Source organism: Cryptomeria japonica, chromosome 5, assembly GCF_030272615.1.
Source record: "Cryptomeria japonica chromosome 5, Sugi_1.0, whole genome shotgun sequence".
NCBI lineage: Eukaryota > Viridiplantae > Streptophyta > Pinopsida > Cupressales > Cupressaceae > Cryptomeria > Cryptomeria japonica.
In genome coordinates, this window is record NC_081409.1 from 639,462,721 (window position 1) to 639,534,809 (window position 72,089).

Consider the following 72,089-nt stretch of genomic DNA (forward strand, 5'->3'; position numbering starts at 1 on the left):
CGGTGATTCAGCTACCGACGAAGTGAGGAGTGAAGGAGAATTGAAAAGCCCTAAATTCGCATGTTTTAAAAGGTATTTCTTGAGTTCTTAAAATTTCGACAATGGCTTCTGCATCTCATACCAGTTCTAGTGCAGCTATTGAGTCTGAAAGTTTTATTCAACGGAAGTCAAAGTATAATGCCCTATCACAAGTTCCAGCTGAAGTGATAGTAGAAGAGGGAATTTCTGACTGCATAGATTGCAAGATTGAAGACCTAGGGTCTCTAGCCATCCACTCCCAACTAGGTTTGTTTTGTGGACAAGATAAGATGATCAAACCGTAGTATAGTACTCTGGAGAAGAAGAAACTCCACAATGTTGTTTACTTCCTAGAGGATTTCACAGAGGATCATATAAGGATTATTCTGAGTAGGTTCCATGGTGACAAGATGTACTTGGAGAGAACACATGATATTACACCGCGGGCAATTCATGGAGTCACCGGTTTTTGCAATACAGGGGAAGCACTAGCCCTAAGGATGGTTAGCAAGTTTGAAATGTCCAGGCTCATAGGTTCAATGAGCAACTCATGGGGAATGACTTTAAATTCAATCAAGGATGATCTGGTTAAGTATGCCTGCATGGTGATAGGCTACCGAACATTCTCTGCCAGCAAAATCAACTTTGTATCTGCTACAGTGGTAAATGCCGCTTACCGGATGATAAAGGAGGATACATCATTTGATCTATGCACCGACATGCAGAGGAAACTCCTATCAAATTTGAAGTTGATCAAACAAGACAATGCACTAAGGTTCAAGTTTGGACAACTACTGGTAGGGTTGTTCTTCTATTTCCAAGGCTACTTCCCAGGAGTAGGAGACGTTCAGTGGTCTGGTGACCAACCAGTAACCAAGCAAATCAAGGAAAGCATTGAAGGACTTGGAACCAATTATCCTGAAGTTTTGAACAAGTATTTTGATGAGTTTAGATGAAAAATGAGCCAAAGGATGAGGATCTTAGGTGATATCATCAAGAAATATGAAGATGACATTTGTTTCACCATCCAAGTAGACAAATGCATAATGGAGGCTGTTGAGCCTAGAATGGAAGAAGTGGAGCCAATGGGCTATGAGGTGATGAATGACATGCTAGAAGGGGTATGCCTCTACCCTTATTGCCTCACCGCTTGATCCTAAGGTGAAGAGAATCAACACCTACATAGAGAGGATAGCACTGACTGAGGAACCACCAGCAGTGAAAGAGAAAGAACCGGTAGTGAAGAAGGCAAAGGTAGTGCCTACAGCATCAGCACTGGTTACTACTGCAACTCCAAGAGTGACCAAGCGGTCACTAGCTAAGAAGAAACCAGAAGCTACACTGGCTAAAGTGTTCCAGAGAAAGAGGAAGACCAGGAACACCTCTCTAGACTCAGAGGAAACTATGTGTGAGGAAAAGCCAAAGAAAACATGTCAAGCAAAGAAGAAGACCAAGAATGAACTGGCATCATTTGCACCAGTAAATATAGATATCTCCTCCTATAAACCTTTGACACATTGTCAAAGAACAATAAAGGATATTAGGAGAAAAGTGTTAAATGATTTACTTGAGTATTTTGATGACTTCAATGAGGATGAAAAGGAAGTGGTTGAAAAGGAAATAATTCAGTATCTGTGTAGTAATGATCGGTCATCCTCAGAGATTAAGTCTCAGACACCAAATTCTTTATATATGTCATTAGATAATAGATGGCGCTTTGCCATAGAAAAAGAACAAGAAATTAGAGAGAAGGTTTTTGCACAATACTTTCTAGACCTATCAAATTCTGAATTATATGATGTTATTGATCTAAATAAAGGACTCTTCTTCACTAGAAAAAGAAGACTTTGGCTGTTAGAAGGTAGAGTTGCTGATGTCGAAAAAGACACCCATCTGTTTATGCAAACCATTGTCCATACTCACAAAGAACATCTGGCCAACCGACAAGCAGAAGAAGAACCGGCTATACTCAAACCGTATGAGGTATTTGATGATGAAGGCAATCCAGTCATTGAACCAATCAACACCATTAATGTTGATGCTTTGGACGTCGAGGATGATACTTTGGAAACACCATCTTAGGCAACAGGATAGAAGCAAAAGGCTAAACCGGCTGATAAGCAAGCTAAGGACAGACAGGAAGTGGCAAAGGAAGAGGCAAAGCAGAGGAAAAAGGATGAAGAGAAGAAGAAGAAGAAGGAAGAAGAGAAAAAGAAGAAAGATGAAGAGGAGAAGAAGAAGAAATATGAAGAGAAGAAGTAGAAGCAGGATGAAGAGGATAAAAAGAAGCAAGAAAATGAAAAGAAAAGGAAAGAAGAGGAGGATAAGGAACAGGAGAAAAAGAAGGAAGCTGAGAAGAAGAAGAAGGAAAAAGAAGATAAAGAATAGGAGAAAAAGAAGGAAGCAGAAAAGAAAAAGGTTGAGGAGGACAAGGAAGCAGAGAAGAGGAGAGAAGTGGAGAAGAAGAAAGTGGAAGAGGACAAGGCAGGAGAAGCGGTGAAGAGCACTTAGATGGAGACTCTAAAGGCAACCTGGACTCAAGCCAAACCAGCTGACCTCTCCAGTCCTATAGATCTCCAGTCTACAAGTGAATCAGAGCTAATGTAGAGCATCAAGGTTTATCAAGATCACCCTAAAATCATTTGAAGGAAGAAGGAGCAGGATATAATTCAAGCGGTTGTGGACACACTTACCAGTTTGATACCTGGTACAAATCTTCCAAACACCGATTCATCATTAGCTAGACTAAAGCTCCTATGCACAATAGTGGATGATCAGGTGTAGAGCCTGGAAGAAGCAGCTGAGGTAAATGTCAAGAAAGAGCATCAAAAAGCTCTTAACATTGCTCTAGTAAAGAAGTTGAATGAGCTCTGATCTGAACTATAGAAAGACCAAAAGGATATAAGGGATGCTTTAGATGAGGGAAATCTACTACTTAGCAAAATCTATCAACCCCATCTGTTCTATGATGATGTGCTAGCTCAAAAGCAAAAGATTCAAATAGACTTACAGTCTTACTTGAGCACATTCAAGCCACCTTATGATTCCTTCACAACTTATTGGCAAACCGTTCGCTGGTTTCATATCTAGTCAGCCAAAATGGAGCAAGAGATCAACACATGGTCTAGAGATTTGTAGGAGCTACAACTAGTTTTACTTCCACATCTGCAAATTCTTCAAAAGTGTTATCTAAACTTGGATGCCTTGACAGTTACATAGGAGATGAGCACAGTTGATGCCATGGAAGAATAGGTCTCCCAGATGCAAACCGAGAAAGAACTGGCCACCTCCCTACTTGAGTCTTGGTCTCTATTCATGAAGCAATTCTTGTAGGACTATAAATCTATTTTTGACAAGTACTATTCCTTATTGTCATAAAATTTTATTATTTTTATATATCAAATGGAAACAGGGTTGTTTAGCAGTACTTTGTCATTGTTGGCAAAGGGGGAGAAGTGTTCTATTTTGGAGAAGTATAGGGGAGAAGTATCTGGTACTCAAAATTTTGCTATATGCTCTGATATCTCAATGTTTATGCTATGTATGCAAAATTGCTATACATTGTATTGATTAAGGGATAGTGTATATGCTTAGGGGGAGCAATTTTGCTAATGGCATGATTTTGTTGTAAAACACTTAGATGTCAAAATTTTATTTTCCTAAGTGTTGCCATCAATGCCAGAGGGGGAGATTGTTGGCATTTTTGATGTTTATGTTGTGATTGTCATTGACGGACACACACTTGCATTAAGATTCTCTTTATATGTATGAGTTAAAGCTCAATCGGTATTTGTTCCAACCAGTATGTTGTATTATAGCCTTTAGACTATTGATGTTTTGCAGAATGTGTTTACCGGTCTAAAGCGGCATGATTAACCCCAAGCGGTTCATGGATACCAAGCGGTACGAGGGATTAAAGCGGCATAACACATTTTTACCAGTCTTCATTTTTGATAAACCGGCAACCAGTATTTTGTATGAACCGATAATTCTCTATGATGAGTTACCAACCGACATTTTGTGATGAGTTACCAATCCACTGATTGTTTGACGGTGCCAACACACTAGCGGTGCTTCTTGTGTGGTGTTACTGAGTATGTATAGATTCATTGAACCTAGGAAATTGAAATGTAATCCTATTGGACCAACCTGAAATCAGATTCCTTTAAAAGGACATCATGTCTAGGGTTTTAGGTTGTTGTCGAAAGGGTTTATGTTGTTGCTAGGGTTTAAGGTGGTTGAGGAGTTGGAAAGAATATGAATGTGTAGAAGACTGAAGTAATGCAGGAGTGCATTAAGAACAAGCTATCAAGGATCTAACCGAGCAGTCTATGCTATTAGATAGATCAAACACTTGTTGATTACTCACATCTTTGACAAGTCTATAGCCCTTAACCGGGTAGGCCCAAAAGCCTTTTGTAAAATCCTCTAACAAGGTGGTTCACCTCTGTGAATCTAAAATCCTCTAGCAAGGTAGTCCTTGATCGGACTTATCTCCTAACAGAGATTGAGATTCCTAACAGGATCTGTTCTGGTGAAGAACATTGTAAGACCTTAACCGGTCTAGTTTCTATTCTGCAGATAGTGACTTGTGAGTCCCATCTCACCGTGGTTTTTCCCATTTGGGTTTCCACGTCAAATATATTTTGTTATGGTTCTATTTCTTTTGTGGGTGAATGCTTTATTTGCATTTTGGTTTGCATGTGTGATAACTGATCTGTCTGTTAAACTATTTTACCAGTTTATCTTTAGACTGTTTAAGTGTTTAAGTGCAACATTTTTCAGTATACTAATTCACCCCCCCCCCCTCTTAGTATTCATCATGAACACCATAACATACTGAATTTTATACATGGAAAACCTCAAAGAGGAAAAACCACGGTGGGATTTGTGACCCACAATATCAATTCATTGGCCATATGAAATATATTACATAGTATGGGGGCCTGCACATGCAAGAAGGCAAACTGCCTAGAGCACATTGCTCAACACAAAACAGTCTCACTGACTACAAGCTTCTGTTGAGATAAAACAGTAATGGTGAACTCACAAAATGCATCTACAATGCCAAAAAGAGTTTTGGTTATAGCTCTATTCTGAACTGGTTCATAAACCCTAAACCCTTTTATCGACATCCCCTTTTCTCTAAGAATGCTTTACAAACCATCTATTGATCATTGCATGATATAAATTTTGCAAACAAATGATCTGCATACATATCGTTCACATCACTTTTCTTCTCTGCATTCATTATTCCATTCTTCTATATCACAATAACCTAATAAACTGACTAATATACCCTTTACAAACAATTTTCCTTATGTTGGCTTACAACACGTTACAAAAGATATTCAATATCGTCTCTATACAATAATTACAGAACCATTTTACAAATAAAACCTTTTCCCGGATCCCAGACTGATGTCGGCTTCATTGAAGTGCTGGATGTAGGTGTCAGTGTCGATGATGACCCTGATTGCTCCAATATCAATATTTGTCGGTATATGTTGGTGTATGCCTCCAATGGATTATTGTTTCTATCAATGGCAACATATGAATCTAATAAGTGTCAATTACCAACAATCTCCCCCTTTGGCATTGATGGCAACACTCATGTGAAAAATGGATTCCCTACTGGTTCAACAGAAACTAAAACATGCTCCCCCTGAGCTGATTGACCACTTTGATTCATATACTCTCTGTCCGATAACCCCCCCTTAGGATTATACATATACTTTCCTTTTCATTTTATTTTTCACATACATATACTCCCCCTTTGGCATCAATGCCAAAGACTGATGAAATAATTGTTAGGAATCTATGTAAAAGAATGAATAATTACATATTACTTACTAGAACTTGACCAATTTTAAGATTTCCGGATAATCTTTCTCTAGTAATTGTAAATAAGTATCCTAGCTGGTTTTGAATGTTTCAGATATGGATACAAGTTCACTCAGTAAATGTGCAAGTGATTATTTCTCAATGACTTATGTCGGTGTGGGATTTGCAAGCATATCCATGCATTCCCTCTTATGTACACCAAGTGAATCCAATCTTGGACTCACCAAACCTCTGAGACTTCTTTCTCTCTGAATGATCTTATCTCTTTCCTTTTCAAAAGAAAAAATTTGGTTCTCCATAGTCAAAATTTGTCCATCAAAAGAGTTATCAATATTAGCAATCTTTTCATGTAACTCCTTTATCTTGTTATCTACATTTACTGTAAGAATCTTTATATTACAACAGACCCTGCAGATGTTAGTACACTATTTCAAAGAATTTTCAATAATTATAAGTTTCTCTTTAATTTTCTTTTTCTTTGTCTCAATAATCTAGTCAAAACCAACTTTTTTAGCCAAAGTAAATCTTTCAAGTGCTTACCAGTCGAAAATCTGCTGAAATGATTGAAAGTTTTTTAGAGATGTGCTCTGTCAACACCGTAATCTTGCCAGAAGGGATTGCTTCATTTTCAATCATACAATCTAGAATTAGTCTGTGCAAAACTGTTATTGACTGATCTATTATTCCTTTGTCTGTAGATCCCTCCATTAGCTTTTGAGCAGACATCATCATTAGCTCTGTGGGACTCATTTCTATGATAGATTTCTTCTCAACTTGAGAAGTGTCAATTGCCAAAACTTTTGCTAAGGAGTCAACTACCGATATGCTACTGGGTGTCTTATCAGTCTCTTTTTCCTTTTCTTTATCCTCTCCTAGTGTATCCCTTTTCTCATCCTCTTTTTCCCTAGTGGCTTCACCACTTGGTGCAGTATTTGTTACTATCGGTGGATTATTATCCACAATATTATTAGTATCATGTACATTGTCTATTTTACCTTGCTAGGACTATACAAATGTTGTCTCTACCAGTTTAGCATGTACACTCTTATTATCTATCGGTTCATTCAAAATTTGATCTGAACTTTCCAAAATTCCTTTTCCTCTTGATCTATTCGGAATAGTGGGAGCTGTTGCATTAGCAAATTCTTCTTGAGAAGTAAGGAAATCAAGATTCTTTTGGAACAATTTAGCCCATCCTTCTCTGGTCTCATTTATTATTTCATTGAATCTACCCATCATTATGATGGTATGATGAAAGAATAAGTATTCGGTCAATTACTGAGAGGGTGGAGTGAATTAGTAGATAGAAAAACTGATACAAACTTCACCAATCTCAAAATCAATCTGTCAAAGTAAACTATCAATGCAATACCACTGTCAAGATAAAAACTCATAAGATAAACTAGTTGACTATTACAACAAATTAACAGTAATAAACTTCAAACTCATAAACATCCAAATACTTTACCATATGTCAACAGACTTCATTTCTCAATGCTTCTGGTTATCATGACTTATCAAAGTAGTTAAGTAAATCAACCATAAGAACATAACCACAAAAACATTCACCACTTGACACAAATATTTTTGACATGGAAACCCAAATGGAAAAAACCACGATGAGATGAGACTCACAAGATAACTATCTAAACTCTTCTGAAGTTCACCCTCTTAGGAGCCTATCCTATTAAAGCTTTACAAAAGTCCTATTAAGAACAGATCGTGTTAGGGACCACCCGGTTAAGGAATTGAGTACAATGCCTTGTTAGAAGAAATACCCTATAAGGGGTAACCTCGGTAGAGGATTTGAAAATCCAAGCTAATGGATCACCTTGTTAGAGGATTTTAATAGCACCAAGATTGTTAGAGCTTACCTAGTTAGGGGATTTCAATTTTGTTGTAATTGTTAGAAAACAACAAGAGTTTGTTGATCTGTTTGAATACACTTGTTTGATCAGATCCTTTTCATGCTCCTATCTGCCATTACTCAAACTGCAAATACATCATCCAGTTTGGCAACCACACACTCAATTGATCTTTGCCAACACTGAAACTAAACAACTCATTGACCTTATAAACAAATCAATTAGGTCGGTAACACAACAAAAAACCTAATTCTCATAGAGATTACAAACAAGTTGGTTCAAGTATGACCGTTATATTACATAGCAATCTTTGCACATCAATCAAGAAAACCTCGATCGCTCATTGATCACCGCTTCATTGATCTTAGTAACTCATCACACTCTTTTCATTATATGCAATATACTTGCTCATTCCCTAGACAAAAACCGTTACATCAACGCACCAAAATCACTTGAAATTTTCATCTCCCCCTTTGGCATTAATGGTAATACAAATATCAATACCATTGATGGTTGTTGTGATTATGACTAGGAATCCTGGTTTACATTAGCAAGTATTCACCATGCTCTCCATGTCTTCAGCTTGTCATTGGTTCTTCTCCCCATAATCACATAATTCTTCTCCCCCTTTGACAACAATGCCAAATTGAAAGTAAAACATGTAATGTCAAATTTCACTATGTAGCATCAACAACCTGCAACTTGATGCTCCCCCTATGGAATAACTCTACTTCTACACCAATCCTTTTGTAAAATTCTACAAGTAGCTCCAGTACTAATGTAATCTACATCATGCTTAACTGACCTCATGAAGAGGTACAACCCCTAGCTGACTTCTAAGATAATCAAAAGTAGTCTTAGGAAGAGATTTAGTAAAGATATCTGCAAGTTTCTCCTTGGTAGAAACATTCTCCAAGATCACATCTTTACTCTGCACTTTTTCCCTTAAGAAATAATACTTCAATTCAATATGCTCAGTTCGTGCTTGCAAAATAGGGTTGGAAATATTTTTGGCACTTTCATTATCACATAAAATATTTATAGGTTCTAAAATCTTCATCTTAAAACCTTCCAAAATGTGCCTTATCCAGATAGCCTGAGTACAATTCATTTAAGCTACAACATACTCATCTTCAGTAGTAGATTGTGAAGTACAACTCTGCTTCTTACTACTCCATGAAACAAGTCTTCCTCCAAGAAAAAATGCTCCATCGGTTATGCTTTTCTGGTCATCAACATTCCTGCCCAATCTACATCTATGTACACCTTAAAGTCAAAATTTCCTCCATATGGATACCATAATCCATAGTCAGCAATACCTTTCAAGTATCTAAAAATCCTGTTGGTTTCTATTAGATGTGTTTCCTTAGGATTCTTCTAGAATCTAGCAACTATGCCAACTGCATGAGCTATATCTGGTCTGTTGTGAACAACATGGTACAATTTTCCAATCATTGACCTATATTCCTTCTCATCAATAGCTATGGATTCTTCTTCCTTAGACAACTTACAACCTGTAACCATTGGTGTCCCAACTGGTTTATAGTCACTTAGGCCAAATGTCTTCAAGACCTCTTTCACATACTTAGACTGTGTGATGAAAATACCATTCTTCATTTGTTGTATTTGCAAGCCTATGAAATTTTTTATTTCTCCCACTAAAGACATTTCAAACTCATTTTTCATTTCATCTGCAAAACTATTGCTCATGTCATCATTACCTCCAAATATGATATCATCTACAAAAACTTTGTTGACCAGTATTTTATCTCCTTCAGATTTGAGATATATGTTACTATCATCACTAGTTCTCAGAAATCCTATCTTCATCAGATGTGTATGAAGCCTTTCATACCATGCTCTTGGTGCTTGCTTTAATCCATATAAATCCTTATGTAATATGCATACCATGTCTTTCTCATCAGTCAAAGCATAACCATCTAGTTTCTCAATGTATACTTCTTCTTCCAGTATCCCATTCAAAAATGCTAACTTAACATCCATCTGGTATACCTTTAATTTCTTATGTGCTACAAATGCAAGTAAAGTTTTGACACCTTCTAGTCTTGCCACTGGTACAAAATTCTCACCATAATCTTCTCCTTCCTTTTGTGCATAACCTTTGCAAACCAATCTAGCTTTGTTGCGAACTACAACACCATCTTCATTCAACTTGTTCTTGAATACCCACTTAGTACCTATTACATTTTTATTTACCGGTTGGGGTACTACGGTCCAAGTGTTGTTCTTCTCAATTTGATCTAATTCCTCCTCCATAGCTTTAACCCAATAATCATCACCAAATGCTTCCTTAGTAGTGGTTCAATAGTGGAGATCATGCAAGAATTCTCTCTAACTCTTCTTCTAGTTAATACTCCAACATCCTTATCCCCAATAATATGTTCAGGATTATGATTCAGTCTCACATATCTTGGAATAATATGATAATTATCTTCAGGTTTACCTTCTTCATTATCATCATCTTCTTCTGAATTTATCTATTCCGGTTGAACTGGTACATCAATATTTGCTCTACCGATTTCATATTTCATAGTTTCTGGTTCCAAAAATAAAATGCAAGGATCTTCATCCTTTTTCTCTAAACTGGTTTCCTCTGAGACTTCAGGATATTCATCCACTCAACCATCAACACTCTCAATAATTATTTATGTCTAGTTGTTAAAACACTTGTAGGCCTTACTCTTGGTAGAATAGCCAAGAAATATACCTTCATCACTTTTAGCTTCAAATTTGCTAATATAATCAACTCTCTTAATAAAATATTTTCTTCCAAATATCTTGAAATAACTAACATTAGGTTATCTTCTATACCAGTATTCATAAGGAGTCTTGTCCTTACCTCTTTTTACCAGAATTCGGTTCATAGTGTACACAGATATGCTGATAGCTTCTCTCCAAAAAAAATTGCTACACCTCCTTGTATCAACATCATCCTAGCAGCTTCAACAACTGACTGGTTGTTTCTCTCTGTGATATCATTCTATCGTGGCGTCCTCGGTGTAGAAAGCTATCGTTTGATACCATTTTCTTCACAATACCTAGTGAATTCCTCAAAAGTAAATTCATCGCCTTGATCTATCCTCAGACACTTTATCTTCTTACCACTCTCCTTCTCAGCTAATATCCTGAATTCCTTGAACTTACCAAAAGCTTCAATCTTATCCTTCAAGAATGTGACCCACATCATCCTTGAGGAATCATCAGTGAAGATCATAAAATATCTGTCACCTTGAATACTTTTTGTCCTTATTGGTCCACAAAGATCTGTATGAACCAAATCTAACAAATGTTTCACTGAAAAAGATTTGCTCTTGAAATTTGAGGATGTCATCTCTCCTAACTATCATTCTTTACATAGAGCATTAATCAATTTGTCCAACTGAGGCAAACCTCTCACTATCTTGGAGTTACTCACTTTAACAATGTTATCAAAGTTTATTACTCACTTTAACAATGTTATCAAAGTTTATATGAAAAAATCTCCTATGCCATAGCCAACTATCATCCATCTTTGCAATTAAACAATTGTTGACTTTAGGATTAAGGTGAAATGGGTTACCTTTGGTTTGCTTCCCCATTACAATCAGTTCACCTTTGCTGCCATAGATTTTAAGCATACCGTTCTTAAACTCCAATGGGTATCCTCTGTCATTTAATTGTGCCACACTCAAAAGATTGTTCTTTAAACCTTCAACCTAGTAGACATCATCTGCACTGCTCTTTCCATTAAGAGAAATAGTTCCCTTACCTTTAACCATGTAGGGTGAGTCATTACCAAACCTTACAACTCTGCCATCAAAATCCTTCAAAGAAAGAAATTTGCTCCAATCACTGGTCATGTGATGTGAACAACCACTATCAATGATCCAATAATCAAAGTTATCCATCCTAGATACTAATGCCTTCTAGTCTGATATCTCTTCTTTAATGGCTACAAACACAATATCTTCATTAGCATCACCATCAGATTCCTCATTAGTGATACCACCATCAACAACAACAAGACAATCTCTTTTGCCTTTACCCTTATACTTCTTGAATTTCTCTTGTCTGTGCTCATTATCACCATTAGGATAGTTAGCTATTGTGTGTCCAATCTTGTTGCATGCAAAACATTTCAAAGGTAATTTACCTCTATATTTACCTGTGCCTTTGGGAAACGGCTTGGCCAACAATGCTTCAAGCTCAACTAAATTGTCTTCATCATCAGCTTCTCTACTAGATCTAGATTCATAACTATGACTAGCATATCTACTTTTTCTCATAGATGGGTTAGAAATAGAATCTCTAAATGCAGACTTAGATTTCTGTACACTACCATCATAACCATTTGATTCAAAAGCAATAAGCTTGCCAATGATGGAGTGAAGAGTTAACTTAGTTTTGTCAATGGATTTTATCTCCTAAATGGCTGCAACTCGAATAGTGTAGACTGGTAGCAAGGTTCTCAGTACCTTATTGATCACTGTGGAATCTTCCACTTTACCTCTCACACTCTTAATTTCATGGACTATCTCTTTTATCGTTTGACCATACTGCTGGATATTCTTACCTTCGGCCATCTACATGTCATCAAACTTTCCTCTTAGACTCTCTTCTTTAGCAATCTTAACATGTCCATCACTGCTATAAATCTCTTCAAGTTTTTTTCATACTTCATATGCAGTCTCTAGACCATGAACATCTAAATACTCTACATCAGGCAAAGAACTGATAATGGCCTCTAATGCTTGATGATTTTATTGTTTCTATTTCTTCTTATCATCAGTCAAAATCCCAGTAGGTGCAACATATTGAGTATTGACATGTTCCCAATACTGGCTTCCGAGACTCTTGATATAAATTTTCATTTTGTCACTCCATATCCTATAGTTCTCTCTATTAAACTTTGGACCTTCCTTCTTCATCATGTTTTGCAAGATATTTACCTCAAGTTGTTAGGCTTAGACCTTAGAGGATCTGATATGCTCTGATACCAATTGATGGTATGATGAAAGAATAAGCATCCGGTCAATTACTAAGAGGGGGGGGGGGTGAATCAGTAGATAGAAAAACTGATACAAACTTCATCAATCACAAAATCAATCTCTCAAAGTAAACTATCAATGCAATACCACTATCAAGATAAAAACTCATAAGATAAACCGATTGACTATTTCAACAAATTAACAGTAATCAACTTCAAACTCATAAAAATCCAAATGCTTTACCATATGTCAACAGACTTCATTTCTCAATGCTTCTGGTTATCATGACTTATCAAAGTAGTTAAGTAAATCAACCATAAGAACATAACCACAAAAAAATTCACCACTTGACACAAATATTTTTGACATGGAAACCCAAATGGAAAAAATGATGGTGAGATGAGACTCACAAGATAACTATCTGAACTCTTCTGAAGTTCACCCTATTGAGAGCCTAGCCTATTAAAGCTTTACAAAAGTCCCATTAAGAACAAATCCTATTAGGGACCACCCGGTTAAGGAATTGACTACAATGCCTTGTTAGAAGCAATACCCTGTAAGGAGTAACCTTGGTAGAGGATTTGAAAATCCAAGCTAATGGATCACCTTGTTAGAAGATTTTAATAGCACCAAGCTTGTTAGAGATTACCCAGTTAGGGGATTTCAATTTTGTTGTAATTGTTAGAAAACAATAGGAGTTTGTTGATCTGTCTAAATAGCACTACACTTGCTTGATTAGATCCTTTTCATGCTCCTATCTGCCTTTACTCAAACTATAGATACATCATCCAGTTCGGCAACCACACACTCAACTAATATTTGCCAACACCAAAACTAAACAACTCATCAACCTTATACACAAACCAATTAGGTTGGTAACACAACAAAAAACCTAATTTGCATAGAGATTACAAACAAGTCGGTTCAAGTATGACCATTAGATTACATAGTAATCTCAGCACATCAATCAAGAAAACCTCGATCGCTCCTTGAACACTACTTCATCGATCTTAGTAACTCATCATGCACTTTGCATTATATGCAATATACTTTCTCATTCCCTAGAGAAAAACCTTTACATCAATGCACCAAAATCACTTGAAATTGTCTTCATACAATACTCATACGTGTCATAATCATTGTCGCTCATCATCGGATTGTAAACCAATATAACCAATTTACCAAAGTTAATCGGTTAGGGTTTATCAAAAACAACAAGTAGGGTTTACTGGTTACTGGTTCAAATCTCCAATATATAGTAATACTAGTTCACTCCACAAATTCTTCCTACCGGTTATAGTTTCCTTCACTAGCTCATCCTACCAGTTACAAAACAATATTACAACAATATCAACAATATCATTACCGGTTAATTAACATCAATGACAACATAACATATCATTAATGTAATCTTCATGAAAATGCCAACACATTAAGCCTATTCTCCCGGGTTTGGTGCTAAAGATTGTTCTATTGGCAACTTCTATACATCTTTTCATTTCTTCATTATTTATAGAGCCACAAATACCTAAAAGTTCAACTTCTTTAATCTCTATGTCCCTCTTAACTGCATCTAATCTCCTTGCATCCAACTTATTATACAAAGATAAAGGAATTTCCTTCAAAATTTCTACCAAAGCCTTCTTATATATGTCTAAATGAAACAAAATTGCTTCTTCTATTTCATTTTGTTCATTGTCATCTAAATGATCATATAAATTTGACACATTCTTCAAAATTCCATCTTTAGTTACCTCATCTATTAACTCTACACAAGTCATATTAATAGATTTAGTTGCTTCATCACTCTCTTTCTTCTTCTTGTTGGGGGTTTCAGGAGCGGATGGAGTTGGCTTCCTCTTTTGGATAGGTTTCCTTGCCAAAGGTGTGGATGTTGTTGTCACCTTTCTTACTAGCTTCCTCCTTGGCTCCACCTTCTTCTCTTCTACCGGAGGCTTGTCAACTTTATTCTTCTGTACCCTTCTGAAGAGGTTGATTATCCTCTATATTAGAGTTAGGAGATATGAAGGTTGATGGCCTGTTTATCTCTAGATCACTTTTCACTTCAGTTGCTGCAAGTGCCATTTTCAGTTGATCTACCAGTTTAGATCCAGAACCTAGTTCTGTATATATCTTGTGAATTACATTGTGAATGAAGGCAAACATTTTGTCTATTTTCTTTTCTCTTCTTTTCTTATTGAAACCAATTTTAACTTCAAGAGAATTCTCCTCTGCCATACCAAAGTGTTCAATCTTATCATCCAATCGAACATTAAGCAACATTTTAGCATATAGTTCCAATATGTTGTCATCAACTTCATAGCTCAATTCAGTGACCCATATTGTTCTAGGTTTCACTGCTTCCATGAGAGTCTCATCTATTTTCACCATGAAGCTAATTTCAGTGGAGTATTTATCCACAATGTGTTTGGAGATTCTCTCCCTCAGTCTCATGTTCTTTTGAAAAGATTTGAAGAAACCCCATAACTTCTCATCCCTGTTGTTGCCAAGACCGGAGATTGCATCTTTAATCTACATGCCTACCGAAATGTCATGAGCCCATCATTTATTTCCCAAAACCAGTAGCTTATTCATGAAGTATAGCATCAAACAAACAATAAGGTTGCCAAACCAGAGTGTCCCTTTGTTAACACCTTTCATTTTTCCAAGATTTATCATTAATTCACTTCTTAAACATTCACATAAATCATATTTTCCATCATTCTTTATCATTTAATATGCAACATGGATATAGGAATGGGAAACAAAGATCAATCAACTTGATTGTGTTACCTTGTAACTGATGATCATGTTGGGAAATTTACATCTGAGTCCTTAGTGGTGCTTATCCTCATTGACCTTCCATCATGGGTTGCACCGGTGAGCTTTTCAAACTCAGTGTTGGAGATCTTCTTCCCGGGTTCCTGCCCGACTTTGGGTACTCTGGTGACCACCTAAATTGCTTCTTTGCTGATCATATGAGGTCAGTCCAGCTAGATGAATTCATTAAGGATCCTTCTCAGAACATATCTAATCATTTCATCCTCAAATTCTGATATATACAGGATTCCAGTTAACCCTAGGTCTTCAATGATTTGATATTCTGACTTGATTATTCTGGAGCTGCCTAGTGTCATAGATTGATACATTCCCTTAATTTCCTTAGTGCCTAAATCCTCCAAAGTGAAATGAATATAAGCCCTAACATCTTCCACATATACGATGTCATCGGGAACCCTCGAAAATGCACCAGAAGAGTCTTCCTTCCTTTCTATTTGAGGAACTTCCTTGAAAACTAGTCTGAGCCTATCCTTAACCTCAACAATAGTGGGATTCACAATGAAAGTAGGAACAGATGATGATATGGATGCCATTTCAAATAAATACTTGGATAATGATCACCAATTTCAAAGATCTTGATTACTTCTGAGATAACTGCTGGAAATCTCTTTAGAATGCTTTTTGTCACTCTTGATCGCCTATGATTCGTCTTTTCTTTGCTCTGGTTTTCTCAAGTGCTGGGTGAGTGAAAATGAATCAATTTTCCCCTTTTATTAGTGAGTAAACCCTAATTCTTCACTGTCATAAATACTTAGCGGTGCACCCTACCAGATGTCGGTTTCACAGTTTTATGCTAGAAAAACCTCCATCATTGATCAATACCACTCTCTAGATCTCTTTCCAGATCTCTTCCAAGGAATATGCAAGATTTGCAATGAATTTTCCTACTCCTAAGGCATCTACCTCAGTTACCAGTTGAATTTCTTGTCGATGCAAGAATGCTCTATTCTACCAGTGGAGTTACTGGTGTAGTTACTGGTGTAGTTGCATCTCCACTTGGTTCTTCAAACTTTCTAACCCATCTCTTGGTGCGATCTTGATGTAATTCATCTACCTTCTACTTTCCTTTCTCATTTACTATGTCATTGCTAACCAGTTTAGTCTTGCTTCTGCAGTACTTAGCAATATGATTGATTTTGTTGTATGCATAACATGTAACATTGTTCTTTTGAATTTCTTTGTCATATCCGGTGTCATTCCTTGATCTACATTGGTTAGCCAAATGTCCAAACTTTCCACATGCATGACACTTAACATTCATTCTACAATCTTCTAACTTATGACCACATTTCTTGCGATTTGTGCATTGACCAGGAACTAAATTGTAGTTTTTATTTGCTCTATTTATATATTGTTTATCCATATGCCCAAATTTATTACAAACAAAGCATCTAGCATTGAATTTGTAAGCATTAGATTGCCTTACCAGTTTCCTCTGGTCTGATGATTTTTTAATATCAATTGTCTGATCTTTATTTGCAGTACCAGAGCTTTCACCTTGTTCAAACCCAAGTCCTCTAGAATCATTACTCTTCCTTTGTCTTTTCAATAAATCATCCAACTGTGTAGCACTAATCTTGAATTTTTCTTTATACTCACTTGCAATAGTCAGATCATTTCTTAGAACCACTATTTGTCTTTCAAGCTCTTGTTCATTATTTCGGGATTGTACCAAATTAGCTCTCAACATATCATTCTCATGAGCCAATATACCACATTCTTCAAATTTGTTCTTCAGAGATACAACAAGATTTTCTTCCTTCTTCTTTCTATCCTCAATATCTTTTGACATCCTCATAGTCAGGTCTTGCATTTCATTCTTCATGAGCATGTTTTGTTGACTCAATTTCTAACATTTTTTCCTTAAGTGCTTTTTTCTCTTCATCATCCTGGTTTTGCAAAAGTTCATTCCTCCTAGCTTGGGTTGATGATAACCTTTCTTGCAGAACAAAAATGAATTCATTACCAGAATTCAATTTATCTTGTAGCTTTAAGCTCTTCAACCTTTCAACATCATAATCCTCAAGTGCCATCTCAAGTTGCTTCTCCATAGCCATATTTAATGATTCTGGTTTCAAGATCTTCCTCAAGTTGTTAAACTTCCTCCGAGGCACAAGGCTTTGATACTAATTGTTGGAAATGAAGGGATCCAAGAACACTGAGAGGGGGGGGGGGGGGGGGGGGGTGAATCGGTGTTCTATCGGTACAATAAGATTTTAACTTATTATAACATACACATATAAACCGATAAAGGAAGAAACATATAACATGAAGTAAATAAACCAACAACATGAATGAACACCATAACACACTAAATTTAATACGTTGAAAACCTCAAAGAGGAAAAACCATGGTGAGATTTGTGACCCACAATATCAATTCACTAGCCATATGAAATATATTACATAGCATGGGGGCCTGCACATGCAGGAAGGCACACTACGTAGAGCACATTGCTCAACACAAAAGATTCTCACTAACTACAAGCTTCTGCTAAGATAAAATAGTAATGGTGAACTCACAAAATGTATCTGCAATGCCAAAAAGAGTTCCAATTGTAGCTTTGTTCTGTATTGATTCATAAACCCTAAACCCTTTTACTAATATCTCATTTTCCCTAAGAATTATTTACAAACCATCTACTGATCATTGCATGATATAAATTTCACATCATTTTTCTTCTCCACATTCATTATTCTATTCTTCTATATCACAATGACCTAATAAACCGACTTATATACCCTTTACAAACAATATGCCTTATGTCGGCTTACAACACATTACAAAAGATATTCAATGTCAACTCTATACAATAATTATAAAATAATTTTACAAATAAAACCTTTTCCCGGATCCCAGATTGATGTTGGCTTCATTGAAGTGTTGGATGTTGGTGTCGGTGTCGGTGATGACCCTGATTACTCGAATGTCAATATCTGTCAATATCTGCCAATATATGCCTCCAATGGAATGTTGTTGCCATAAATGACAACATATCAATCCAATTAGTCTCAATTGATAATATTAGGAGCAAGTGGGATATGTAGGAGGATTTGACAAGGAGAGAGAATGAGGGGGAATTAAAAATTGAATAATAATGCTAAGAAAGATTAAAGGAGTTTCTAGAAGAATTGATTAAACTAATGATGGATTAGAACAAGGTGATTTGTAGGAATCACCTAAATTAATTAATTATTTAAAATTAATTAATTAAAAGGGGGATTAAGAAGAATTATTTTTTGAGAACTTTAGAGGAAGAAGGGAGAATTGATTTATTAAATAAATAAATCACTGGACTATAGTGAAAATATTAATTAAATTTAATTTAATTGACATTAAGAAGAATAAAGGTTAACATAATTAAATAAATTGATTATGTAGGAGGGTTAAATTAATTAAAATAATTAATTTAGGTGTCTACACCCACCACGGGGTTTCAGTCTTGGTAGGAGAGGCTATAATAAGAAGAAGGAAAGAGTTCCAGTGTCCAAAGTATGAAATTACAATTTGGAAAGACATGTGGTGCCTAATGTCTATGTAAATACTAAATGTTACACACAATGTACCACTGAGAGGGGGTGAATCAGTGGTTCTCAAACTTTTCTCTTTAACTGTGCTATGTCGCTATACCGGTTATCAAATCTAACTCAATGCAGACTTACTAGTTAGAGGGGAGACCAAAACAAATGCAATCACACACAAAGGAGACATCACATAACACCAACATATACGAGGAAAACCCAAGATGGGAAAAAACTCGGTGAGAAATGTCGCTGGAGATGACTGCTCCAATCCAGCCTCACGATCAATCTCTAATTATAATGTTTAGGGAAACAACCCAAGGAGAACCAACCCCTAATTTTAGGGCACTAGCCCAAGGAGCACCGACCCCTGATTTAGAGAACCAACCCAAGGAGCTACAAACCCTGTATCGATCTCCAACTCAATGAATACAAAACATAATCATTTGCAAGTTAATAGTCTTGTGACAAATGGATTTTATAACTCCTCTTCAAGTCGCGACTCTCTCTACTAGATCTTGTATCTAGTTCACTACCAGTTCTCTTTCTCTCTCACCCACTCACTCTTGCAACCTTATCTCATGTCATAACCTTATCTCTTGTTTTAACCTTATCTCCTATTGTAACCTTATTGGTTCAACCTTTTCTTCTTCTCTACCAGTTCTCTCTCTCTGCAAGTTCTCTTTGCTATTTGATTCAACTCTCAACTTCTCTGTTGTTCTCCACCGGTTCTATCTTCTGTCGGTTCCTTCTTGAATACTTCGCACTCTTCTGCAACTCTTCTCTACCGGTTTGGTCACCACTAGTATACTTTTCTCATAGAATCACTTGTAGAGTACCAATTCCTCACCATTGCTGGTTGATTCTCTCAACCTAATTCACACTCACACACACTCAATCTCTTTTCAGATACTTGTTGAGTACTTGACTGATTTTCTCTCACATGCAGCAGCAAAACTCTCTCTTTCAGTAGCTCTATCCATCGATTTTGGCTTCGTATTTATCAACTTGTTTTCCCTCTAAAAGCCAATTCAAACTTCAGGTGGTTAGGGTTTCTTCCACTGATCATGAGGAATATTGAATCTAATCAGATCTTATTCGATCTGAGCTCCAAGACAACTATCTGCACATCACCGCCATTAACATGCCTTCTAATACACATTTTCTAAACTTAGAAAACACGGCCCTGTATATCGACCTGCATCTGTCAAAATGCCATAAATATCTCAATTGTTTCCTTCTTGAGGTCCTCCTACAATCTGATTTCCTCACTTCAATTCAAGCACCAACAACTCTTTAATCTTTCTCTATCATTCACTCTTCCTAAAGTTGCACTCCTCTCATCTGATCCATAAATCATGGGCTCCATATTAAATACACAATTGTAGATACACCTATCCCCACATGACACTTCACTGACCTCTGCAAGCTTTCCACTTCAACTCCATGTGGCATCCATGTCAGTATCCACTTCAGCAAACATCTTTGTGTTGACTAGACTTGGTCACCAACAAAACACTCAACCCATCCTTCCTTTTTGCTAGTTTACTAACCCTGCTGGTATCTCACACTTTACCGGTTACCCTCATGTCTACAGTTTGTTGATCTGCTAGAGAAACACCTTAACCGGTCATCAACCATGCCTATCCATGGCATTCTCTACCTTGCCTTCTTCTTCATCAACCCAAACCATATCTCAACCGGTTCATCTTTTCTGTCGGTTTACCAAGGTGATAAAACCATCACTCTTCATTTGTTCTGGAAAATCAACATGTCTTCTCTATCGGTCTAGTGCATATTCCTTATTTCATGCACTTGAGACATTCCTTTGATTCACTGGTAGATCTAGTGTCAGCCTTCAAATACTTGCCTTTACCTCTTCTTCCTTATCTCATTGAACTATGATGCGCACCATGCATAATAGGATATAAGCTCCACTTACTGGTGGTAGTGGATCCTTGTCATCTACATCCTGTAATGTACTCATGTGGCTTCCTTGTTTGTGCAACATACCTTCAAACATGAGCACGTGACCCAGTTTTGGGCACACTCATTGTCAGTCATCTCTTCACATGGTGACTGCATCTTCATCTGGTGGGAGTCCTATTGTTTTGCATCCACACAGCATACCGGTGGCGTATACATACTTCTCCTTTTGTGTTGATGTGATTTAGGTAACATTCTACCTCTTCATCACAAACAACAACTCAACATATTTCCCACTCACATATGTCATCATGTACCAGTTGTTATATCATACCAGTCTCCTATCCACATCTTCCACATAGGTTAGACACTAACTTGTGTATCGATGACTCAACTGTGACTCCAATGGTCATTCCTTTGAATGAGATTCTTCTTCTTTATCAGTGACCTACAACACTTAGTTGACATTAATGACTTTGACATTAATGACTTCATGTCAACAATACTCCCATACTGGTTGTCCTTCTATACCCGTTAACATCAATGACAACACAATACCAACAATCTCTCCCTTTGGCATTGATGTCAACTCATGTAGTATCTGGCATACTACATAATCTCTCTCCCCCTTTGTGTGATCCAACTCTCCCCCTTTGGATAATCCATTAATCCTCACACATGTAGTATGTGGTATACTAGAGAATATTTCTCCCCCTTTGACAACAATGGAAAAGGGCATTGTCAGGATATCATTCCTCCTTGTATTTACTAGTCACTGAAAGAAATATTTCTCCCCCTTTATCTTTATCAGATGCATCTCCTCTTTTGATACCAATCCTTATAATTTCTCAAGTTACAACTCTTGAGATGGAGGGTTCAACCATCACCTGACACCAATTTCTCAGAAACAAAGTGTATATACAAACCAAAAGTCTTTGCATATACAAGTCTGAGACCAATTGAAGGCACATGTGTCAGTGAACAAAACTTACCTGTTGGTCAGACTGCATCACCTCCCCTTTGAAATGCAGAAGTTATTCTGACCCCAATTAGCTCATATCAAGTGTTGAAGCTAAAACTGATACCAATTGTATCTTCTCTGATACCAATTGTATGTTCTCCTGTGCAAGTAACTCTTATGTTGGTCTAGTTTTAAATTCAATTGAATAGGCATTGAAATATCTCACAACCCCAAACACTTCCAAAAACACCATCACACTGATATAGTCATAGACACGTGCAAACCCTCTATGTCTAGCAAGTCTGATACAAATTAGAAAACATGGCTATCAACTTCCCCTGTGTCATGCATCTCAGGTCCACATAGTCGGTCAAGTCCAGAACTAGATCTCTAATCAACTATATATACTAGTTGAGTTGTGCATATGTAATCATTTGATGACCCTTCAGTTGTATTATAACCACCACAACCTATGACATGATTGTGGATGTATACAATGCCCTACAATGTCATCATCATGCCATGAAACAAATCAGTTAACCCAAAAACATGTATGCTTGCATAATAAACAAGCAAGCCAACATATGTCATTCAGGTATTCATCAACACCACTTAAGACATAACTTCCCATTTCATGTCACTGAGGCTAATGCAATGATCTCCAACCTCATTGTCTTACATAACCTGAAAGTAGCTATTAGCATTCATGTCAGTAACATCTTGCGCATATCGGTTTCTTGTACCGGTCCATCATCACTATCAGAGTACCTTCTTGTAACTCTAGACACTTTGTTTTACTGTGCATCAAATTCCAATTATTAATCTCCATCTATCGACATAGTAGTGGTGATACATCTTTGATATGTAGGTGTGTAGCCAAGGTAGCCTCTACACACACTTATCTTCACATCTCCTTCATTCATACTGGTAGTAGCTTGTTCTTTCATGTATCCTCCTTCACTGGGGGGGTGAATGATAAGTTCAGTGTATTACTCCCCCTAAGGTCCTGCGTCTCCTTTAATCCTTAGGAGATATCACCTGTGCATTGAATTCACATTGCTGGTCCATGGTCTTCTTCTTTCACACCTCCTTGGTCACATTATTCTTCCTATTTGTAGTATTGGAGCAAGTCTTTCCTTCTTTTGTTGATGGGTCCTTTCATTTCTTGACTCTGCATCATAACCAAAAGTAGTGATAAAGTAGCACATAGCATCCATCCCAACTTCATGATTGGGGATCTCCTAACATATCAGTTTGACCATCTTCTTCTTGTCATGTTGCTATGACCGGAAACCAAAACCAGTGGACCTCTTGATCCTGCATGGACATTTCTACTTTGGTTCAATGTAGGTCTTTGTCTTCCATATGCTCTATATCATTTCTATGTTGAGTATAGTTTCTATATTGGCTTCCATGTGACTGCAGGTCCTTCTTCTTGCATTCATAACTTCTATGGCCAAATCTATTGCAGTTATAACAAATATCATTTGCATAACTGGGAGAGGGGACATGCATGTATCTACTCCTTGATACATTTTTCTCATATGCATGATATCTATGAGATCCTATATTATTCCTTCTAGTTCCCTTTCTACATTCTTCTATCCTATGGCCATGACCGTTACATGCAAAGTAATAACCAGAGAAGGAAGATTTATAACTTACAAACTTATTTTACCATGCATGAAGAGATCTTACTGATTTGGCATCTCCATTTCTCTTTCTTTGAGAATGGATCCTAGGTTGTCCATTTTTTTCATTTCCTTAATTTGATCTCTTCTTCTCCCACACTTTTCTTGACATGTGGGCGGTAGCATTTCTTTGTCCTCTACCGACATGAGGTCTTCTTTGTTGTCTTCTCATGTTTTTGCTTCTAGTAAAGTTGTCTTCTCCCATTTTCCCTTTTCCTTTGGGATCTGCATTGTTCCTCCTTCTTGCAACACCGGTCTTCATTCTTTTCTACAAGTGTTCATTGGTTGTATTTAGATCAACCTTCTTCCAGGGAGAATTTCTAACTCTGAAGGTTTGTCACTCATTTTCTCCATTTGAGGAGACAAACAAAATGTCATTGTGGGGGACATTCTTGTTGGTGGAGCATTCACGGGCACCACTTCCTAAATCTTCAGTGTCCTCGACATGCTTTTTCTTTTTCAACATTTTGTCCAAGGCATCACTATTGCTATCAAACCAGATTCTTACCTTGAACTCATCCTAACACTTCTCAAGGTCATTTCAAAGAACCTCCATTTCTCCAAGAAGTTGTTGATATTATTTATCTTTTACTTTTAGCTGAGAGGCTAGATCACTATACTAACACTCCTTGGTGTCTCCTTATTGAGGCTTCAACTCTAAGATACATTTCTCAGATTCTTCAAGGCATTTGATCAATCGGTTTTGTTCCACAATAGCAACATTCTTGAATAGCTTGTATTTATTTCTTATTCTTCTGAGTTCTTCAACTGCATTTACAAACTCTCCTTCAAGATCAACTTCTTCTTCCTCTTCTTCTTCACCATCACTATCACTGCCAAACACATCTTGTTGGCAGGAGTGATCTGCATGATCCTTCTCAGATGTGTGCCTCTCATCTTCTGATTCTTGAGCCATAAAGAGGTGGGTTCCTTCATCATCATTTCTATAGTTACAAGTAGATCTTCCTTCATCATCTACAAATACATGAGATGCATTCCTTTTCTTGCTTCCACAAACTAGTTCTGCAATGAAAGGTTCATTTGCATATAGTTTCTTCAATATGTCCCATAGGATTTTAGCAGATCTACATCTTTCCACCTATGAGGAGACATCACCAGATAGCCCACTAAGTATGGCCTTCATTGCTACTTCATTTCACTAGTTTCTTCTTTCTACATCTGAATTGGTGAGAGGACAGGCATTGCTAGGGAAGCCATGAACAACAGACATCCAGACATCATACCCTAGAGAGGACAAATGAACTTCCATTCTACAACTCCAGATAGAATAACTTAAACCATCAAAACTAGAGCAGGGATTGACACTAAGGAAACCATTATGTCCATAAGCTAGAATCTACCCAAGCTAGAGAAAGCTTATCAACTAGGAACCTAGGCTCTGATACCAATTGTTAGACACAATGTACCACTGAGAGGGGGGTGAATCAGTGGTTCTCAAACTTTTCTCTTTAACTGTTGTATGTGGGTATATCAGTTATCAGATCTAACTCAATCCAAACTTACTAGTTAGAGGGGAGACCAACACAAATGCAATCACACACAAAGGAGACATCACATAACACCAGCATATATGAGGAAAACCCAAGATGGGGAAAACCTCAGTGAGAAATGTTGTTGGAGACTACTGCTCCAATCCAGCCTCACAATCAATCTCTAATTATAATGTTTAGGGCACCAAATCAAGGAGCACCAATCCCTGATGTTAGGGCACCAACCCAAGGAGAAGCAACCCCTGATTTACAGAACCAGCCCAAGGAACTACAACCCCTACACCGAGCTCCAACTCAATGAATACAAAACATAATCATTTGCAAGTTAATAGCCTTGTTACAAATGGATTTTTTAACTCTTCTTCAAGTCTCTCTACTAGATCTTCTATCCAGTTCATTGTTGATTCTCTTTCTCTCTCACCCTCTCACTAATGCAGCCTTATCTCCTATTGTAACCCTATCTCTTCTTGCAACCTTATCTCCTATTGTAACCTTATTGGTTAAACCTTTTCTTCTTCTCTACTAGTTTTTTCCCTCTGTAGGTTCTCTCTATAGGTTGATTCTCCTCTCAGCTGCTCTGTTGTTCTCCACTGATTCTATCCTATGTTGGTTCCTTCTTGACTACTCTGCACTCTTCTACAACTCTTCTCTACCAGTTTGGTCACCACCGGTATACTTTTCTCACAGACTCACTTGCACACTACCAATTCCTCACCATTATTGGTTGATCCTCTCAACTTGATTCACACTCGCACACACTCAGTCTCATTTCAGATACTCGTTGAGTACTTGACTGATTTTCTCTCACATGCAGCAGCAACACTCTCTCTTTCAGCAACTCTATCCATCTATTTTGGCTTCCTATTTATCAACTTGTTTTCCCTCTAAAATCTAATTCAAACTTCAAGAGGTTAGGGTTTCTTCTGCTAATCATGAGGCATATCAAATCTAATTAGATCTGATTCGATCTAAGCTCCAAGACAACTATCTGCACATCATCACCATTAATGTGACTTCCAATACACATTTTCTAAACTTAGAAAACACAACCCTGTATATCGACCTGCATTTGTCAAAATGCCATAAATATCTTAGTTGTTTCCTTCTTGAGGTCCTCCTACAATCTGGTTTCCTTGCTTTGATTTAGGCACCAACAACTCTCTGATCTTTCTCTATCATTCACTCTTCCTCGAGCTGCACTCCTCTGATCCGATCCACAAATTACAAGCTCCATATTAAATGCACAATTGTAGAAACACCTATCCCTACATGGCACTTCACTAACCTCTGCAAGCTTGCCACTCCAACTCCATGTGGCATCCATGTCGATATCCACTTTAGCAAAGATCTTTGTGTCAGCTAGACTCAGTCACCAACAAAACACTCAACTAGTCCTTCCTTTTTGTCAGTTCACTAACCCTGATGATATCTCACACTTTAACGGTTACCCTCATGTCAGCACTTTGTTGATCTACCGGTTGAACACCTTAACTGATCATCAGTCATGCCTATCCATAGCATTCTCTGCCTTTCATTCTTCTTCATCAACCTAGACCATATCTCAACTAGTTCATCTTTTCTATCAATTTACTAAGGTGATAAAACCATCACTCTTCATTTGTTCCAGCAACTCAACATGCCTTCTCTATCAGTCCAATGCATATTCCTTATTTCATGCACTTGAGGCATTCATTTTATTCATTGGTAAATCCAATGTCATCCTTCAAACACTCTCCTTTACCTCTTCTTCCTTATCTCATAGAACTATGATGCACACCATGCATAATAGGAGATAAGCTCCACTTACTGGTGGTAGTGGATCCTTGTCATCTACATCCTACAATGTACTCATGTGGCTTCCCTGTTTGTGCAACATACCTTCAAATAGGCACATGTGATCCATTTTGGGGCACACTCACTGCCAATCATCTCTTCACATGATGAGTGCATCTTCATCCGGTGGGAGTCCTACTGTTTTGCATCCACACAACATATCGGTGACCTGTACATACTTCTCCTCCTGTGTTGATGTGATTTAGGTAACATTTTGCCTCTTCATCACAAACAACAGCTCAACATCTTTCCCACTCACAAATGTCATCATATACCATTTGTCATATCATACTGCTCTCTTGTCCATATCTTCCACATAGGTCAGACACTATCTTGTGTAACCGTGACTCAGCTATGACTCAAATGGTCATTCCTTTGAATGGTATTATTCTTCTTTACTGGTGACCTGCAACACTTGGTTGAAATTAATGACATCATGTCAACAATACTCCCATACTGATTATTCTTCTATATCGGTTGATATCAATGACAACATAATGGCAACACTGAATCGGTTGCTGCAATCATTGTAAATTACAAGCCTAATACTAGGGAGATTGTGCCTAGTGAAGGTAGCAGATTAACAAAGATCACCAGAGACTTCATCAATGAAGTGTTCATGCTCAACCCTAACATAGATTAGGTTATTGATCTGCAAGAGCTAGATATGGAATATAAGAAGAATGAGCTCTTGTATAGGAGAAAATTGGCATCATTTAGGCCTCCACATGTAAAGGGGGATGATAGAAAATTGACATAAAAGAAGACTACCTTTTATAACACGGACTTATTTATCAACTAATTTTTGGATACATACTATGCTTTATGTCAATTTTGTGCTGCAGATGAAAAGGACTTGAGTCCAAACTAGATGTTAGTGGTTTGTATAGATATCTAGAGTAGAGATATCAATAGGTCTTTTGACTATGCTTCTGTGGTAGCTCAGGGTTTGCATAATTCCCTATGTGATTTCAAAATGGGCAAATTGACAATCTTTGGGTATTATTCTTTCCTGATGCATATATTTCTATACAATGGTCTTAAGGTATGGTATCCTAGTTTCCAAATTATAACCATGGCTAAAGGAGAGCAACTCTTGGTTCAATAATGGACCTATATTTGGGACTCGTTGATGAATGAGTCAAATTATTTTGTTTTTGAAAATTTATTTGTATGAAAACTTTTGATTCTTTTGTAGAAGAAAGTTAGGTGGTGTCTAACCCAAGTGGCTAAGGAATTTACCAGGCTCAAGGATCTTGGTTCTATTTTAAGGACCACACTATTATAAGAATTTTTGGTAGCCCTATTACCCCTAGATGTTTGCATATTACTATTCAAGACAAGGTAGTGTTCTTAGAAATCATGTATCAACTAGTTGAAGCAGATAAGTCATATGACAACCTCGAATCTATGCTAAATAGGTATAGGCTCCCCCTAGTTATGTATAGGTTCTATGATTTTGAATGGCTTGTCAAGGGGCTTGGAAAAGCCAAGATACAAGAACATCAATGGGATGAAGAGGATGATGAAGACCTCATAAGAAATGCATTGGATTATGAGGAAGTGTTGAAAAGAAAAGAAAGATAGTACAAGATTTAGTATGAAGAAAATAAAAGAAGGAAAGAGGACAACTCATATCATCCTTCTTGGAAAACACTACTGATTCTAGAAGCCAAGATGAGAGAAATATTTTTTTCTTATATGGATGTTGATAGTATGCTTCCATCCCATGAGCGGCCCTACTTGGATATTGTACCTCTAGTACATGTAGTGGAGGAAGAAAGGCTAGAATACCCTCAATCAATTGGTTTCCCCATTGGCCCTACTTCCCCTTTATTGGATCCTCAAGAACCTCCTCCCACAGTTTCTCTTGACCCTGGGACATCACACCCCTCCCTTTTAGAGAAGTTGCTTGCAAAAGCATCCAAGAAGAAGCCTATGATTGCATCATCTTCTAGTGGGCCTCTTTTCCAAGTACCACAGAGCCCAAGGGTTGTCACTCCAATACACATGCTTTCCCCAGGGAGGGAAATTCCATTCCAATCGTATCAAGGTTCTGAATTCCAAGGAGATGAGCTCCTACCCTCACATATTTGACACAAAGATAGGGATCATGATTCAAGATCCTTTTAAGAAATGGGCTCTCGATGCATTTAAACTTGGAGGAGATCTCAATGAAGATGTGAGATTGAATGCTTGTGATCAATTCATGAGTGATAATGATTTTATAAATACCAGGGAATTCAAGCATTTTGTCATAAGAAACTTGAAAAATGAAATGGAAAGGAGCAGAGGCATTGACTTTGATGAGTTGGAGAATGAAGAAAGGTTGAGGATGAAGGATGAAGTTTTGAAAGCTGCAAATGAATAATTTGCTATTATGACTCCAGAGATAGGAAGGCATATTGTGAAGAGAAGTGGAATAATCTTGTTAGAAGGATGTGATATTTCCTCTACCATTGTTTTTGATGAGTTGATGAAGAGACATGACATATTTTTAGACTACATGGATCTGACACAAAGAGATAAGGTTCTTTTAGGGGCATCGTTTGATGATCATCTTGTTCAATTAGTTATTTGGTGCTTGCATAGAGTTACAAAGAGGCCTAGCATGCGCTATGTGGTTGATCAACTATTTCAGTGTCTATTAGGAAAGAGAGTGGCTGACACTTCCATCATAGAGGCAACAAACCTCAATTTAAATGTGGAAAAATTTGTTTAGAAGGTTTCTCTGAAGACAGAGGACAAGGTTACAATTTTGAGAGAAAAGGTGACTACTCTGGAAGAACAGTTAAGAGTAGTACCTACATGCACACCTCTGGGAAGGATTGAGTATACTTCTAATAAAGTAATAGGCCTAAGGAATGATCTAGCTTAGGCTATATTGGAGATTATTGATCTGAGTAATGAGAGGGGTTTCCTAAAGGTGGATACCTTGTAGATGGAGAGGAGAGCAAGGATAAATATGACAAGATCACTATTGGAATAAAAAAATCAATGAGATCTTGGAGCATGCGGATATAGCTTGGGATGAGCATAGAGAATTACTATGAATTTCTCAGGAGTATTTAAGATGGAAACATTTCATAGCATGTTCATTATCCTATATGAGCAAGATAGTTATAATATTGGACCGTTTATCAATCAGAGTTCCTCATGAACTAATGCATATCATTACTATGAGTTTTAGGGTAAAGTTTGAGGTGGTCAATAAGATCTACATCATCCATAGAATGTATGCACAAAGAATTGCAGACCGACTCAGAATTTTTCAATGTCTGGTAGCAAGTAATATGCCTACATAGTCTGATAGAGAAAGAAGTAGAGTAGAAGGTTGAAAGGTCCTTAGATCTAAATCAGAGTGGAAGGCAGACCTTAGAACCATACAAAACCAAATATTTCCAAATGTTACTGTAGATGATGCATAGTTCCTGAAGATGTTGGTGTCATACATGGATACATTATCAAGGATTGACAGTGGGATGACCCAAATGGAGACAATTAGATCAAAAATAGAAGACAAACAGTACCAGCAACATCTTAAAGGACTCCAAGAGCTCAAGCAACATGGATTTGATGATTCCTAATCTTCTTCTTCTTTGTTTTTTAAGTTCTTCAAAATTTTGGAATTTTGAATTTCCAAATTTGAATTTGGCAAAAACAAAAATTGAAAATGAAGGCTATCAAGAACACATCAAGAGGATTCAGCAGTTCAAGAAGTATGGATTTGATCACTTCTGATCGTTTTTCCTCTCTTTTCCTTAGTTTTCAAATTTTAAAAATTTCAATTTTCAAATTCTTCGCTTCCAACTTTTTTGCATATGTCAGGCAATTGCCTAGGTTTTGATATTGTAAAAGGCCCGAAGCTTGTTGCATCCTCAATTTTTCTATAAGAGGATAATCAAGGCCTTGTTTTTCCCTCTCCTTCTTTGACTTCTACATATACTACAAAATTCCAATAGAAGCAGATATACTAATTCACCAAGGGTGAATAATATACAAAAAGACCACGGTTGTTATCCAAAATCTTATATGAATCAATGAAATTGAAGATATTTTGGTTGAGGTTCATATTTCTACACTATGTTGTTGAGTTTGAATGGGTTTAGACTTCTTCTAAAGTAGAAGATTAAAATTTCTTACTCTATGCAAAGGGATTCTATGTAGAGAACAAGTAGTAAGTTCCAATTGGGAAAATTCATCTCATGCTATGGTCGATATCAAATATTAATCATATTTTTTGATACTAATGCAATTAACTGTCTCCATGATTATGATATAATTACTAATGCAACACTACACTTTTTTGATACGTGAATGTTAAATAAAAATTTTCAAATAAATAATTACTAATGCAACCTTATTATTGAATATTGAAAAATAGTAGTATGCTAATTTATTAACTTGTAAATAGAAATTTGAAAAATGCAATTGCATATCAAAATTAAATGACATTGATAGAAACATAAAATATCATCAAGCACAATTAGGATTTTGTAATGTGACAGATGAAATACATTATGCAATATGCATCCAAAAGTTTAATAAATACCTAGTAGCTGCTAGCACTAAATCTCTTAAATTTGTCATATCATCTCATCATCTTGATCATCAAATCGAGAGCTTCATTGATTATTGCTTTTGTTTTCTTCAATCTACATACCTTTGCTTGAGTGCATCTCAAAACTAGTAGTGCATGTGTCACTGGCATTCATTCTATCACTGTCAGTTGTCCCACTTTTGTTTGAAGTGTTGTCCAACCCTCTTCTTTCAGTTTTGGACTTCCAAATTCCCAGTGTCCTTTCATAAGGAAAACTTCAGACATTATAGCTTGATGTATACAGTTGCAAGCAATTTTCCAAATTCTTGTCTAGTTTGTTCCTTTAAATTTGATTTTAAGAACCCCAAAGCACTGAAAAAATCTCTCATCCTCCATTGAACCCAATATCATGTTTTTACATAAATCAACAAGTTTGAGATACTCTGATAATGAATTAGCCTATTGAACGCTCTGACTTATCTTTGTCCAAACCTTTGTTATTGATCTCTCTTCCAAGGGGTGCTCCACTTTTTGTAATTCATCAAAATGATGCCTCGTAGTTAATGTAAAATGGGTTGATTTCTCTCTAAGAATTATTTCATTTAAAATTCCTTCTATAGTTTGTCCATTGATTTCTACAAATTTGCAAAAATGGTTTATCAAAGTCATTATCCTATGATGAAAATCAGCTAGATTGTTGAGTTCCCAATATTGAGGAAAAACAATAGACATGGTTTCAAGTAAATCATCATGAGGGAATCATTTTCTAATTTTTGAGGAAACAAAAGAGGCGATTTTCTTCAGACTAGCAGTCATAGAATCAACAATCTTGTTAAAATATTCCCTTGTGACACTTACTTCTTGCTTCTTAGAGGGCTTTCCTGGTTTCATGATCATAGAAAGGTGGTGCATTGGTATCTTAGATCCATGTAGACTGACACATAACTCCCTGTTTGCATTAAACTGAAAAAAAATGTTAGGATTGTTCAAATCTATCAATGTCTGCAAGCTAGAAAATTTTAAATCTACAAATGTTTGTTCTAATTCATAGAGATTGTCGAGGGTCATGCATGTCATTTTACGTAGCTTAGCATATTCAAAAATATACATAGATATTTCTTGGGCTTTTTTTACAAGATGGTTCATTTCCTCTAGCATGGCGAGAAGAACTGCTAAAGTTAGGAATGTCTCTATATCACATAACCTATGAAGTAGGTCAGGTGCTTTGTCTACTGTGTGGTGATGTTCGTACATTACTCCAATCAAGGATCAATATTCTGAATAAAATCGATGCACTAGACCATTTAATGAGATCCATCTGGTATCGACATCCTTTAGAAGCTTGTTCCCATCAGTTATTCCATCGACAAAATTTTGAAATTCCCAAAGCCGTTTGGAAATTTGATAGAAGTATGAGTAGAGCTCTCTGATTAAATCTTCAAAATTTGTTACTACAAGATACTTGCTCATAATTTTAAAAGCTAGATTCATTATGTGGTCTATGCAGTGAATGGCAATCATGTAGGGTGAACAATAAGTTTGTAGCTTTATGCAGAGACCATTCTTATGACCTTGCATTATTGAATCTCCATCCACTCCTACACATACCAACTTTTTTGCAATTGTCAAGTCATCCATACCTCCATATTCAATTAAAGAATTCTTAACTAGTTGAAATAGAGTTTTTGTTGTCACACTCTCCTTCAATTTAGAAACACATAGAAGATGAGGTTGGCGGACATGATTCTTTAGAGTAAAAACATGCATATATACCCAAGACATACTATCTATTGTTGTAACCTCATCCAAAGACAATGCAATAAAGTTTGACTCTCTAATTCTTTCCTTTATATCCTATTTTTCAACCTCAACAAGACAACTTGACCATTTGTAACCATTGTTTACTGACCAATGATTGTAAGTAAAGTTAGGGAAGCCCAAAAAGTATAATAAATTACTAATTTCTGGGTAGTCTGTCATAGGATGCCCTTTGGTCAAAATATGAAATACAACACTTAACTAAACAATTTTTCCTAGTTGTTCTACTACCATTGCCTTTCCAAAAATAGCTTCAAGAGAACCTCCAGATTCAGCGAATTGTAACTGTCTTTTCAAATGTGCATCATATTTTAAGGCACACTTAACATGTTTATATTACTCCTTTGTTTTCCATCTTATCATTGATTTTTCGATTCCATCTATCATTTGATTTTTGTAAACTTTGTCGATATGCTTTTCAATGGTTTTAAACTTCAGTTGAAATCTCTTCTCCTTTTTATATTTCCAACAGCAAATTTTACACCTGCATTCTATTGGAAGGTCACCTTTATTTGGATTCTCCACTGGTTTAATGAATGGATACTTTGACACCCAATCAATTTGAAAATGCCTTGGCATATCCCACTCCCAACCCGTTTTTTATTTGGATTTTCTTTTCCCTTTTCTTGCATCATCATTATCTATGGCATTGTCAACCACACTGATTATCACATTCCCGCTACCCTGGGTATCTACCAGATCTTCTTCTTCATTTTCATCCAAGATATTGCATTCACCACATTCTTCAATATTCAGTGTAAGTTGTGAATGTGGTAGTTGTGATGTTGTACCTTCATGATCATCTTTTTGACCACACACATTGCTAAAGTACAAATTTAAGGTTTTATGTTTGGCTGACCTCTATTGGCCTTCACCATATTCAGGAGTCTTGCCCTTCTTCCTGTTTGACATCTGATAACTTAATGACAAACGAATAGCACCAAACCGATACTGAGAGGAGGGGGGTAGGGGTGAATCAGTACAGACAAAAACACAATCCTAAACCAGTTTGTCAGCAGACACTATGCTTTGGCAGACAAACAGTAACACCGGTCTTAAACAGAGTACAATCAAAAAAACCCAAAATAACTGAGACAAGCATAAACCAATTGACACTTATCTTTTCATACAATCTAATACTTCATTTCCATCTCACTCTAGTGCATGACCAGGTAATCTATCATCAAAGATATATAAACAGCTAGATCAACATGATTTACCTTCAGACACAAATCACTTAAACCATCACATGAATAACACCACACATGACACACAGATTTTTTTCACGTGGAAACCCAACAGGGAAAAACCATGATGGGGATGAATAACCACAAGCTATTTTTGAACTCTTTAGAAGCCCTCTCTGTTAGGAGCCTTGTCTAGTTAAAGACTGGTGCAATAGGTTTTGTTAGAAACTGATCCTGTTAGGGATCGCCCGGTTAAGGGATGGCTAGAATACTCGGTTAAGGGTTAAACCCTGTTAAAGGTTACCTTGTTAGAGGATTTCAAGAACTCAATGGTTTTGAGTCACCCTGTTAAAGGATTTACAGTAAGCCGGTTAAAGCTACCCTATTAGGGGATTTCCCAACTGTTGAAGTGGTTAGAGATCAACAAGTATTACAATGATCTGGTAACAACACTCAATGCCAATGCAGATCCGCTTTAGCTCCTCTTCACCTTCTACACTTACACTCTGCGGGTATCACTTCTCTCCTCTGGTCTGGCAAGAATCATGTATCTCTTCTCTTGGATACACACACACAAATTTTTCCAACAACCTCAGAATGAAACACAACATCGACCTTATAGGAAATAGATAGGTCGGTAGCATAAACCCTAAACCCTAAACCTATTAGGTTAAGCAATTTAAATGGTTCAATCCTGACCGTTGAGCATATTGCATTAAATGCAATAGTCTTGAACCAATCTCAAGACGTTCTCCATCATTTGTTTTCCATGGATTTCATGGCAGCTAATAACCCATCACGTGTTATCACCGTTTTACAGACTTCACACATTCCCGAGGTAGATAGTAACAATCTCCTTCATGCAAGATCCTTCACGCACACAAGGCTGATGTGGCAACACAATTTGTTCTTCGTTACAATGTTAACTCATCACAGAAAGTCACCGGTTGAGTCACACAGGCTTGAAGTACTTCAACTGAAAACCCTGAAGTTGAGACTACCAACCGGTAGTCATAAAAAGCTTCCATGTATCGGTTCCCATAACCACATGCCGGTTCACTTTCAACAAACACACCGCTTCACTTTGGCATATTGGTTCACAATGTTATATTGGTTCTCACATATACCAGTTCTTGGTAACATACCAGTTCTCTCTTCTTCAGCATATTGACATCAATGACAACATACAATGTCATCATGTCCTCATACCGGTTCACATAGTGCCAACAATCTCCCCCTTTGGCATTGATGACAATATACAAAGATATCTCTCCGCTTCACATCTTCTCCCCCAATTTGTGCAGATATCTTCTCCACTTCACTTCTTCTCCCCCTTTGACAATAATGCCAAAGTAGAGGCACAAGCTTCCTTGTTCCATTTATGCTGCTCCCCTTGAGGAGTAGCATCCTTCAACACATCAATCCTGAAGAAAAATTTGACTATGCAATACTTGACTAATGTGGACCATATACCTTTAGTTTACCTCTTGAAGGGGCAGCACCCTTAATTCACCTCTTAAGTACATAAATGTAGCCTTTGGGAGAGGCTTGGTGAATATGTCTACTAACTGCTCCTTACTGGAAACATGTTACAGTGCAATCTCTTTGTTCTGAACCTTTTCCCTCAAGAAATGATACTTAAGTTCAAAGTGCTTGGTTCTAGAATGTAAAACTGGATTCTTGGAGATGTTTTTGATTAAGTAAATATAGGTTTTAGGGGACTTGAAACCCTATTACAATTTGAAAGATAAGCATTAAAGAGACGAAACAAAATAGTTGCAAAACACCAGCACAAAAACCAACAGCTAAGAAAAAGACAGCAAGAAGCCAACAAGAAGTTGGCTCCAAACCCAACATTACAAATTAATTGAAAACTATAATAGATTCCTCAGCATTTTGAACCAAGAGCATCATCGCCTTGGCCGCTTCCCTCAGGTTGTTGTTTTCCTCTCTCAGCTAGCTATCTTTCATATTGATCTCCATCCCGATAGTGTTCTACCTTGTTCTGCACCTGGGAGTCTAGTGGGTGGTGCTAGAAGTTGGAATATCATCAATGACAACCAGATTCTTTTCCTGATTTTTCCTTTCCAAATGATCCAACAAAGCATTCATGTTCTGTGATGAGACTTTGAGGACTTCGAGGCTATGGTTCATGAAGTTTTTTAGGGCCTTCTCAGTATGGGCGACCCGGGAGTTGATGTTGTCTTTATCCTCTTCAGTTTATTCTTTCAAGGTTCTTATAACATCCTCCAGGTGTTTCAAATCCCCTTTGATCAAATCTTTTTCCAGCCAATCCTCCATCTCGATTTCCTCTTCAGCTTTACTGGTTTCCATCTCATCATTCTTTTTCCCAGAGTCCTTAATCAACTTATTAATCTTATTTTCCAACTCCCTCTGTTTACTTTGCATGCTAGTAATGTTGTCGACAACCCATTTCTGGAAGTTGAAGGACTCCAGAGTACAGTTACAGGCGGTATTCAAGATGGTGTTCATAGAATCCCTACCCCGTTCAGTGCCCACAGAGTTGGGATTGTCATCCTTCTTAGAATTCAGAGCAACATTCCTGTTGTCCGAGCCCATAGGGTTAAAGTGAGGGTTTTTAGAGTTACCCCCTTCATCCTCTTCACCAATGTTCTCATCCTTTTCATACTCCATATCACTTTCAAAAGCCTTACCCTTTTCCTCCTCCACATCACAGTGCACCTTCGTATCCACATTATCTGTGTCAGCTCTCCTTTTTTTGTCGGTAGATGCATTAGGTTGTTCCTCATCTAAATCTAAATCTTTGCCACTCTAAGAGATATGTGCATTCATGATCAGAGGGTCATCTTTGGTCACTCTAGCCTTGTCCTTCAGATGTTCATAAATAAGCAATATAAGCCCCTAATGGGCTATAGGATAGGAGTTAGGCTTTTTAGCGTGGTCAGAAGACTCTCATTCAGAGAGGACACTAAATAAAAAGGCAGGGATATTTTGGCCCCATGACGAAAGTGGTTCAAAATAGGAAAGTGATAGTTATAGATTTTTGTAAATCTACCATCAACAGTTAAATACTCCATTAAAACCCTTAAAACTTTTTGCCAAAATGGCTTTACTTGCTGGGGAATGTAATAGGAAATGTTGTCTTTCTTCACAAGCTTACCCTTCTCATCCTCCGATTTTGGGAAGATTTTGAACGCTTCAGCTGCATACTTCCGATCTTTGTAAAATTTGGTGCCCTCTGTTTGCAGACCCGTGACCTCGGTGACTAGGTTCTCATCAATTTGCCATATCTCCCTGAACAGAGTAACTCTGTTGTTACTCCAGCCTCTGGCAAAACCGTGAGAAATAGAATTTCTGCTTCTGTGAAGCTTTTCCATATAGTTAGTAAAGCCATATTTGTGAAGTCTTCTCTAGACTTTTCATTCACTCTTCCAATTTTTGCATCCTGGGGGCTCGTTCTTGTTTAAATTACCACCCATTTTGAGCTCCAGGTAGAAGTACCAGCAGCTATAATTCATAGTCCACAGATGAAACCCCAAATGCTTGTAAATTCTAGAGTTACTGAACAGAGACTCTTTTGTTGTTTTGAAACTTATGTTTATGGCTGCACAAACCCAGCAATTATGATTATAATCTTCCTCACACATATGATCATGGAAATGATGCCAAAAAGCACTCATTAACTGGCAGTTAATTCACCCCCACAATCTATCTTAGGAATTCATTCCCCAAAATATTATCAAGATATTAACTTGACCCTTGATACAATCAAAATATAATTGCTCTTTAACCTCCCTTTTACAATGAGTTTCTCCAATATATTTAACATCATTCTCTAAATTGACCCCTTCATTAGCTAAGAGATCCGCTACCTTATTACCTTCTCTTAGAGTATGAGTTATGCTAACACTAACATAGTTATTTATCAAATATTTAGCACTTTTAAATAAGTTAGTAATATTCCAAGAAATAGAGCTTGTACCTTTGAGGGCTTGGATGATGTTTAAGGAATCCCCTTCGAGCCAGATTTTTTTGAATTTGAATCCCTAAGCAAGCTGGAGGCTTTTTAGCATGGCTAGAGCTTCAGCCACATGATTATTTTGGACCCCAAAAGGAGAAGCAAAAGCTACAATGCAGACTCCTTGAGCATTTCTGATAACTCCTCCACCACCATACTTCCCAGGGTTTCCCTTAGCCGCCCCATCAGAATTCACCTTTATCCAATCATGATCAGGAAAGCACCAAATAAATATTATCTCTCCTATTCTTATTGTCAAATCTGCAGACTTTATGTATTAGGTTCCATTCAGCGAGGATATATTTTTCCTTATCATTCATATCAGTAACAAACCATTGCTTATTGTTCTTGTGAGGAATATTGAGGTTCTCTTTTATGGCCTTGCAGATTTTTTCAAAAACCACCTGAGAGTTACACTTAGCTTCCCTAAATATTTTGTTATTTCTTTCTTTCCAAATGCCCCAGCAAATCATGGGGAGGGTCAAGGACCAAAGGTTCTTGATAAGCTTGTATTTAGTGGGGAGATTCCATTGCCAGATAATATCCTTGATACTCTTGTTCATAACCCAACTAACTTTCCATTTCTCCCACATTTTACACCAAATTTCCTAGGTAAAGGAGTAGTGAAAAAAGAGATGATCAACTGATTCTTCCTCTTTCTGGCATAGCTCACATCTATTAGGGAATTTGAAACCTCTTCGGACCAAATTGTCAAGAGTAAGGATACTATTGTGAGAAGCAATCCAAAAGAAAATATTGACTTTAGGGATCAGAATGTTGTTCCAAACTTTACTCCAAATGGGATTACTGGTCTGAGAAAAAGTGTTTTTGTAGGCTGAAGCAATCGTAAATTCACCTCTAGGATTACTTTTCCATAGTAAAACATCATCATAGTCTTTGTTAAGGGAAAAGGATAGTAGCTCCTTCTCGAGTAAGGAAAATCCAGAATGTATAACATTAAGCCTCACCCATTTGTCCTCCTTCTAGTAGTCACACACCATAAGCCCAAACCTCCTTTTACATTCCTCAATAACTTGACTGTTGTCTTGATCATAAAGAGCTTCATTCTTCATCCAAGGGTCCTCCCAAAACCTTATTTTGTCACCTTTTCCAAGGACCCATCCAGCTCTAGCTTTAGCCTTTTATGGATTTGATAATACTATTCCAAATGAAGGATCCAACAGGAATGTCTTCAGAGTCAAGGACCCCTTGGATAGGTTGATTCTAAATATATTTATCAAACCATATTTGATTCCAATCTTTCTTGGTATCATAAGCTCTCCATAATTGTTTTGCTAGAAGAGCTTTGTTAAAGGTTTTTAGAGCTTTAATCCCCAACCCTCCTTTGTTATTAGGTCTACAAAATTTGTCCCAAGCAACCAAGGATATCCTCTTTTTTTCTTCAACTCTTGACCATTAAAATATCTTCTGGATTCTTTCCAATGCTTCAGCAAATTTAGCTGGGATACCAAATAAAATGAGGGCATAAACAAGGAGGTTCTTGAGAGTAGCTTGAAGGAGCTACAATTTCCCAGCCTGAGATAAAATAGAACCTTTCCACCTAGCAAGTTTTTGGTTGAATTTATCAATAATCATATTCCAAAAGGAGTTTGGGGGAGTTAAACCCAAGGGAAGACCTAGATAGGTGGAAGGGAGCATGTCCACCTTGCAACCAATAATATTAGCAATTTTTTGTTGTCTTATGACTAGAGTATCCATGAAATATATAGCCGATTTGTCCCAATTGACTTGTTGACCAGTAGTCAAAGCATAGGAATTAAGAGCAGTTTTGAAGGCCTCGGCCTCCTTGACAAAAGAATATCCCATTAGGATAGTATCATCAACAAACTATTGATGAGAGCAAAAAACATTAGCAGAGGAAGGTTGAAGACCTTTGATGGTTTTACTCAATTTTAGATTGTGAATCAATCTGCTCATGCTCTCAGCCAAAATGGTGAAGAGAAGAGGAGATATGGGATCTCCTTGTCTAAGCCCCCTTGATGTTTTAAAGAATTTTGTAGGAGATCCATTAATTAGAATAGAGAACATAGGAGTGGTGATCAGCTCTCTGATAATTTTGGTTATCTTTTCATCAAATCCAAAAGCCTCCATGATTTTGAAAAGAACATGCCACTCCACTCTATCATAAGCCTTCGCTAGATCCAACTTTATCAAGAAGCCTTCTTTTTTAGCAGAATTGAGGGAATGAATGTTCTCATGCACAAGAATGATAGAGTCCAAAATTTGCCTGCCAGGAACAAAACCTTTCTACTCCTCAAAGATGATGAAGGGGAGAACAACCAAAATTCTAGTGGTCAAAACTTTGGATATGATCTTATAGAAAGAGTTACATAGACTTATTGTCCTAAATTTTCCCATAGAGTCCACCCCAAAAACTTTAGGGATTAGGGAAATAAGCATGGAGTTGAGTTCCTTAAGGATTCTTCTAGCTCCAAAAAATTCTTTGACCACATAGGGAAACCATCAGGACCTAGAGCTTTTTCCCCTTGAAACGAAAAGATAACTTTTTAAATTTCTCTAGCAGATGGGATAGCAGATAGGGCCTTATTATGAATAAGATTAAAGATCTTAGGAATGATATTAACCAAATTGTGTTGGTGGGTATGATCAATGTCCTTGTTACTGGTGAGGAGCTTATTGAAGAACCTAACAACTTCATCCCTGATTTCCTCCTTATTAAGAAGAGTTTTGTCCTCTACAATAAGTCTTGAAATTCTATTCGCTGCTTTATGTTTTAAAGATGTCATGTGGAAAAATTTAGTGTTTCTGTCCCCAGCCTCCAGCTAGATCACCCTAGATCTCTACCTCCAATAGATTTCTTCCCTAGAAATAATGTTGTGGAGTTTGACTAGAGCATCATCTTCCATGGCTTTGGAATACTTTTTATAGCCATCTTTCTGTATTGAATTTTGGATCTGAACCAGCTCCTCCTTTAGCTTTTTCTTTGAATCAAAAATATCACCAAAGACCTTCTTGTTCCATATCTTAATGTTGACTTTGATATTTTTAAGTTTTTTGGCAACTTTATACATGGAAGTTCCATTTACATCAATATTCCACCAGTTAGCAATAGATTTTTCAAGATTAGGGTGGGAAATCCACATCTTTTCAAACCGAAAAGGGAAGCTCTAATTATTCTTAAAATTATCAGCAACAAAAGAGATGGGATAATGGTCTGAACCAATTCTATTAATAACACAAAGGGAGCATATATGGGAAAAAATCCAATCATTAGTGACAAGGGATCTATCAAGTCTTACCTAAATGAGATCTTCACCATCCCTTCGGTTAGACCATGTGTAGGATGCCCCATTGAGATCCATATCAATGAGAGCATTGATATTAATAAAGTTCATCAAGTCAAATCTGTTGTCTGGTTGAGCATGAATACCCCCATATTTATCAATGTCTTGCAGAGGAGTATTGAAATCTCCCATCACAACCCAGTTGTTCAAAGGGAAAGATTTTCTTTTTCGCTAAATTTTATCCTAGAATTTGCTTCTACCAGATTTTGAGTTAGGGGCATAGATATTAGTAATAACACATTCCTTTCCATCAAAGATGCTTTTAGGTTTCAGGGATAAAATATTGCCATCTACATCAATCATTTCTCTAGAGATGGTTTTCTTGTTCCAGAAAATTGCTACCCCTCTAGATGCTCCATTCGAGCTACTGCCACAAACTCCTCCAAATTTAAAGAAGTTTAATTTCTCCACTTTCTCTTTACTCATTTTAGTTTCCTATACCAGGATAATATCCAGATTTTGATCTCGAATGAGGTTCCATAATATATCCTATTTATTGAGACCATTTAGGCTTCTGATGTTCCAAGATATTACCTTCATTTGGAAGCCTGAGGGAAGGATTCCTTTATAGTTCGCTGCCTTCCATCAGCTATGTTTTGCTTGCTCTCCTGGTCCCTATACCATTTCATAGTCTTACATCCCAGTGGGGATCTTGAAGCACCAAATATACTTACCAGTTCAGATACAGGAACTTTGAAGCCATTTAATACATGCTTCATCCAAATTGTTTGAGTGCAATTCATGAAAGCTGCAACATACTCTGCTTTTGCTGTAGACTGAGAGATACAACTTTGCTTCTTACTCATCCATGAGACTAGAATGCACCACCAGTTGTGCTCTTCCGGTCATCCGCATTACTTGCCCAATCAGCATCTGTGAATACTTTCAAGTTGAAATCCTTGCTATATGGATACCACAATCCATAATCAATAGTTCCCTTCAGATACCTAAGAATTCGCTTGACTGCAACCAAGTGGTATTCTCTTGGACTTTTTTGGAACCTTGTAGTAATGCCAACTGCATGTGCAATATCTGGTCTATGCACTACATAATGCAACTTACCAATCATTGATCGGTATTCCTTCTCATCAACCAATACTGAGTCATCTTCTTTGGATAGTTTACAATAGGTGACCATCGGTGTACCAACCAGTTTTCTATCTTCTATGCCAAAGGTCTTCAACACCTCTTTTACATACTTGGACTGAGTGATAAAGATTCCATCTTTCATCTGTTGAATCTGCATTCCAATGAAGAACTTAATCTCCCCTTAGAGTGACATCTCAAACTCTTTCTTCATCTCATCTGCAAACTCATGACTCATCTTGTCATCTCCACCAAAGATAATGTCATCAACAAATACCTCATAGATCAGGATCTGATCTCCTTCAGACTTCAAGTAGATATTGCTATCTTCGTTTGATCTCTCAAATCCAATCTTCACAAAATGGGAGTGCAGGTGTTCATACCATGCTCTAGGTGCCTGCTTTAGACCATATAAGGCTTTATGTAGCCTACACACCATGTCACTGTCTTCAGATAGGGAAAACCCATCTAGTTGCTCTATATACACCTCCTCTTCAAGTACACCATTTAGGAATGCAGATTTTACATCCATTTGATATACTTTGAATCCTTTAAAAGCTGCATATGCAAGAAGCATACGAACTCCTTCAAATCTGGCTATAGGGGCAAAGGTTTCTCCATAATCTTCTCCTTCTTCTTGAGCATATCCTTTACACACTAGTTTGGCATTGTTTCTAATCACTGTGCCATCCTCATTCAACTTATTTCTGAAAACCTATTTGGTACCAATGACATTTTTATGCTCCAATCTGGGTACCAAAGACCATGTACCATTTCTCTCTATCTGGTCAAGTTCCTCTTCCATTGCCTTGAACCAGTCTTCATCTTTATGTGCCTCTTTGAATGATTTAGGCTCAAATTTAGAGATCATACATGAGTTTTCTTTGACCTTTCTTCTTGTAAGGATTCCTGCATCCTTATCTCCTATGATCTGCTTAGGATCATGATTCAGCTTGACATACTAAGGAATGGTCTTGATAGATTCCTCTTGCTTTTCTTCTTCATCCTCATCTCCATCAGTATCAGTATCTACATCTACTAGTGTAGGAACACTATTACTGGTACTTGGTTGACTAGCAACCGGTTCGCAGAAGGTTACAATCGGTTCATTTACCACTTTCTCACTACCGGTTTCCTCAGTTTTCTCAGAGGTTTCATCAACTCTTACATTGATGCTTTCCATAATTCTTTGAGTCCTATTATTGAAACACTTGAGAGCTTTGCTCTTGGTGGAATACCCTAGGAATATTCCCTCGTCACATTTTGCATCAAATTTACTCTGGTGTTTGCTCCTCTTGATGTAACATTTGCTACCAAACACTCTAAAGTAGCTAACCATTGGTGTCTTACCAGTCCAATACTCATAAGGAGTTTTATCCTTACCTTTCTTGATGAGTACCTGGTTCATTGTGTAGACTGCAGTGCTCACCACTTCTCTCCAAAAGGTGTGAGCAACCTTTCCTTGAATTAGCATTATTCTTGCTGCTTCAGCCATAGTCTGATTATTCATCTCTGCTAGGCCATTCTGCTATGGAGTCCAAGGGGCAAACAATTGCCTCTTGATGCCATGTTCTTTATAGTACTTGTTGAGTTCACCGGAAGTGAATTCCCCTCCTTGATCAGTTCTCAGACACTTGATCCTTTTACTGCTTTCCTTCTCCACTAATGCTCTAAAAGCTTTGAATTTTACAAAAGCTTCAGACTTATCTTTCAAGAATGTGACCCACAGCATTCTTGAGCAGTCATCAGTGAGAATCATGAAGTACCTATCACCCTTCACACTCCTAGTTTTCATAGGACCACACAAATCAGTATGCACAAGATCAAGCAAATTGTTAGCAGTGAAAAGTTTACCTTTAAAGGTTGAGGAAGACATTTTCCCCAGTTGACACTCTCTACACAAGGTATTTTCTGGTTTGCTTAGCATCGGCAACCCTCTAACTGCCTTGATCTTACTGGCCTTCACAATGCTATCAAAGTTTACATGGCAGAGTCTCCTATGCCATATCCAGCTATCATCAAATTTAGCCATAAGACATGTACTTATATTTGCATTCAGCTAAAATAGGTTACCTTTGGTCTGCATGTCAGTGGCCACCAATTCACCATTCTTTCCTTTGATTCTGCACACTCCATTCATGAATTCTAGAGTGAGACCACTATCATTCAGCTGGGCAACACTCAAAAGGTTGTGTCTTGGACCATCAACCCAATACACATTGTCAGCACTACTCTTTCCATTCAAAGAGATGGACCCTCTGCCTTTGACCATACATGGTGCATCATTACCAAAGCGATTTACACCACCATCATACTCTTCCAAGGATAGAAACTTGCTCCGGTCACCAGTCATATGGTGAGAACAACCACTATCAATAATCCACTCATTGGAATTATCAAAGCAGGAGACAAGAAACTTCTTGTCTGACACATCTTCCTTGACAGCAACAAACACAATGTCTTCATTTTCTTCATCTTCTGACTCCTCATCTGTGACACCTTCATGAACTGCCACAAAATAGTTTCTTCAATTTCCTCCTTTGAATTTCTTGAACCTTTCCAGTTTGTCCTTGTTGTCACCATTAGGACAGTTTACAACAATATGTCCTATCCAGTTACAAGAAAAGCATTTCAAAGGGAGCTTACCTTTGTATTTACCAGTTCCTTTAGGAAGTTTCCTGGCAAGAAGAACTTCAAATTCTATAAGAATCTCCTCATCATCCATTTCTCTGCTCTGTCTTGGTTCACCACTAGTGCTAGCTTCTTTTCCTTTTCTAGATGGTACAACAAAAGATTTAAAAGCTGATTCAGTCTTTTGAACACTGCCATCAAAACTATTTAGCTCATAGGCTGTCAACTTTGCAATGATGGATTCTAGGGATACCTTAGTCTTGTCTATTAATCTCAACTCCTGAATAGCAGCAACTGTTATTGCATAGACCGGTAATAAGGATCTCAAGACTTTTCTTACCATGGTGGAATCTTCCATTTTACCACCTGCACTCTTGATATCTCCAACAATAGTTTTGATTCTTATTCCATACTATTGAATGGTCTCACCTTCAACCATCCGCATGTCTTCAAACTTCCCTCTAAGGCTTTCTTCCTTAGCTAGTTTTACATGCTCATCACTACCATAGATATTTTCAAGATTATCCCATATTTCTTTGGGATTTACTTTATCTTGGACATCAATAAACTCAATGTTAGATAAACTACTAATTAGGGCTTCCATGACTTGCCCATTCTCCCACATCTCTCTCTTTTGGTCATCGGTGAGAGTACGGGTAGGGGCAACATAAGCATTCTCAACATAGCTCCAGTGTTGAGCACCCATGCTTCTGATATATATCTTCATTTTGTCTTTCCATATACTGAAATTATCTCTGTTGAACTTTGGACCTTCCCTCTTCATCATTAGACTCGGATCTTTTCCTCAAGTGGTTAAGCTTATAACATAAAGGACCTGGAGGACGCTCTAATACCAATTGATAACTTAATGATGAATGAATAGTACCAAATCAGTACTGAGAGGGGGGGTGGGGGGGTGAATCAGTACAGACAAAAACACAATCCTAAACCGGTTTGTCAGCAGACACTGTGCTTTGGTAGACAAACAGTAACACCGGTCTTAAACAGAGTACAACCGGCAAAACCCAAAATAAATGAGACAAGCATAAACCGGTTGACACTTATCTTTTCATACAATCTAATACTTCATTTCCATCTCACTCTAGTGCATGACTAGGTAATCTATCATCAAAGATATATAAACAACTAGATCAACATGATTTACCTTCAAACACAAATCACTTAAACCATCACATGAATAGCACCACACATGACACACAGATTTTTTTCACGTGGAAACCCAACTGGGAAAAACCACAGTGGGGATGAATAACCACAAGCTATTTTTGAACTCTTTAGAAGTCTACTCTATTAGGAGCCTTGTCCAGTTAAAGACTGATACAATAGGTTCTGTTAGGAACCGATCCTGTTAGGGATCACCCAGTTAAGGGTTAAACCCTGTTAAAGGTTACCTTTTTAGAGGATTTCAAGAACTCAATGGTTTTGAGTCACCCTGTTAAAGGATTTATAGTAAGTCAGTTAAAGCTACCCTGTTAGGGGATTTCCCAACTGTTGAAGTGGTTAGAGATCAACAGGTATTACAATGATCTGGTAATAGTACGCAATGCGAATGCAGATCCACTTTAGCTCCTCTTCACCTTCTGTACTTACACTCTGCAGGTATCACTTCTCTCCTTTGGTCTAGCAAGAATCACGTATCTCTTCTCTTGGATACACACACACAAATTTTTCCAACAACCTCAAAAAGAAACACAACATCGACCTTATAATAAACAGATAGGTCGGTAGCATAAACCCTAAACCCTAAACCTGTTAGGTTAAGCAATTTAAACGGTTCAATCCTAACTGTTGAGCACATTACATTAAATGCAACAGTCTTGAACCAATCTCAAGACGTTCTCCATCATTCATTTTCCATTGATTTCATGGCGGCTGATAACCCATCACGTGTTATCACCATTTTACAGACTTCGCACATTCCCGAGGTAGATAGTAACAATCTCCTTCATGCAAGATCCTTCACACACACAATGTTGACATGGCAACATGATCTGTTCTTCATTACAATGCTAACTCATCACACAAAATCACCAGTTGAGTCACACAGGCTTGAAGTACTTTAATCAGAAACCTTGAAGTTGAGACTACCAACCGGTAGTCATACAAAGCTTCCATGTACCGGTTCCCATAACCACATGTCGGTTCATCTTGAACAAACACACCGCTTCACTTTGGCACATATACCGGTTCACAATGTTATATCGGTTCTCTCTTCTTCAGCATATTGACAATATACAATGTCATCATGTCCTCATACCGGTTCACATAATGCCAACAACATCTTCAGTAAAATAAAGGCTGCAAGTGCAAAAAGCTATCTACTTTTTTAAGAAGCAATAATAGACTATAAGATTCATTGCCCCTAGGGCCTAGAATCTAGATGTTTGAGGTTTCCTACTCAATAAGAATGATCTAAAAAATTCTAATAGATCAAGATGAATAATATTATAACACTTCAAATAAACGATCACTTATCTTTAGATTCTTAGAGATTAGCACAGAGCACAAGTAGACGACAATGCAGTAATGGTTGTTCTTGTCTGTAACTTGGCTATTGATCTGAATTGAGAGCTCCAAACTGACCAAATTGTGTAAATAAAAATTTGATCTTTCATACAATATTATACCAATCCATATTTGGCGAATATTGAAGGAATTTTAAATGGTATACCAAAAATATGGCGAATCCCACTTAATTCTAACACATCTTATGAAAATATTGGGTGAATGAAACATCGATAAAACATATACGTTGCAATTCACTAGGTGATTATGGACCATCCGTTGGGATGGATTTATAATAAAATTGGCAAAATCAATCCTCCCACAACATTGAATGATTAATGGTGGTTGTGAATGTAGACACCTAAAAATGTCTCATTAATTGCACATTAATTATTTGTCTTATTAAATTCTTTAATTCTCTAATTAATTTAATAATATTTCTTCTCAATTGACTCAATGATCATTTTTAACATTTCTAATTATTCAATTTCTACTTCTTAATCAATTAATCATTTTGCCCTCTTCCAAATATTAATTATTTTATTAGTTGCGATTAGTTTTCTTAATTAAATAATATTTATTATTTAATTAATTCCATTTCCAATGATTAAATAATTTTATTTAATTAATTTAATTAATTAACTTACTCCCCCAATTCCCCAAATTCGAATTTTAAATAATTCCATCTAATATCTTTTTCCCAAATTCACATTTCACCAAATCTGAATTTCAATAGATTTCAGTAAATCTCATGTGCATTTCAACATTCAAAAGTCCAATTCAAATTCAAATCAAAATGAGATGAATTTGAATTCAATCTCCTACAACACATGTGGAAAGTCATGACTGATTCATCAAATTAGTTAACTCAGTTAACTCTTCAATCTCCCCTTTTAGCTCCAAATCACCTTTTCTGACTAATCAATCAAATCAGTCATCTCCCCAATCTATCCAGTCAACTGACTAATATATTCAGCTCACTATCCAATCAATCTAGTTGACTACTCAATCAATTTAGTTAACAAGTCAATCAATCTAAGTTAACAAATCAATCAGCTATGTTAACTGATCAATCTAAATCAGTTCACTCCCAATCGGAACTTGAGTTCAAAATCCCTCCCCATCTCTCATGAAAATCTATATAAACAAGATCATTTTCTCAATTCAATCTAAAATCATAGTTTTTAAAATATTTGTGTTAATCATATGTAGGAATCCTAGTGCAATACTTGAGAGCCACCTACCACACGAATTGCAGAAGAGCAATGGAAGCATTTTCAGATCAATTGAAGGAGTTTTATGTTATTTCTTGTGTATTCAATTGATTTGATATCATGTTTCTATTGTCATTTAGGAGTAATTTAATTATATTAGAGTTGGTGATTTGCTCTGATAATCTGATTATGTTATTTATCCTTAATTTACCGTTGAATACATTTGGTGAACCCGATGTGAAACATGCTTACAGATCTAATTTATTTTATTTTATTTATTTGCAGGGTCGTACAGGAAATTGAATGCACAATTGCCTTGACAGAAATTCGCAATTGCATATTTTGACGCACAATTGCTATCATTTTGATTTGCAATTTCTATCATTCTAATTCGTAATTGCAGGGATAGCCTAGAAATTAAATTTTATTTGTCGCTTTTCATTTATTTCCATTTACAAGATTAACCCATTAAAATCTTTCAATTCTAGAAAAGTTGATTTTTAGGCATAAAATGTTTCTAACTCCATGGCAGGCAAGGTAACTTTCAAGATTGCAGGTGCAAGGAGGAGGAAACAACACAATAGACAACGGAAAGCCTATCAAAGGATTATAAAAGTAGAAAGACAACTTCGAGAATTTGAAGAGGGAGAGGCTATGGCTTCGTACCATCAAACCATAAAGAAAATCCTAAACAAATTCGACATTTATGATGATATTAAAGTAATGGGCAACCTTATCTAGAATGATTTCACTTAAAGCAAAAACTGTTGGTAATTTGGAGGAATTGATTATGTGTTGCAGTTATGTTTTATCATTGGTGTCAACATTAGCTATTTTAGCTATTTACCGGTGTCCTTTTGGTCCCGGTAGGATGTTTGGTTTCTAGTTGGTTAGATCATGTTGATCTAGTATACTCAGGTATACCTTGGCTTATGGAATTAGCTTAGATATTCTATTCATGCTACTTGGATACATGTTTAGTCAGTTGGTTTTGATTTGGTGATCGGATGCTATCTTATATACTGGTAAGCCTGATTTGTTGATCAGGTGAGGGTTTCACCGATAGAGCTTTGTTGAAGCTCTTTTGATATTATGCATAAGTGGTGTTGGTGCACCGTCTAGTAGAGTTTCAGGATGTTGATGGTGATCATGTTCGATACTTGGTTGATTGGGATCATTTCTTTAGCATGTGTGGACCTAAATTGGGTCCGGTACTATCTAGGTTATGGACCAGCTTAATCTAACATGGTGTTTGGTCTTCTTAATGTGATTTCAAGATGACTTATGGGTTGGATGATATTTGTTTGGTCTCGGGCCGACATGTTTTATAATTATGTAATAGATTTCATTGTTTGGGTGGCTGACCTAATTGTTTGAGGTTGAGGGTTTGTATATATGTGTATGATCTCATTGTAAATCATGATGGATAATGGATGGAATGATATAAGAGCAAATAATATAATATTCATTCATGCAAAGGATTTGGTCAATCATTGGTGATTGAGTTGGGTTTATACAAGAGGTTTAAGTCCTCTGGTATTGAGCTTAACTGGAACTATACTCAAGCATTGGAGATGCTATCATTGCATTTCATTCTTCCTTTTAGATTGTAGTCTAGATTCTTATATAGTCAGTGAGACTCCTTTTGTAATGAGCAGTGCGCTCTAGGTTTTTAGTCTTCTTGCAAGTGTAGGCCCCTCAATTTGTAATCACATACTTACTATAGAAGTATTATCTAACTGTGGGTAGGCTTCCCACAATGGTTTTTCCCTTTACCGGGTTTTCCACATACAAATCTTGGTGTCATGTGGTTGGTATCTATTCTCTAATTGTTGGTTGTGCTTAATTGGTATATCTTCTATTTCGGTAATTGGTTTATGTATTCTGATATTGATCTTATGTGTTCTAGTAATAATGTTTTAATTGCATAAGGTTCTAGTAATTTGGTGATAATTGATTCACCCCCCCCCCCCCCCACTCTCAGTTGTCTTCCAGTTATTTGAACTGTCTAACAAAAACTTCTCTCTTCTGTCTTTTTCTATTGTTTAAATTTTTTTAAGTTGCAGGTTTAACTGATGCACAATTGACTTGATAGTAATTCGCAATTTCTTATACAAAAATTCACAATTTTTGTTATTTTAATTCGCATTTGATTAGATAGTAATTCACAATTGATTAGAGTTTAATTTACAATTGCTAGAATAGGTTAGATTGGGTATGTTTCTATTTTTTTGTCATTGTTTGTCAAATTTCATTCTCTTTCTATAAATTGAAAGATTGTCACTACGAGAAAAAAAATTAGGCTGGAGATCCCACCATGTGCTAACAATATTTGATTTCTTTGTAGGGGTAGTTTCAACAAACATTTGATTTTGGTGCTTTCAAAAAAAATGACACAAATCTCACCATTGCAATATTCGCTAAAATTAACACCATGTATTTTGGAGCAACATCTCCAATAGCTAGAAAATTTTGTGATAAAGGTTAAAAAGATTTGTTATTCTTTGTGTCTGTGAGGTGATAGGTATATTTTGTCCCCTTTTCTGGGTGATAAATAAGATAGACCCACCTCTTTTATGCTTTCTATCAATTCTGCATTAGGATAACACCTTTAGCAGGCCTTCCCTCCTGAGAAGCCCATAAGGTCGATGAGAGGGGAACGACCTAAGTGGCAATGGCTAAAGCCAAGTAATCCAAGGCACTCTAAATAAATGATAATGTGATGGAAATTATGTGCAATGAGTGTTATGCCTCCCTCAGTGCCTATACTGTACGTTAAAATCTATAGAGCATAACCTCTACAGACTAGGAGACCTCCCTTAATGGAGTGTAAAACACTGTCGATTGTGACCACTCGAACATAATCCTTTCTAAATGTTAGACAGTGCAAATAACTAGAGAACAACTGAGAGAGGGGGGTGAATTAGTTGTCACTGGATTATAGAACTTTAAGCATTCAAAACCTTATTACCTGACCAAATAATGGAATAATAATTAAAAATAAGCATAAATCACAAAATAGTTACCATCCATCCATAACACATGAAACCAAGATTTGTATGTGGAAAACCCGGTAAAGGGAAAAACCATGGTGGGAAGCCTACCCACAGTTAGATAATACTTCTGCAGTAAGTCACTAGTACATTTGGGGCTCATTTTCGATGGCCGATCGTTAGAATTTTGACTATTTTTTGTCAGACTGCTGACAAATGAAGCCATCGAAAACTTGTAGTCAAACATTCTGACGGTGCCCGCTAATGTCAAAATTTCAATGACACCTTGAACTCTTCTGACGAATGTCATTGGGCATAGAGCATCCTCATCGGATGGTTATCGGAATTATGATGAACTTCCAACATGAGAGTGTCCATGAGAGTATCATCGGAGATACAACATCCTCGTTGAATATTTCATCTATTGGCATCGGAATACCGATGGCAACCAGAAACTATGCACTGACGAGGATGTTGTTTGTTTGACGGTTTGGTCGTCAATGCAAATTTAGGAGGATGTCGAAATTATGATGATGATTTAATTTTTTTTTAAATAATATGAATGCCAATTATTTTTCATTGGGATGAGGATCAATCATGCATTCTGTGTGGAGGAAAAAGTGACACTAAGCAAACATGCCCTAATCTCACTTTCAATCACACACTTGTGGAATACGAAAGAGCCTAGACATATCACACAATTGGCTACTTCTTTTTGTGGAAGGGAGAGCCATGGGCTACCTATTAGGATTTTGATTCCTTTGTTGCAAATGATAGATAAAATGATGTAAGTTCAACTACTAGCCCTAGAGTGCAGGTATGAACTAGTAACAAGATTGCAAGATTGAGATTAAGTGATGAAAAGTTGTAAACACAAGGATACAAGGAGAATACAGATGTGTACCTGGGGTTAAAATCTGAGTGGAAATGTTCGGGACGGGGGCGCGGGCGCCACTGTCCTGATTCTGCACCTGAAACTGTTGTTTTGCAACCTGGAAAGCTGTCAGAAAAATGTTGAAACTGCTGTCTGACAGAAGCACCAGGGCGCCCAGCACCCCTGTCCTGGCAGGACCAGGGCACCCCACGCCCTTGTCCTGGTCTTTTGCTCTGCAATTTGGTGTGAAGTTCAGTCTCCGTCTGCTTCCGTCGAATCTACAACTTGCGGTGTCCTTCGAATTTGGAAATCTACACTTATATCTGAAAAGGGTTGTAGGCAGCTATATAGGGTTTTGCCTTAGTCAAACCCCCGCTTTGGTGGTTTCCACCTCCATGAATAGCCAAGTTGTATTGTAAAAGTAGTGTGTGCAGACCTTGTGTGTGTGCAAGATCCTAAAATGCAAGTAAGCAAACTAGAGCAACCTAGAAAGTAAACCCTAATTGCTTGTAAATGATAATGTAAGTGTTCCAAATCAAGATGCAAAGTGATCTAAAGCATGAATACAAATGATATAATGAGGCTTATGCAAAGACATGAAAACAACATGAAATCATACCCAACCCCAAGGGAGGGGTACAAACCAATCTTTAGTTGGTGATCCCCTATTGCTCTTCAATGTCTTCAAAGCCCTAAATGGATGAATGAAATTGATGAATGCTTGATGGATGGATGTTGAATGTTGTTGAAGTCTTCAAAGATCTGCTCTTTCGCTGCATAGAAGGCCCTTGAAACCAAAAAATCTAATCCTTTCAAATGAAGAAAGAGAGCTCTTATATATGAAACCCTAGGTCTTAATTTCAACTTTTGGCCGACCTAGAGATTGAATCTCTCGCCAATTTCTTGGGGTTAAGCTTTATTTTATGATTGGATCGTGCTCCTAAAATTTTGGAAAAAATGTCCAGGACCATGTGCACTCCGGGCGCCATGGTCCCGACAACTTTTCACCAAATTTTCAGGGCCGTCAGATATGATGATTTTAAAGAGAATCCCAAAGTTACAGCTGATTTTGAGATGTTTTGACCCCCGAAATCAAGCCCCCAAGTTCAAGATAGGACCTAATTAGGGTTTTTGATTAAATGATGTATTGGAGGAATAAAATGAAAGGGGCACACTTTATTGAAAGGGGCCCAACTTTATGATATGGAATGATAAAATAGAACCTTAGACCTAATTAATTTGATTAATTAAGTGCTAAAGGGGAAATGAAATGCAAAATGCAAAATGCGCCAAGGCGGGTGCTAAACTAGGTGTGAAATTGTACCACCCTAGCAAGTGCATACAATTTACGATGCTACACATTCAAGGTTGGTTGGGGTATAGTTGCAAGAGCTAGATGAGTCTAGTAATTCTACTAATGAGTATACCACAATATTTACATTAGAGATTCGATTTGCATCTTGATTCATGTTTAAGAAATTGAGGATTAGATTTATTACCCAACATATGTCAAGGTGATGTTAAAGTTAAAAGTTCGAACATGTAGCTTGACTCATGTCAAAACGTTGTTATGCATTGGGAGTTGAAGATACGAACAAACTAGTGCCAAGAGGAAAGGATGGAAGAAATCAGCCATATAATTGAATTTACTCAATAATTATAATTATGTCAACTCGCGACTACCCAACAATGACATCAAATTCAAAATATAACATTTTTTAGATATCCTAGATTATATGTCAACTATAACATTAAAATAAGACTATACAACACTACAAAAATATAGCTTAAATAGCTGTGACAAACTAAAATATAAAAGCTTACACCCATGAAAACTATGTGTCATCTAAACTTCGTATTTATGATTTTGACCATGATTAAAGTTTGAACATGACTTTATGTGGGACCACTACTTCAATCGAAGGATTTTCGTCCTCTAATGTGATACTTATGGTCTTTTCATCCCTCAACCTCCATAGTTTTCTAGGATTTTATCCTTAGATTTTGATGCTTGAACAACAAGTGGTCATAGTCATTTCTAGTTTAGATTTGTGTTGGTTTGTTTAAAGGTCCCATCTTCCATCTATCTTTACATCTTTAGATGACTAGAAAGATCACCAAAACAACATAGTGGTCATCATCATTGGTCTAGTAAATGGTAATAGCTCCCCATAACCATTGAATATATTTTCCTTCGCATCAAGTTGATGATGGCATCCTCCTATGTAAAAATACTCTTGGAAGGTGTGGATGAGGGTCCTTTGCAATATGCAATTCTCCAAGTATGGAAATGAACTACTACATTAATGGTGCTTGTTGGTTCCCTTTAGCATGTCCTACTAGATGGACCCAAGTAGTTCAATTTCAAGTATACTGGGATTAATTTCAATTCCATTTGGAATCCCACATGAAGCCACATTGATATTTTATCCATTAATGGTATTCATAATGCCAACGGTGGTAGGTGGAGAGGGTAATAAAAAATGACAAGAATGTGATTTGAAGGTAGGGGTTGGAAAAAGGGATGATGGCATGTACAACTCTAAAGTTCCAATGAAGAGATGAGTGAAAGAAATTAATGGTTGGGAGGTGTGGTAGGGGAAGGTTAAATACCTTGATGGGAATAGAGAGAGAAGTAAAATTGAGAAGGGAGTCATTTTGGGAAGGTTAACTTTGTCACTCTAATTTCTTACACAAACTCATGAGATTTACTATGCTTTCATAATTTAACCTTTAGGGGACTTAGACCAACACTTGGAAGATAAAGGGGAAGGATCTACATGAAAAGTGATATCAAGGAAAGTTTCGAAGTCCATAAATGTGCATTTCAATACGACAAGTCTAACCTAACCAATTTATCTTTCCCTCAAGCAATTCAAAGCTTCGATATTCAAGAAAGTGTGGGCCTTCCCATGTTTCATCCTTAGTAATAATATTATTCCATCTAATCAAGTACTTGGTTATGGGTTTTCTCTTGAATTTCCTTTTTTGGTCTCTATGACTATCTTAGAGACCAAGATGAGGAGGTATCTTTGAGGAAGGTTCAATATGTTTTCCTAGTGCCCTCTTCAATTAAAATTTATAAAACATATTATGCATTTTAATTTCATCTAGTAATTACAACTCATACGCTACCTCATATACCTACTTTAGGACCTTATATGGCCTCTAAAATTGAGGACCGAGTTTTTCATATTTGATTGCCTTTACGAATGACTGCTTACAAGGCTACAATGAAAAAATACCAACTCTCATATTTCAAATGTTTCATCCATACGATGGCAATCAACACACATATTTTTGTTGATTTTATGGTTGTTGGAGATTATTTTTGAGTGAATTCGAAATGTATTAGCCTTGTAGGATCAAGTCACTTGCTCCTTGGAACCTATTATCAAAATAAACAGGGTCAACAAAAATTTTAATCTTCATACCCATATAATATCATGAAGGGGTTCAACTTAATAACAATATGATGAGTTGTATTATAGTGGTACTTCCCCAAGGGAAGCCATTTTATCCATGCATTTTGCTCATCCATTGCATAGTTTTTTATTGCATTCCACCAATTTATTTACTATCTTAATTTGTTCATCCATTTGAAGGTAATTGTTAGTGTTGGGCATGAATTTGGTTCCCACCAAACAAAAGAGCCTTTTCTATATGCTCAAGGATTGAGTATGTATGTCACTCATAGTTCTCTTAGGTGGTCCATGAAGCATAAACACTCTCCTGAAGAACACTTTAGCAACTTATGGTGCCTTTTAATTCAAAGAAATTATAAAGAGGTGTACATAATAAATGGGTTTTTCCACAACTATGTATATACAATCCTTGACTTGGACCTTGAGGAGTCCTACAATGAATTCCTCAAGGCACTCACCCATTTTTATTAATAATTGGCAAGGTATGAAACAATCTTATTGGAAATGACTACTTTATTTTGTTTCATTTGCAAATAAAAAAATCCTTAACCTATTAGAGGATGTGACCTTGGAGCCCCTTCCAAGTGCACCTATCTTTTATTTTCTTATCAATTTTAAAATACTACTAGTGTCTCACAAAAAGCAAGTAATGGATTACCCTAAGAAATTTTGTCTTAATCTTAGATTCCTATAATGTTTTCCTTTAGAGCATGAGGTCATTGGATATTAAGTACTTTTAATCTGTTATTTCACTTCTAGAATGGCAATATTTAATGTAGTCTTTGTGTATTATGTGTCACATTAGTCTTCCAATTTGCGGAGATGTCAGACATTAAGTTCAAGGTTGCTCTCATAGATAAAGAATTAACAACACTATTTTTTTTTCCCTTCACATACTTGAGATAAAAATAAAATGCTTGAAGTTTAGTTTATAATTTTTTGTTGTTTCTCATTCAAATATTTTTGGTTGAGGAAATATTTCAAGATTTCATGGTCCATCTTGATCTTGAAATTTGACAATATTTGCATGAGGGCCAAAATATCTTTATCATAGATCGAGAATCTCCTTTTTGCCTACTTGGATTTATAACTTTGAAAGGCAATGGGGTTATTTTGCATGAGTCTGACTTTGATTCCCTCCAAAATAATTAAATTCCAAAATAAATGAAAGAAAAAATTTAGTAATAGCTAATAGAGGACATGACCTCATTACCACCTTTAGCTTGTCAAAATTCTATTGTTTCACTTTCATCCACTCGAAGGCTCCTTCCTTTGTTAGGTTGGTTAAGGGAGTGGTTAGCTATGATAAACCTTTATAAAATATTTTGTAGTAACTGTATAGGCCAAGGGGTAGAGGCAAACCCACAACCACCTTGATCTTTTCCCAGTCTACTTGCACTCCCTTTACACTGATGATGTGCTCTAAATATGTAATTTATGCCATAGAAACTCCATATTTAAACTCTTTATCAAAAATAGTCTAGGAATCCAAAAACCCCAACACTTCATATATGTACCTTAGGTGCACTTCCAATGTCTCGCTATAAATGAGAATGTCATAAAAGAAAATGTGGACAAATTTCCTCAAATTTTTTATAATCCATACAAGAGTAGAATGTTGTAGGCACATTTTTCAAGCAAAATAAAATGATAAATATTCATAGTGCATATAGTTGCATCTAAATTTTTCTTATATATATCCTCGTCTCAGATATGGGTTTGATGGTGACCCAATTCAAGGACTATTTTTTAGAAATAGATTAATCCATGGAATTTGTTTATTAGCTTATCTATCCTAGGGATTAGGTACCAATTTATTATTGTAGATACCTATTTAGTATTTTGTATTTAATGCACACTCTCTTTGTTTTTTTCTTCTTTCTTACCAAGACCACCAAGGAAGAAAAAGGGATAAATCTAGGTTGAACATACCCTATTTCTATTAACTCCTTTATTGTGTTTTTCATTGTATTCCTTTTGTTATTTGAGATGAATGTAAGAGGTAGTGATAATACTCACAAAGTAAAATACATCCAAAACCACACTCATGCTTATTAGACCTCTTTCACTCCTTGGAATATGCTCACATAGACCTCTCCAACATGTATGAATCCAAACTCCATGTCCTCTAACACTGCAACACCATAAGACCTTCCACTATTTACTCACCCTAGTACATGCTCAATTAGGACTTCTAATCCCCATTCAAAGCATACAATGAATAACCCCAACACATATATATCATAGGCATCCCAAGAAGGATTCTCAACACACACAAAAGGGGTCTCTACTCCACCAACCAACCAAAGTACAAAGGAAGTATTATTGTTACACCTCTATCCTTTTGTGCTAGTGATGTAGGCTTGGGACAATCATGAACATGGTTTTCCTCCCCTCTCCTCAGTGCCTCCAAAAGGATACTAGGACTTTATAGGGTCCACCTAATAACCTTCCCAAAACTCCAACCACTGAACTTCCCATCACACCCTATTTGGCAAACAAGAAATTGTTGTCTCACTAGTTTTGCTAAGACAGTCACAATCACTATTAACTTAGGACAGCCAAAGGTTTTCTTAGTTATTGGTTCTTCAACTTGGTGACCCTTTCCCTTGTTAATGGATCCCTCACACATTCATCTTTCCCTTCACTAGACTCCCCAAGAATAATTGATGCATTCACACCACTTCAAACTCCATGAAATCACTGTGTTTCAGACTGTGACTCAGAAATCAGTCCCTTGCATTCAACTAGCACATCCCAAAATTACTCATGAGCCCTTGAAAACACCAAAATATGAAAAGGCGTGATATTTTACAAGTTTCCACCAGTTTTGGTGGTTTTCCTATGGCTACAAATAATGCATTACATTATTTATGGTCATTGTTAACTCTAGGAAAGGTTTTGACAGTGCTTTACAAAAATTGGAATATCTTTTTCAAAACAAAATCAAATTGGATGAAACCAAAGCCAAAATAGAGGGGATTCAGTCCTCTTTCATCTCCAGTAGGTAATAAATGCAAATGAATAGTAAAATTTAAGGATCCAAGGCCTAGAAGTGACTGTCACGTGGAGTAACACAGGAAAAGTGAAGAAAGCTTTAAGATTTTATTGATTTCTCCTTAGTATATGACATTCCAACCTTATAATGAATGAGGATAGGCCTTTTTATAAGTTTATCAACCTTCCCAATGCTTATAAATACCTTTTAAACTCCACTTAACCATTGGAGACATAAAATTTCCCTTTCCAAAGAAAAGTTGTTCATGACAATATTTGTCAATAATGACAACTTTCAACATTTTGTTAAACCACGACCTTAAACACATTGAAATATGTCCAAATAGACATGAAAGGACCTTTGGAACCAAATTTTATGTTATTACATCAATTTGACCCATTTTCACAATATTGTCCAAATTAGGACCAACTAGACAACTTGATTCCATGAATGGTCAAATGACCTTATTACAATGCCATTCGTCTCATTATACCTTATTGACACAAGAAATCATCTAGAATTCAAAATGTTCATATTTAACCCAATATAGGTCATTGGAATCAAGAGGTACACTTGGTTCTCTTGGTGCTCCGGCACCAATGAACATCAAATGAGAACTATTGGCTATCATAATCACCATGCATAACTCATTTTTGTTAGAGAGATCAAGTATTATATTAACAAAGTAATGAATTTAAAAGGCTACTTTGATGCATTTTATTCCTACCTCTAGGAGGTAGCAAATTTTTTATGTGCACTCTTCTAATTATATGTTAATTCAGGCTTCTAATAGATTGAGGTTGTCTAACATGTACATAGATGACTCAAAACACTTTCCTCTTCTCCAAACAACGAACTTGAAAAGCAGCGACTATAATTTGTGATTAATGAGGCTAAGTTCAAGTCCTTGAAGTGTAAGACAAGGTGAATTCATCTTATTTCAAAGTGCAAACCTGATCCATTCAAGGGGTGAATTCAAGAGGGAGTTGTAACCCATCCAGAAAGGAAGGTGATTTTAGCAGCAAGTTATCATTTACCCTTTCTTTTCAAGTTGATTTCATCAAATCAAGGTGAGTGCAATATTGGTTTTGATGAGGATTTAATGAAGATCTGATTAAAGAATACTCTTTTAAAAAAATAGATCTCCTTTTAGATCTAATTGAAGGATTGAGAACTAGTTTCCATTGCATCCTTGTTAAGATTATCCTTTTTAGACAGTGAATCTTCTTTAGTTTCCATTTGGTTTCATTCAATTTTATGTAGTACAGATAAAGTTCTCTTGATTTTTGTAAAATCTATTAAAAACTTATTACTAGGGTAACCCGAGAATGAATAAAATGCAATATATCTTGTTTTCACGTTGAATAACTTTTCTAATGGGTGGAAAAAAATTTGTACACATGTATCTTCATGTCCAAATCTCTGTAGGGCTCCATGTCAAGAAAGGTACGTGCAAGAGGTGTGGAGAAATCACTATTTTTTTAGTCTCACTCAGAATGAGACAACAAAGAGGTTGTTTGGAAGGGTTGAATATAAAGAAAGGGTCTTGGAGGGATATTGTGGATTTAGAAGGGAGTGAGAGGGTGCTACACATTTGTGTCAAGGTTTGAAAACCTTTGAATAATCCAAAATGTCAGGGTTTTGCTAACTGTCCTTAATGGCACCTATTTGTCACTGTGAACAGTGCTACCATAGTAGGTTACCTTATGTCTTTAGGATGGGTGGGAGGGTGAATCATGTTGTTTTTGTTATGAGATAGAGTCATTGATATGTCTTTGAGTACCCTTGGGTTGATGTGTGCCTACTTAGCATTAGGAGTTGTGTCCAAAAGCCTACGTGTCCTAATTGGAGAAGGGCTTGAGGGAGTAAGATTTTGTGAGTTGGTGTGATTCAAGGGTTGGAAGACCTAAAGATATATTTGGGCAAGGTGATTATGCCTAAGGTGATGTATGTCAGTGGTTGTATGGGACTAGGGAGTAGGAGTAAGTCTGTGGGGTATTGAAGAAACTTGAGGGGCTAGTAGCCTAGTGAGGGCTTGGGGTTTGTTCCCTATTGAATAGGTGAGTTGGGAGAAAGATATCCCTAATTGATTGAGATTTTTGGATGCTCTGCATCATAATTCTCCAATGTTGACCTTACCTAATTCTTTGTTTCTCATTGAATCTTACACAAATTCTACTGAGGATGTCATGGGACCCATCTTGTTATAAGATGGTAAAATAGTATGCTACTATTCAAAGATTTTCTTTTCAACAATGAGGGAATATCTATCTTATGATAGAACTTAATGCATTAGTCTAGGTGATGAGAAAGCATATAAAATATAGTACGAGAAAGACTCAAATTATAGGGAATACAAATAGCAAGAAAGTAGTACTATATAGGTGAGCAGAATTGAATGTGTCCAAGGCATAGTTTCTACTTTTGGAGGCACATAACTCCAATGTGGCAATTCATTTTGGTGGTGGAAAAATAGTGATTCATTTGCAAAGTTTCATGCACTTTCAAGGATGCAAGTAGCAACAAAATCTGTTAGAGGATGTGAGTTATGATGCACTTGCAAATCCAAGATGCATAAAAAAAGTATATAAAACTAAAGAAAAAGACAATAAGTTTTTAAATGAATAGTTCAAAACATGAAGCAAAAAAGAACAAATGAATAGTTTAAACCATGAAGAAAAAAAGAAAGATAGAAGAAGTAGTAATATTATATCACTTGGTACTATAGACACCTAAAAGTTGCACAGTTAATTAAGTGAATTTTATTCATTTAATTATTCTTAATTCTTCCTATTAATTAATATCCCTATTCTTCTAATCGCCTATTAATTAAATTAAGATTTAATTAATATACCCTTCTTCTATCTAAGCCATTTAATTAAATCCCCCTTCTATCCCATTTTATTAAATTTACATTTAATTAAATCCCCCCACTTGCAAAATCCTATAAATGCAAGTTGCAACCACAATTGAAATAAATTAATTTTATTTCAATTAAATTCTATTTTCCCCACCCACTTGCATTTTCCTACATCTCCCACTTGTCTCCTAAACCCGTTTCTAAATTCTTCTAGAACCCATCTAATCCTAATCAATTAGCCTAAACCTTTCAATTATACCTTTCCCTTAAATTTGAGGATGCCACTTCTCAAATTTGGAGTAAAGTCTTCCAAAGGCATTAAAGTTTGTATGCCTTCAACAAGCTAACTTGTTGAATACCTCCAAATTTGGAAGGACTCTTACAAATTTGTCCCCAAAGTCTTCCAAACCATTAATGGTTAACTAACCCTTTGTGGCATGGTTAGAGACTTTTTGCCTAACTCAACCTTCATCTAACCCAAGGGTCTCATCAAGCATTCATTGCTTTGACCATGGTTATTCCTTTAACCCTTGCACAAGAGTTTATCCTTTGGGTAAAATATTTATCCATTGGATAACCCTAACCTAACCTTAACCCTTACCTTCTAGGGTAACCATGGGATCTTCACAAGCATTTAATGCTTCTTACCTCTCCTCTCAAGCAGTCTTATGTTGACAATTGTCACCATTTCATTGGTGGAAATTGTAAACATGGATTGATAACTTTCAATCCTGACCCTTGATTAGTTCCTCCAATCTTGACCATCCATTGCCCTATTTTTCCTATAAATAGAGCCATCATTTCTTCATTTTGAGAGATCCAAGCTTTTAGTATCACACTTATACTCAATTTTAGCATACATCTAGCCTCTCTTTGTAATAGGAATTAATCTAATAAGCATTTTAGATCATTTCTATTAGCATTAGCTTAAATCATATAACTAATATATCATGTTAGGATAGTATTGCTACTAACCTTGTCATCTTATAATCTAGTTTAACTCATGTGTAGAATCATGCATAAATAGGATGCATTCATGTTAAAATAAATCTAAAGCATCCCTCATTCTTGCATTCGTCATCCCTAAGTTACTTTGCTCACTGATCTGAGAGCAAAGGCATTCGCTTGAGGGACCTTGTGAGATAGAGAACCATGGAAGCTACCTTGGGAAGTTGAGTCATTCTTCATGACTCCATAACTTGCACCAAGAAGTCCCATGGGTGTGTGGACAATCCCTTTGAACATTTTCACATTTTAAGTTTCATTGAACTGCTTTTCCCGCATACAGGTACCAATTTGAATACTTGGTTCCTCCCCCTATTACTTAAAAGTTAATATTATGCTCTAGATGTCAAAGGAAATTTGGTCATGTGCATTGACCGCTACAATTTGGAATGCAAAAGAGGGAATGTACCTGACAGTCTGCTACAATTTTAAGAACAAAGAGATTCTATGGCACCGAGAGGTTTCAATCATATCCTATGTTGGCCGTAATCCCTGTTGCAGCAATAACGAGATGTGATGCAACATTCATCAATATTCATTAACACATATCATTCATAACCATTTATTAGCACATAATTACATTCAAAAACACATAAAAATTAGTCATTATCAAATAAGGTAAATTACAATCATTCTTTTTTCTTTTTTCTTTGAAGCTATGTAAAGAATAAGTGGAGCATCATTTTCTTCATCATTTCCCCCCTCTTAAGTTGTTCTACCCTCTACTCATGATCTTGATGTATGCCCAGTCCTATAATGAGGACGAGGACACTGAAGCAAAGGGGGGTCCTCTGCAATAATAAATAAATGGGTTAAATTCAAAACATTTTTTATTATTGCTACAAGTATTTCATTAATTTAAATAACATAACCGTGGCGCTCTTTACCGGATGGGGCCACATCATCTTCCACATCATTTTGTCTAGCCTAAACCTCAACATGTTCAACACCCTCTAGATCCTCTGGAGTTGAAACACTAAAGGTTACTTTAATGCTGAACACCAATTGAAATTAAATTTTTTTAAAGGAATAAGAGTGGTCCTCTTTACTTGATTGGGAAACATCACGTTCCTAATGTTGTGTACCCGGATCATGCTCCACTTGGTCACCACCGACTACATTCTCTAAAATATTAACAAAAAAGGTTACATTAATTACTACACTAATTACAATTTAAGATGTTTAATTATATTAATAATTACATAAATAAATTTGAATAGAAAATGAATACCTCCACTATTGGGATGCACATCCGGACCTTCATGTGTAAGTCGTGTTTCACAATTAGCAAGCTGCATTCCAATGTCATGTGCATTATTATCATTGCTTGCTTATTTAAAACAAGTATAGTCACTTTATGTTGGACCTCAACATCAATTAGATTATTGGTAAAGTATTCAATTTGAAACAATTTTCATTTAGCTTATTTACCTGTGTAACGGATGCACCAAAATCTTGTGTTTGCCCACTCAATTCTTGTAGTCGTTCAGCCATGGCTGTATAGCCTTGCTGGTAGCAATTTTCTTGTCATCTTCTATGGGTGCTCTATTGAATTCAGAGCCTTGCATTTTTGCTTGGTATCATGAATTTTGCTTGCATTGTTTGATCAAAAAACTAATTGTTTGCAATTTATAAATATTTTGTTGCGATATTCCATTTACTGATACTTACAATTCATGTGGAAAGTTTCATATAACCACCAAAGCTGAGTTTTTGTTTCCCATTCTTTTCTTGTCTTGACTTGGTTGTCTTTGATGTGTCACTCAGTCTATGAAAAGTTTGAAATATGTTAATTATATAAATGTAAAGAGTAATTAATTAGTACATAATTACATTCTTAATAGTATCTCATACCTTCTTTTGTCGTTTGTTGGTGTATTTCCTTTTTTCCTTTCAATTCTCTCCTTGGCATCCAAAATCAGGTCCTTCCACTCCCTCATTTCCAAACAACTCAACCATACAGTTTGTCAATTCATCTTTTAACCTTTTTTCTTGGTCATTCCACCTTTTAAAGCAAAAACAAACCTATTAGATTCAGAAATGAACTGAAGCTACCTTTATTATAGCTCAATAAATGGATCAAAGGAAAACTATTCTAGCAATGATATGAAATCAAAATAGTAGATTAGGGTTAGTTCACATATGATGTTCCACCTTTTACATATGGTGGGCCCTAATAACTGCAATGCAATGTCACTAAGATTTTTATAAAAAATATCATTTCCTACAAAAAATTGATGGGATCATTAGTCCAAAATGAGTGATCAGTAAGTAAATTACAATTAGACTATATATAATAATAATTTTAAGTACCTGGAACCTTTTGTAGCTTTAAGGGAATCAATTCTTCATCGCTCACCATCAATGTGGCCTACACCATTCCCATACTAGCAATATGAGAAGATTGAGGGAATGGTATGTTATCAGCATTAGTCGCCTCTAGCGCATCCTCATGTGCATCTCCTGCTGTAGAAAATGAATCCACTGTGAAATACCCCCAAGAAAGAACGCTTCAAGGGAAATAAACACATAACAGAAGATAGAGCAAAAGAGGGATCTACCAATAGTGGGTGGTCCAACATGACGTGCAATAGAGGGTTTCTGCATGCTAGGTGTTGTCGGCATTGTGGTCAGCAATACAGGTGGGGCTAACGTCTGATGAGGTAGCATTTGCACAGGAACATTGACACCACTTGAAGAATAATACATTAAATATATGAAAACTATAAGAATTGTAAACAAGGATGAACCTTTATTATGAACATTGACAGTATCAAGTATGATGTGGTTTGGGTACTCAAAGTGATAATCCAAGAAAGTTTCAATCTACTTGTTCGATCATGACAGTCACAATGAATGGTAGTTTGGGTTCCTTATTTTGCATTTTTGGAATTCAGGTTCCTTATTGTATGAGTAAGTGCAGATTATGAGTACTTGGGCAGTTGGAGCAGACATTAATGAGATGAGGACAATGAAAGAACACTCTTGGAGGATAGGGGTAAGTATATGTTAAGGTATGATGGTTGAAATAATTGGTATTTTCACAATGTTAAGGGTAACATGGAGTTGCTTGAACATGTAACTTGTCTTGTTGGAAGTTGACATTATGAGGAAGGTTGTAGATTCTTAATGGAGTTTGCATGTGTGAACATGTAAAAGAAGACTGAATTTGTGTCTCAAACTGTAAAAACAGTGGAAGGAAGAGTTTGTTTAATTTGTGAGTGACTGTCACAAAAAGGACAGTAGACTAAAACATTTTCATTTTGTAGGATCAACCTGATTATTAGGAATGGTGTTGGAGTTGAATGCTAGGGGAATGTTTGGGTGAGTTTATGTCTTTTCTAAGAATAGTTGAAGGGTTATAAAATAGTGAATGGATCAATGAAGTAAGACTATCCCATTGGTTTTTTTTTTTATCTTTGTGCATAGTGTGAAAACAACAGAGGGTCAAGAAGTTTATTAGGGTGGTTGGGAGGGTTGATAATTGTGTGTTTTTTCATGGGAAAGAAGTCCATTTATGTGTCCTTGGGAACCACTAGTTTGGTGTGTGACAAATGAGCATTGGGAGATGCGTCTTTAAACAATTAGTGGTCCTAATTAGAATTAGTATCGTATCGAATCCAAATTGTGAGAGTTGGAGTGATTCAAAGAGTAAAAGTCCCCAAGATGGATTTGGGAAAGATTAGTATGCCACTAGGATCATAGTAGGACAGTTACATTAGGGGCAGATAGTGATCTCATTGTTACTGTTGTCTTGGCACATAGTGGAGTCAAATGTCAAAGCAAGTGCAAGTGGCAATTTCCTTTGAGTCAGATAAATAGCCAAGGTCATATTATTAAGGGGTTGATACAAGTCAAGGATCTAGAAAAAAGAAGTGTTTAAGGTTTGTTGAGAACAAGTGAATGGATGTGTAAGGGGGTTTGTTCCCCTGAGGTGTGGATGATTAGTCATGAAGAGCATCAACTAGATGGTGCAGGAGCACCTAAGACTTAGGCTTATAGTCTTTTCACAATTTTGGCTTGTACTGACCTTAGCCAAGTTAGGTTCCTAATAAGGACTCTAGGAGGGTCCAAAGAGTGAGTGTGATGTTTTTTTTGAGTCAAGTGTAGGGCTAGTTGAGTTGGTTTTCTTCCTAGGTTTGCACTTTGTGAGTAGGTGATAGTTTGAGTAGTTGAAATGACCTTCTTGATGGTCAAAAGTGGCATAACTTGGTATAAGAATTAGGTAGGTTTTCAATGGTCTTAGGAATGCTTAAAAAGTCATGATAAATGACTTAAAATAGGTTTTATAGGTTGGCAAAGCAAAAAGTGAAAAGTTGTAAAAGTTGTCATGACAACTTTTGAAAGTTGCCAAACTTTTGTCCTAAAATGCTTAGCGATGGAGTTAGGGATGACGCAACTCCCTAAAATTCCTTCACATATGGGGAATACTATAAGAACCTCCTCTTGCATAGTTACCAAGGTTGGAAGATTGATTTGTGTTTGATTAACATTCTGAAACTACTCATTTTCGAACTGTTATCATTGTTTTTGGCTTATTTTGCTTACAATGTGAATACAGATGGATTAAATCCATTGATCCAATTATGTATTGAGATTATTTGGTATATTTCAGATTCATTTGTTTCATTTCAAGCTTTGTAGATAGTGTGTGTTGGTGTTTTAATAAAAAAAATTCAAACAACCAATTTTGGCTTGTATATAGCAATTTTATGTAAGATTGTTGCCCCATAGAATCCCTTCGTGCTACCATCATGGCCTATTGGGAAATGGAAGTAAAACACTTTTATAGTGTAAATATTTAGGGATAAGTTTTGGAAATGGTGTTTGATATGGCTACCACCTTGTTCTACGCGAGTCCAGGAGAAACCCGGTTAGAGAGGACAGGGTGAAATTTCAATGCAAAATGCAGCGGTGAACACAAACCTATAGACAAATCATTTGGAGAGGCCCATAAGTCCATACAGACTTTCCATTGCAAGGAGAAGCCTTCAAAAGACCTTTTGATGCCCATTTCACTAATTTGATCAGTCATTGCTAGTTAGGAGGCCTAGAAACCCTTCAAAACCCTCATTTTTGGGTTAGGGCATTGTACGATGAGTTGGGAAACCAAAACCACCAAAATCACTTGGGGATAGGTGAGTGTTTGAAGAAAAACCAACCTTTTTGTAGGGTCTTTTGGTTCATTTTCTTCTAAACCCTAGAAAACCGGATTTTGGAGGCCTAATAGGGGCTCATTCCTTGTAGCCCTTTTCTAGACAAAATGGTGAAATCGGTAGGAACAATTATGGATGCAAACCTCAAATGGACCCAAATGGAATTCATTTCATGTTAAAAGCCACCTCCACACCTGTGCAACAACTCACAATAGCAGGAGGTGAAATTGACAAGTTGAAGACAAGACACCAAGAATGAGCATATGGGAAACATTTTGAATTGATAGGGTTCCTAGTTAAACACTTGATGCAAAGACCTTGAGACTGGTAAGAAGAAAGTCCTAGAAGAGATTGAGAAGGACTTGGAGGTCTTGGAGTACAGCTAGACATGGAAAGGTTGGTGGAATTGAGCAACACCAACTAGGTCAAGTGTGAGCAAGCTAGGTGAACCCCATCAAATTGGTATCAGAGCCTATAAGATTTGGGCTAGGTGAGTAGATGTCCTCAGTGGAATCTGTAGGAGACAACATCATGGTCACCAATGCAGAGTTGGCAAAGAAAGTGGATGATCAGGAGGAAGAAAATAGACTCCTGAAGGAGAAGTTGATTGAATTGGAAAGTAAGCTTGGTGAGATTGAAACCAAGGTAGATGAAGTGTTGGTAAAGGTTGAAGGAGTAGAAGGGAAGGCTGAAGAGGTGTCAAAGATAGACAAAGTACCTGAACCTGGTCCTGTCTTAGAACAAGAACCTTTTCTAAAGGCATTGAAGGCCTTAAGTGGTAAATCACTAGAAGGATTGCCATTGTTTATTGGTAAGATGGAAGCAGAAGTGGTTCTAAAATGGATAGAAAGCATGGAGAACTACTTTGAATGTGAAGGCATAATTGAAGTCCAAAGAGTCAAAGTGGCCAAATCTAGGATGAGAGGAGCTTCTCTCACATGGTGGAAATTTTTGCAAGATGAGAGAAAGAAAATGGGCAAAGCACCCATCTCTTCTTGGAAAGGGATGTTAGTCAAAATCAAAGAAGGCTATCTCCCTGATGACTATGAAGTGCAAATTCATATGAAGAGACAAAAAGACCTTGATGTGAGTAGTTATACAGAGGAGTTTTACAAACTTAGCCTTAGATCTCATATGGTGGAAGAAGAGAGTCTTAAATTTTCTAGGTACCTAAATGGTCTATGGTGGAACATCCAAGAGGAACTCAGTCTAATGAGCCCAAAGATAGTTCATCAAAGCTATCAACTTTCCCTTAAGGTGGAGGAAAAACTAAAAAGAAAACATGATTCAAGTAGTAATAGGGGTAGGGGTAGAGGAAATGAAAATAGAGGCCATAGGGGAGGCTTTGGAGGAATAAGTTTAGAGAAAAGAACACAAGGTGAGTTTAAACTCACTGAGAAGCAAAAAAGTGTCACTGGTAAAGGAGGATTCAATAGAGGAAGGGGGTCAAACAGTGTTTTTAGAGGAAGGTCTAGTGGACAAGGTAGAGGTTCCTCATATTTTGAATCAATGAAGTGTTACCATTGCAACCAACTTGGTCATCCAGCATATAGGTGTCCAGAGAAGGGATCACAGAGTAGTGAAAGGAGAGTGAACTATCTGCAAGAAGAGACTTCAAGCAACAAGACTTTAGAGGTTGCCTTAGAATCAGAGGTAGGTGACAACTTGATGGTAAGAGGAACTTTGATAAAAGAACCTGTCAAAGAAGAGCCTAGTCAAAGGAGGTCATTATTTAGGATCAAATACAAGATGATGGACAAAGTTTGCAAAGTGATCATTGATTTAGGGTCAACAAACAACTTTGTGTCAGAAGAGGCAGTGAGTAATCTTAAGTTATAAAGGATACCTCACAACAACCCTTATAGAGTCACTTGGTTGAACAAAGGCCAACATTTCCTAGTCAATGAGCAAGCATGGGTGGATTTTACCATTGAGAGGTATAAGGACAAAGTGTTATGTGATGTCCTACCCATGGATGCATGCCATCTTCTATTAGGAAGACAATGGCAATTTGATAGACAAGCTATTCATGATGGAGCCAAGAATGCATACTCATTCAAGAAAGATGGAGTCACATTTAAGATTCAATCTATCCTTGAGGAAGGTGAGAAGAGGGTAGTAGATCCTAATGTTCTCTTGGTGAGTGAAAAATAGTTCTTGAAGACACTTGAGGAAGGTGAAGGTATAGGATTTGCATTAGTAATGAAGCCTAAAGAGGAAGACAAGAAAGAGAAGCCATATTTGTCAATAGAGGTTCAAGACCTATTGAAGAAGTTCAAAGGCATACTGAGTGATGGACAACCAGCCACCTTACCTCCTAAAAGAACCATAAGCCATCAAATAGACTTTATTCCCGGAGCATCCTTACCTAACAAGGCAGCTTACAAAATGACTCCCCAACAAAATATTGAGATTGCCAAACAAATCCAAGAGCTTTTAGACCAAGGCCTAATTAGGAAAAGCATTAGCCCTTGTTTTGTCCCTATCATGTTAGCTCCAAAGAAAGGTGGTACTTGGAGATTGTGTACTGACTCTAGAGCTATAAATAGGATCACCATCAAATATAGGTTTCCAATTCCTAGAATATAAGACCTAATGGATTGTTTAGGGGAAGCCAAATACTTTACTAAGATTGACCTTAAAAGTGGATACCACCAAATTAGGATTAAGGAGGGTGATGAATGGAAGACTGCATTCAAGACAATAGGGGGTCTTTATGAATGACTTGTAATGCCATTTAACTTATCTAATGCTCCAAGCACCTTCATGAGACTCATGAATGAGGTGATGAAGGACTTCATAAGTAAATTTGTGGTGGTATATCTAGTTGATATTCTCATTTTCCGGAAGGATAGGGCAGATCATATTAATCATTTGAAAAATGTGTTACAAAGATTGTATAAAGAGAAGCTAACCATGAACTTGGACAAGTGTGAAATTGTTAAGTAGGATTTGGTTTACCTTGGGTTTTGTTGTCTCAAGGAAACCTCAAGATGGATCCCATCAAGGTTGAAGCCATAGTAAATTGGCCTACTCCTAAGTCAGCAATGGAGGTGAGAATCTTCCATGGACTAACTCAGTGCTACAGGAAGTTCATTAGGAAATTCAGTGCTATATGTGCACCAATATTGGACACCATTAGAGGTGGAATGAAGGAAAAGTTTCAGTGGAATGAACAAGCAAATAGAGGTTTTGAAACCTTGAAGGAGAAGATATCTACTCAACTGGTGTTAGTGTTGCCTATTTTTGAGAAACTCTTCACGATGGAATGTGATGCAAGAAATGTTGCAGTACATGTTGTCCTAAGCCAAGAAGAAAGACCAATAGCTTTCCATAGTGAGAAGCTAAGTGATGCAAAGAGGAAATACTACTCTTATGACTTGGAACTATATTCTTTAGTGCAGGCTTTGAGGAAGTGGAGACACTATCTCCTTCCTAAGGAATTTGTAGT